The sequence below is a fragment of the Xenopus tropicalis genome, chromosome 5, assembly GCF_000004195.4.
Source record: "Xenopus tropicalis strain Nigerian chromosome 5, UCB_Xtro_10.0, whole genome shotgun sequence".
In the NCBI taxonomy this organism is placed as follows: Eukaryota; Metazoa; Chordata; class Amphibia; order Anura; family Pipidae; genus Xenopus; species Xenopus tropicalis.
The window spans coordinates 104,763,374-104,835,462 of record NC_030681.2 but is presented as its reverse complement, the minus strand read 5'-3'; the positions used below and the strand labels follow the sequence as shown (position 1 = coordinate 104,835,462).

General features: G+C 36.0%; 2 protein-coding genes across 2 annotated transcripts; one reads left to right on the top strand and one right to left on the bottom strand.

The window, feature by feature from the left end:
* The first annotated feature begins 16,143 nt into the window (after positions 1-16,143).
* uts2b (urotensin 2B) lies at positions 16,144-24,391 on the top strand. Its single transcript, NM_001126995.1, has 5 exons — positions 16,144-16,276; positions 17,592-17,693; positions 18,853-18,890; positions 20,682-20,775; positions 24,062-24,391. Exons 1-5 carry the CDS (start codon positions 16,177-16,179, stop codon positions 24,085-24,087), a joined length of 360 nt encoding a protein of 119 aa, NP_001120467.1. The 5' UTR covers positions 16,144-16,176; the 3' UTR covers positions 24,088-24,391.
* A 5,996-nt stretch (positions 24,392-30,387) lies between these two features.
* On the bottom strand, positions 30,388-53,616 carry ostn (osteocrin). Its single transcript, XM_031902850.1, has 5 exons — positions 52,799-53,616; positions 39,437-39,535; positions 36,657-36,874; positions 34,613-34,709; positions 30,388-31,616 (listed from the first exon to the last, which is right to left on the bottom strand). Exons 2-4 carry the CDS (start codon positions 39,533-39,535, stop codon positions 34,625-34,627), a joined length of 402 nt encoding a protein of 133 aa, XP_031758710.1. The 5' UTR covers positions 52,799-53,616; the 3' UTR covers positions 30,388-31,616; positions 34,613-34,624.
* Positions 53,617-72,089: the final 18,473 nt, after the last annotated feature.

Sequence of the window (72,089 nt, the reverse complement as noted above, 5' to 3'; positions counted from 1 at the left end):
TGGATCACCATGCCTTAAAGGAACAGTAACATCAAAAAATTAAAGTGTTTTAAAGTAATTAAAATATAATGTGCTGTTGCTCTGCAAAAAACTGGTGTTTTTGCTACAGAAAAGCTACTATATAAATAAGCTGCTGTGTAGCAACGGGGGCAGCCATTCAAGCTGGAAAAAAGGAGAAAAGGCACAGGTTACATAGCAGATAACTAGTAGATAAGCCCCATATAAGGGTGAAGACACACAGGGCTACTAGTAGCAGCTATTTGTCGTGGCTACTAAAATAGACAATGCTGATTATTTACTGATAATTGTCTCTACATGTGTTTTAGCAGAGGCAATTCTCAGTATTGAGTATGGCAGGGTATTTTCCGTAGTTTAGTAGCCTTCAAAAAGTAGCTTCTACTAGTAGCCCAGTGTGTCTTCACCCTAATGGGTGTCTGTCTGTTATCTGTTAAGTAACCTGTGCCTTTTCTCCTTTGAATGGCTGCCCCCATGGCTACACAGCAGCTTACTTATATAAACTATAGTAGTCTTTCTGAGGCAAACACACCAGTTGTAGCAATGCAGGGCAACAGTACATTATATTGTTATTACTTTTATACACTTTAATTTTTTGGTGTTTGAACCAATATGGATTCATCCAGCTTAGTCACCTTCAGTTACAAGAAAAAGAAAATAATTTTTTAAAACTGTAATTATTTGCTTAGAATAGACTCTATAGACTCTATCTGGATAATGGGTTTCCAAAAAACATCCTAATTTACTTATCACTAATTTGCCATACAACCTGCCCCCATTCACAACCCCCAGCTACAAAGGATCACGTTTCTACAGATATTGCACCACAGCTGTCAGCATTCACAGATTTTTCCAGTGCCCCCAGCATTAACTCCTTTCCTCCAGTCTCACACACTCTTTGCACCCTCATGCCCTGCTTGTTCCACAAAAAATACAGTAATCAACAATGTAGTATTTCTGCACCCCAGCTCCCTTCGTCCCCTTCTACAGCAGAAAAGCCCCCAACTGTCTAGTGATTGGATCCTGCACAGATGGAATAACAGAGTTGGCTAAGCAATAGAAGTGACTTGTACTGGTAATTTTTTCAGCCGAGTGACATACACTGGAAGATATGATTGTTTTAGCTAGCTCATTTCCCCAATATGTTGATTATAATTGACACTATGCAGGCCATTGGATTGAGAACCATATAAACTCGCATATCCGTTCCTCAATCCAACTGGAAAATCAACCTGTGTGATCAGCATCGGGCCAGTTTTCAGGCAGATATCGGTAGGCAAGTCGGGCCCATACATGGATCGGTCCATTCACAGCTTTTATCGGCCCATGTGCAGCCTACAGTAAGCCTTAACAATATGAACATTTGCTGTGCATATTTATGCTGAGAATGCTAACTACTAATTTGCAGAGACTCGCTCAGTAAAATAACAGATGCTTGTAGTGTGTACAGTAAATAATTAATAGAAATGCAAAAACCCTGTTAGCCATTCCTTTCAGGCATGTGTTTACAGCATGCTGCTGGGTTTTTCAGACTTAAGGTATTGTTTTTATAATGATAAAAGAACATATATATCCTGAACCAAACATGTTTTGGCTAGTTTAACTTAAAATAAACATGTTATATGACAAAAGACAAACTGGCTTTATTTTTTTTATGGTTGTTTATATTTAAATTTTTTTGTGATGCAGTTTTTTTTGTTCTGTAGGTTTATAATTTAAATTGCTCTCTGGTTACTAGGGCTTAAAGTGCTATCTTCCCCCATATTGTTTTCCCCACCTAAGGTTAAGGCTAATAGAGCCTGTGGGGAAACAATAGTTTTTCTTGAAAAAATAGCCCCTGACAGCACTAGGCTACCCGCACCAGGAGGGAACACTCTCTACTCTTCTGCACAGGCTCATTATGTGCATGTGCCTGACATAAGAGCGGAGGATGCTTCTCACCCAACTGACTGATAGATACATGGCTGTTTTCAGTCAGATATCTGTCAGATAGGCCATTGGGGAGGGCCCATTTATGGACAGATAAACTGCAGTGTGTGGCCACCTTTAATTACCCTAGCAATCAAGCCGCAGTTTGGAATTCAGAATAGAAGAACCGCAGGAGAGAGCCTTACAATAAGGCAGAACCTTTTTGTTTTTTAGTTGCTAGGATCACTGACCCAACAACCAAAAATATTTTCAGCAGCTGAGGACTGGAGATAGGCAGGACAGGAACACTAATAATTCTAAAACCATATAAAATACATGTATTGCTATCCTTTATACAGTACAAACTTTTTTTGCGGTGTTCTACAGAGATTACACATTTACACATTGTTCCATCAGTCTGTGATTCAAGAATACGTCGGTTGATTCAAGAAGACGTCAGTCGATCCAAGAAAATGCAAGCAAGATAGAGGACCCTGTCAATTTTCTTACATCAATAAGCCGGAACCTGACCTACCACTATTAATAAATCTGCCTTCTGTTTAAGATTACCTCCCTACTCTTACTTAAACATATACTCATTCATGTTCTTTTCATTCTGGTGTTAATACGAACTGTATGACAAAGGAATATAAAATATATAGGAAATTGTGGTATATAAAAAGATGTAGGGTCAACAGAAGAGAATTGGACAGCAGGAATTAAAAGAAGGAGAAGCGTGAACAATAGGACTTGAGGAGAGTAGGAAAGTGCAGAAAATTTAGCTACACAGATCTGTAGAAAGAAGGATGTAGATTTGGGCTTTTTATTTAAAAAGATGCCAATCTTCATATCACTGTTGTTTTTCATCCATAGAAATAATATAGTAAAGTGACCAGATTTTGAAAGTGAAATCCAGGGACAGCGCGCCGCGGCAAAAAAAAAAAAAAAGAATTGGCCATGCCCATTTTTTTAACCACACCCCCATCTATAGATATATCTATATATCTCTCTATATATAGATAGATATACCAGTGCCTACAACTCCAGTTCAGCAGCTATATATACAAACGGGTTAATATGCCATATAGGGTTGTTATCCCTATAAGTGTGTGCCTCAGCCTTTTTCTATATATATATATATATATATATATATATATATATATATATATATGGGTCACTACATGTGTATATTATATAATAATCATGTGATATACATTATGCATAAAGCAATAAATATGGCAGAATGGTCCGAATCTGTCCTGTTATTAATGACTGCTCTGTTCTCCCCCCAACACAATATGGAGCTCAGTGAAGTTGCGTTGATACGCTAATTACCACTCATCAATTATTTAAGAGCAGCAGCAAAACTTCACTGAGCTCCGTACTATGCTCCTGCTCGTTACTACCACTTATTTCACAGGGCAGAGGAGCGGTATTTTAAGCAGCGAAGATGTGCTGGCTGCTGCTCTGACTTAACAACTGCTCCTCTGCCCTGTGTGAGAAGTTGCGCTGCTGCTAAGTTTGGAAAGTTGGATTCAAAACAGTCACAGGACAAAGTATGTCCTGTGATTGTTTTGAATCCAACATTTCATTTCCATTTGCCTTGCTTTGTACGCTCACCTGCCTGGCTGCAACTGCCCTCCATTCCATCAGCTGTGCAACTGCGCATTTAGGGGACAGTCCACTATATATAACTTATCTGAACCCAGCTAGCATTACACAGAGATTTTTAAAGTTTATTGCAAATAACGGGGACACTTTACAGGGCAATTTTCTACGGTGCAAGTGGTCTTGGAACGGGGACAAATGGTAAGCATATAATACAGGCATCAGATATAATTGGAAGTGATAAAATGCTAACCAGGGAAATCTTAAAGGAGACATATGAATGAAAAAAACTCAATCTTGTTGGCAATTATGAATAATATATGGTGCAGGTTTCACTTTGCTCTAAAAAATTAATACTGTCTGTAAAAACTGCCCTTTATTGGAGCCTCCCTATAGATCCTCTTAGGTCCCTGTCCGAGTTTCAGATGAGGGGTGGGTGAGTCCTAACAGTTCCTGCCAGAAGCAAAGTAGGAGGGGGACAGCCAGTCACAGCCCTGCAGCTACACAAAGACAGACTTCAGTTCCCTATTAGGTCAGCCAACTGCTGATTGGTTCCTATCCTAAAGTATAGTGTGCTGAGTGCCTCCAGCCCCCCTGCGCAGCCTGGGAAAGGAGGCAGCAGGAAGTGAAGCATGGGTGGGACTTGAAGACATGGATGGGATTTTTGCATCAATAAATCAGCCTGAAACACTAATATTGTTTTTCACACAATATGTCCCCTTTAAGAAAAGAAAGCAGAAAGTAAGTTTAATGGCTGAAAAAAAATGTCAGGGGGAGAGAAGAATAGTGGAGGAAACTGAAATGAAGCATTAAAAAGGGATAAGAAAGGGGAAATCAGATGGGGAAGGGCAGAGGAGAAAATATAGGGTAGCACTAAGGAGAAGAGATTAAAGGAAATGTAGAAAGAGACATAAAAAAATGAGATCAAAATTTGTAGTATAGACTAACAGAGGTTGTAGTTACCTCTTTTTATTAATGCGGGATCTGAATATATATTGGGGGTTTGATGCTATAAATAAATGAGTATGTTATGCTAAAACCTATTATCCAGAAGGCTATAAATTATAGGAAGGCCATCTCCCATTAAGTCAGTTTTAAGCAAATAACTAAAACATTTTAAAAGTATTTCCCTTTTCTCTGAAGTAATAAAACAGGGCATTACTTGATCCCAACTAAGATATAATTAATTCATTGTGGCAAAACAATCCTATTGAGTGTATTTAAAGTGGACCTGTCACCCTAAGAAATCATTCCAAATTCTTTTCTATTGTGTTTGTCAAGCAATATAAACTTCACTTATACTATATAAATGATATAAATCTTGTTTACTTCAGTCTTGGCCTAAGCCTTAAGGCATAAAGGCGGGGGAGGCAATACATGATTGACAGCTGGGATTTTTAAATGCCTTTATAATGGGTTTGGGTGAGTTAATATAAAAATGAATATGTTTAATTTAAAAAGGACTTTTATTATACAGATTTTTATATCTGAGTGACAGATCCACTTTAATCTTTAAATAATTTTTAGCAAACTATGTGGCAGGTTAATGAAAATTTGAAATTAGAGCTATCAATAAATGGAAGTTCACCATTTTATAAATACACTTTTAAAAATACCATAGGTATTCATAGAAAGTGAGTGAGTTTTTTTTGTAGTGAGCTTTTATTTTACATTTTGATAAATCTGCCCCTTAAGGTATAAATATCCAAATCATTGGAAGATCCTTTATCTGGGACACCTCTGGTCCCCATGCATTTATTTACTGTGTACCTGTTAATATTTATATGGAATCCTATCTCAGTGACAATACTCAACAATCAACCTAATCACTAAGCCCACAGATTGGGAAACCATCTTGCATATTACACGGGAGGCCAGGCAAATGTATGGCTTTAGCAACATGTATACACTTTCATTAACACACATATTTGACTTGTAGCAGATGTCCTAAACCAATTTGATTTTGCTGGTATAGGTAGCGTTGCCATCATTAACTCTGGGCAAGGAGGCATGTCGTGACATCACGGGGGCGGGACTAAGACAGCTTTTGGCAAATCGCTGCATTAGTCTTCAAGAATCCTTGAAGTTTTGACCCGGACAGCCCGACTTATTTAAAACCGGGCTGTCCAGGTGCAAACTGGACAGGTGGCAACCCTAGGTATAGGCATTACTATTGATGTTATACACACTGGTTTTTAGGCTGTCACTCTTTGTCACTTTGTTACTTCTGCCAGCGTGGTTCATGCTTCAGTGATTACAGTCTGTATCTTTGGACCAGGTGTAGCTGAGAGTTATAGTTCAGCAATAATAAGTCTGATTACTGTTGTCTGCAGTGGTTCACAATCTACACTAGTATCAAATGCTCCCACTTTGGCAGAAATATCATCATGGGTATGTCTGTCAGAGCAATCAATACAACCTTTTTCTTACCTGGTTTGTGCTCCTGTGTGTACTCTCAAGCCTTACTGAGCTGTTATATTTCAACAATAGCTTTTACTTGCACACAATTACCTGATTTACCTATAAATCAAACAAACTAATACCACTTCTAAAATCTTGTTGTAGAAACTTCCCTCCAACATTTACAGTATATCTGACTATATACGGCCCTCACCCTCTACAAATTTAGGCTGGACATACACAGCCAGATCCACTCATTTGGTGAGGTTGCCAAACAAGTGGATCTAACTTTTATCAACATTTGTTTGGCCCGTGTATGGCCACCTTTACCCAGCACTATCTTTGAGCAGTGGAGGAGAGCTGTAATTCTTGGAGGGTAATTAGGACTACTTAATTGTAATCCCACTGAATCAGAGGTCTGCAGGGAGATTTAATGTTATCCCAATGGTCAAGAGAATTGTGATTCTATACATCTATTTCATGTATGCTTCTTTAAATTACATTTTAACAGAAAATACTTTGGGATTGCTGATATTTGAATATTTTTATTTATTTTTGTGTCCACAGCACTGTGCAGCAAAAAAATGTATTAAGAGAATAAACATGAGTCAATACAGGAATAAATACAAATAAGTACAAAGCACAGTTTCATTAAATATTAAGTGCTAAAGAGACAAGCAGACAGTGCCCCTGCCCCTGTAGAGTTTAAAATCTAAGTGATCCACATGATTTAACTTGTGTAACTTCTGCCAAGCTTCTGTAAGTTTCAGAATCTGAAAATGTTTTCTGTGGGTGACAAATGTTGTGCCACCTGCTGACTAGTTGCAAATTCTGTGGTTGGGTTTTATGATTAAGTTTATGAGTTTCTTCCTCTTTTTAAAATTCTTATTTTCAATGCCCTTTTACTACAATGTTCAGGAAATGTGAAATGAAGTTGTCCTAAATAATGAGAAGTTGAAAATAGTTTTTAATTAATTTCTCTTCTATGATTTTATCAATTTTATGGATTCTATAGTAGCAACCTCTACTCAAACTGAGGCAACTGTGTATGAAATTTATAAAGTATAATAGTTTCACTTTCAGTGTAGTCCTAGGGGACAAAATTTAAAAATACTAACTATACTGCAACTTGGATATTACAGGTATTTATATGGGAAATTAACCTAAAGGCACCCGAGGACTCTACCCCGGCTGTCATGCCTGTGGAAAATACCTCCCTGCCTGTGTCCTTGCTGCCAAGGATAATGGTGATCTCCTCGCTGCCTTCAGCTCTGTTTCTTGGCACCCATGGTTTGTTTGCTCTGGCACTGGATTGCTTCAACCCATTAGCTCTGACGTTGGATTCCCGCTTTCTATCTGTTCTGGCATCTAATTCCTATTCCCATCTGCTCTGGACCAAATTCCTGTAGTAGATCCATTTTTCTGCAACCCTAGACACAAACCCCAGTCCCACCACCTTACCTACACAATATATTTGAGTTGACTAGTGTTATCAACTGCTTGGTTTAAAAAACAGGTCTTTCAAGTGACTTGTGTCACCTAATGTATTTCTTTTTAATTCTCAGTTCTGAAATATTTCACTGGGATGTTTTTGGGCTTGGCTTTGTAAACAATTGTAACAATGCCTTGATAAGTATTCACCGTCCAGGGACTTTTCCACATTTTGTTGTGTTACAATGTAATGAATTCAACAGTATGTCATTGTTGAACCCAAAAGACGATAATGTTAAAGTGAAAACAACTCTATATAGTTTTTAATAAATAATCATTTACAAAACAGAACATAATGAATAATGAAAACCAGAATTTTAGATTGATATGTATGTCCCCTCTTTTGCTGTAAAACCTTTATAAGCTCTGGTGTACCTAGTGGCATTCAAAAAAGCTTATAATTTGTTGAATGAAGCCTTACTGCATGCAAATAGTTATATGATCAGTGGAGTAACTAGGGGCCATGCCCCCCCCCCCCAACCGGGAAATGCACCACATGCTGGCTCTCAACTTTAGAGTTTAGTGTCGCGCGTTCAGCGTCTCAGGTGGTCACTACTGGGGGTGTGGGTTCAGGTGCAGTAGCATCTGCTGCTCCTCCTGTAGTTATGCCACTGGATCTCAATATGAATATGGTAGGCTGTTTACGATAGACCCCAGAGGTTTGTTTGAATGTATTATTAATATTATTAAAACATGAAAGAGAAGGTATTAGTCAGAGACACAACTATTGTCCACTGCTGAGATGGGAGAAACTGGCAATGGAACAATCATAATCCTGACACACTAAAAACCTGGGCTCTAAGAATTAGTGGTAAGAGGAAAATCATTGCTGAAGAAAACTCCATATTGGGTTTGCCAAAAGACATGTGGAAGACACAGGAAATATATATATATAACACTGGTTATCATTCTGAGAACAGCACTTTCACTATGAAGCATGGTGGTCTTAGCATCATGTTTTGGGGATGCTTTCATCAGTGGGGACTGAGCAAACTAGTCAGGACTAAGGGCAAGATGGATAAAGACAAATACAGGTACATTTTAAAGGAAAGCCTGTTTTATTCTGCAAAATACCAAAGACTAGGGTGAAAATTCTCCTTTTGGTATGACAATGACCTTAAAAACAGCAAAAGCTACACTGGAGTGGTTTAAAACCAAGCAACTTAACAACTTCATGTCTTACAATAGCTAGCCAAAGGGAAGACCTCAATCCAATTGAGAATATAGGGGAAGACTTGGAGAATCCTGTTCAACTATAGTCCCCATTCAACCTGACATAGCAAACTGACAGAGATTAAACAAATTTGCTAGAAATTGTAGTACAGGTATGGGAAACCCATTATCCAGAAAGCTACAAATTATGGAAAGCCTGTCTCCCATAGACTCCATTTTAATCAAATAATTCAGAATTTTACAACGGATTTCCTTTTTCTCTGCAGTAATAAAACAGTACCTTGTAATTGATCCCAATTAAGATATAAATACTCCTTATTGAATGCAAAACAATCCTGTTGGGTTTAATTAATGTTTTACTGATTTTTTAGTAGACTTAAGGTATTGGGATCCAAATTACCCTTGGTCCGAGCATTCTAGATAACAGGTCCCATACCTGTATCTAGAAGTTGGAAGCTGGCAGGTGTATCCCAAAAGGATTGCAGTTGTAAATTTACTTTTAAGTATTGACTTTTTTTTTTTAATTAACTTTTGTTAATTGCATCTCTATAAAAATAAGTAGCAGTTTTAAATTGTTAAACATATTTTGAAAATCAAATATATATCTCAATTTAATTTCATATTGTAACACAGCAAATTGTAAAACTGTTTAAGGGGTCTTTTGAGTATGAGCCATAAAAGTGAGTTTTCCTAAACATTACCTTGAGATGATGGATTGGAAGACAGTTGAAGGTCTTGGGATAAAATATTTTAATTAAAAAGCTGATTACTTACATCAGTGAGTGCTGTCCCAGTGCATTATACATTTAAATATGCAATACCCCAAATGCAGATATTTCCAAGTGTAGATATTGTGTACTGCTAATTATTTACCTATCAATCTCCAACTGCTGTGAATGTTTGTGGGGAATCTTGTGATATACATTAATTATATAAGAAGTAGGGTCTTGATGGCCAACTTAATCCATTGTTGGATAGCTGGAAGATGTATCATCATCATCCATTTAAACCCTGTAGGGCTCATTTTATTATTGCCCTGATACAAAAAGCATTAATTAATGCAAAGAACACTTGCATCTGGGGCAATGCAGACTGAAGGCATACATTTTGATGTTTCTCACTAAATATTAGATATGATAACATCGAAAAAATAAATAGTGGAAACATTAAGCCTCTAGCTTCTTATTTTTTTTTGGTTAAGGTTTTTTGGGTTTTTTTGTTAATAGGTTAAGACCTTTATTTGTGACTTTTGTGATTGCCCCACAGGTTTCCTTATCCATACCTGGTCTTCCACTTTTTCAGTAATACTGCATAGGGACTGGTATTTTAATAACCATCAATATTACTATTAACCTAAAGAATATTTTCATAAAAAGTCATACAAAAAAAATCATCCAAAGATATAAATAGTTCTTTGTTTTATCTAAAAACTAAATTTTGTGTAAAGTTAGTTGTTTATATGGACATTGTCCCCAATAAAATTGTCAATTAAAAAATAAGGAGAATCCAATGTTTTTTTGTAAATTACCTTTCTCCGCGTTGATATGGTTGCTTCCAGTACTGGAGTTGAATCATAACGATCACTCAGTCATAGCTAGGGGAATTCCATGGAGCTTGTGCTTAGAATAAGACAAATGAGTGCAGTTCAATCATAATGTACCAGGTGGTAGCAAATGTGCAGCAGTTGTACTACCAAATAATGTCAAGATTGCATAAGAAATTCTTGTCAGCCAGCACTAGACTTGGTCTTCAGGGTCCCAACCAGAGACTGGGCCAATTCTCATTGCAATTAGTTATAGATAATGTCAAATGATATAGGTTTTACTAAGGGTCCATGGTGGAAATTAGGAAGTATTAATGAACATTGTCCCCAACTTTTGAAACCTGGGAGCCACATTTAATTGTAGCAAGAGTTGAGGAGCAACACAACCATAAAAAATGTTACCGGTGATGCCAAATAAGGTTTGTAATTGGCTATTTGGTAGCCTCTATGTAGACTGGAAGCCTATATAAGGCTCTGTTTTGCAGTACATCTGGTTTTATACAATCAAAAATAAGCACCTGCTTTGAGGCCACTGTGAGCAACATCCAAGGGGTTGGGGAGCAACATGTTGCTCATGAGCCACTGTCCTTGGCTAAAGCCTACTAACAGCTTCGCTATTCTGGAGATATTCCTGTACTCTGGTAGGGCAGTCTGATTCTGCTGCTAACCAGTTTTAACCTGTTTTAAGGGAGAATAAGCCTGAAATAGCCAAAACCATGTTATTTACTTTCTTGTGAATTGTCCCAGTTGAATATTGAGGTTGAACCTTAAATCTCATCTGCATTAAGCTTTATAAATGCTTCAATAACTGTTCAGAATATTTTAAAACTATTAAAAAGGTGAATGGCTAAACCTTTAAGTCACAACAGCCCCTTTAGTTGCATATTGCATACAGTAGAATTGTTTATCAATGAGTGATCTAACCCCCAGGTTTCAAAACCGTTGTAGATCAATAAACACCTGAAAGTCATTGAACATTGCCACAGGAGATTTTGAATCCATTATTTAACATAAATATCTCTGTAGCTCTTAATTATACCAACAACGTATTGATTCCCAAGATTTTCGCTTCTAGACTGACCTTGGGTTGTTCTTAGTAACACTATTACTTTATTCTGTAGTTTCTGATTTGAGAAAAAGTTGTTCCCTCCATGTTTTACATTTCTGCAAAAAGGGTTGATTTAAAAAAATATAAAAAAATATTTTACCATTGTATAGTAACACAATGATTTTTCTTAAAACCAGGGTTAAATTGATGGAAGTGATGTCAAGAAGTTTGTGAAGATGTTGGCTGGATTAATATGTAGTTCTTAAAACCTGAATAATAATATGTAATGGCTGGATACTTGTAATATGCTAAAAACTTAAGTGTTTAGAAGCACAAACATTTCAAAGCTACACTAGTATAACTATAAAGGAAGCAGACCCTGTGGTTGCGGGGGGCGTGGGGGACAGGGGGTCTTTCTCCTCTTCTACATACAGCCAGGGAATGAGGGAAGGGGTGGGCAGGTCCAGAGTTTTGGGTAGTATTAGCTGTGTGCTGGGCCCCTCCAAAGATTTTTTGCAGGGGGACCCAGTGCCATTGAGTTACATTACCGCAAAGCTATATTAATACCCAGTACTTCCACATATTTCTCGTAGCCACAGTTTTTACCTTTTACATTGTAGAGAACTTAGTTTTGCTGCAAGGAGGTTTTAGTGATTTTGCTATTTTGGTCACCTGCATTTATTCAGTATTCAGAAAAAATTCACATTATGAAGGGATTTTAACTCTGAGTACTGAAACCAAGTGCACCTGTCATCATAGGATACATGAATTTATGTTTATTTCTTACCCATGGTTTGTTTATTTTTTCTTGTAATATTTCTAAACTGACCTGTGTCGCTGATTATTGCACCTTAACCTAGCTTTGGCTGCCAACTTGATTTGCCAGTTAGTACCTTTGCAGAAAGCCCATGGTTGCCACGAGGCTGGTATTTTACCAGCCTGGCCAGTAAAAATGTTGCTTGATTCCAATGTTCTTAACAGAAAATAACATAAAAATATATTACGGCTAGTATCTTTTTTTTCCCACAAAAGGTGGCAACTATAACCAAGACAGTAGCTACTGCAAATTATTGTACACTATGAGAATGGGAATTCAAGGCATTGTATTTAATGATACGAGTCATAGAGATGAGAGCTTATTACTTTATATAAAAAAAAACTTTATTGCTGCCTGATTTCTAATACCTATTGATCCCTCTGTATCTGTCTTCTCTTTGAAGTCACATCACTGTAGATGCAGTGATGAAATACATCCAAGATCATCTTACTAAAGGTTTTAGATGTCTTCCATTTCTCAGGCAGGTGCTTTTTTTTACACTTTATGCAATATTAATTACTTCTTTATTCAGATCTTGTTTAATTTGGTCTTTAGATGGCTGGTTATAAAAGAGTCAGCATTTGGGCAATTTTAAAAATTATGGTTGGTGCAATCACATTTCTTAACACATCTAGTTTGATATCACTATGCAGTGTGTACATTCTATAGGGCCAATTTATCATGTCTCAGTCAGGGGGGTGGGAGGTTTTCCTGCCGGGATGCTTAGAGCGCCTAGGGCCTGCCTCTGCTCTAACATCCCACAAAGTATTACCATACGCTGCTCAAACCAGTTGAACATGCCTTTCCTTAAACATCAGATACACAGTCCATTTTCCTTCTAGTTTCGGTCAGACTATCAGAGGAAGGAAGTGCTTCATAAATAGCATTTCTTGGAAGTGTAATTGGCCTAGATGTAGACATCTAAGATAGGGACAGGGCTGTGCGTGCAATAGAAAGAAAATAGTTTATTTTTCCTGTTAACATCTTTTAAGACTGATATGAATTTTGTTACAACTTTTTAAAGCTTTCTCTAACCTCTTCAATTTGTGGAACAGTCCAGTTATTTGGGGGGCCATTTACTAATGGTCAGATTTTTTTTCTGATTTTTTTAGAGCTAAAAGTTGCCCCCCAAAAAAGTTGTGACTCTTACAAGATTTACTATGTGACAAAACTGCTAAAAATCCAAATCTGACAATTCCCCAATTAAAACTTGTCGAGATCCTTCTGTGCTTTGAAACTATAGAGGTTTTCGGATTTTTGACACAGTTTTATTGTGCTCCAATTCAAAGTAGAGGTTATGATGCGACAATTTGAAAAAGTCGTAGTTTCATGAATTTTCTGCAGCTTTTTCCCCACACCTAATTTTTCAGTTAAAGGACATGTAAAGCCTACTGTTCATTTGCCTACAATGTATATTAGTTGGGCAAGTCTTCCCCACCCAAATGGCATTATTTGTACTGCATATATCCCCTCCGTTTGCCAGCACCATCACATTTTCCTAGAGCAAATAGCATCGTTCACCCGGTGGCCATTTTTCCTCTGATACATAGATACATTTAAATCTGCAAACAGCATACACACACAGACCCTTATTCAGCATACTTTTTATCAAGAATACAGGCTCACACAGGCAGAACTGTCTCTGATAAAAGTTCTGCTTTGTTTGAGCACTGTGATGGTAAAGCTGAGCTCAGGAGAGGAGTTAGGAGAAAATAATTTTAGCAGACAGCTAGAGCTGAGTTTCTATGGGAACCAGCAATGCCATCTCTTCGTTGGCTGCTAGACTGGGGGGGGGGGGTGTTTAGTAATCTGAGCTTAGAACAACTGAGCATGCCCACAAGCCAACAGCCAAAGCAAATTCCTGAGGGAGGGGGCTTAGTGGGTTACAGGAGGAGAAGGAATTCTAAGTGATTAAGGAGGTGTTGCAGCCTTAGTATTAACCACTGGACAGCTAGAGTGGCAGGTATTGAAAGATTTCAAAGAGGCTATTCACTGATAACATTTTTGTGTGTGGGGTTACATGTCCTTTAAGACTTTTTAGTAAATATCAGACACAAGAGAGTTTTAGCTTCCTTGAGGGTTTTGTTGAAATATATGCATCCTTTCATTAAAGGACAAGGAAAGCCTAGGTATTAAATCTGGATAATTAAAAAAAGATTGTAAAAATAAGCAAATACCCAGTTCTCAAGTGTTACCAGAAAAGGCGAATGCAGACATTTTCAGGCCCACCTCTGATCTGCTCCCATCTGTGTGACCTCACTCAAGTGGTTTCTGACATTTTTAGTGCAGGCAAGCGGATCTGCTTACTTAGACTGAAGGAAATACAAAGGGCTGAGAGAAGCGGATATACACACACACACCATGTTCCCTCGCCCTAAGATAAAAGCAATATATCAGAAAGGCTTACTTTGTTTTATTTCATTTATTCATCTTGTATAAGCCTGTTGAAATATATAGTAGTCTTTCAAATACAAATTGGTCCATAGGTTGCAGAGGTTGAAGGAGAGGTGAAAGCTCTAAATCACTTTAAAGAAATACATATTAATCTTAAAAGGTGTCAGTAGAAAAACAGAAACTATTTTCTTTACCTACTTTATTATTGCTGTTACAGCACTGCCCCCAGTCAAAGTGCATGTAGCTGATAATACTGCTAAATGTTCACAGGTGTCAGTCACTTTAGTCTTTGCCCTTTATATGTCTAAATGATATAGCATCTGGTTCTGCTTCTTGGGGAGTTTGATAATCTTGATTCTTGTGCTGTTACCAACCCAGTCTGTCAGGTTGCATGTCTGCTCCAGTTACTTATCTTTACCTATGTTTGGCACTCTAGAAATCTAGTAGATTAAGGGGCATATTATCAAATAAATATTTCATAATTTCCCCTCTTATAAAACCTTTCTTGACTATCGGGCACATTTTTATGGAACATTTTTCGAAGAAGACGCCTCTGTCAATTTTGTTAGAATATGTTTGCCTGCTTTCAGTAGTTGAACACCATTCTGTTTAATGTGGTGGTTGTCCAAATCCTTACTTCAGATTCAAATTATATTCAGAGAGAAAGACTTTCTTATTTTATGCTCTGGAACAATTGGTACCTAAAACATATTGTACCAGGAGTGAGTTGTATATTTAAATAAAACCTCTCTGCTTGGGAATAGAAAGAAAAGATAGATGATAGATAGATAGAAGAGATAAAGAGACAATATATATATATATCAGTTGGAATGTAATACCTATGGACTTTCTGTTTTAGAAATATATATTATTTTTTTAACCTGTATTAGAATTGTTTACTGAAAGTGATAAGTGTAGATTGTGACCAATAATAAAATATATGTGTAACAGTTTTGTAAGATTACCTGTGCTGGGACATATAGTACTTTTTGAAGTCCAGATAAAAGATTGTCTAAAGATTGTGAGATTGTGTTATCTTCCTTCAGATTAGTGATATTGGCAGAGAAAATGAGAAATGTGACATTGATAGATAGGTGTACAAAAATCAAAGGGAGAGATGTTCACACCTGAAGCTATGGGTGACAAAGGAAAACCATTCATCTAAAGTTAATCAAACCACTGGTCAATTTCTGCCTGTGTACTCTTGAGCAGCACAATGTATTACAACTTTTGTGACACCTCTGAAGACCTGCTATGTCTGTTTGATGAATTTCATATTTGTCTTCAGTCTTTCTCCACTCCCTATTTCATCATCTTCCTCACCAATCTAATTCTGCAGCAACAAGCTATGAGTATCTGAAGGCATTTTAAAGATCTGGGACCCTGAGCTCCAATCCAATTAGTGTTTTGTAGACCTTCACTTTTGAATAGATTGCAAAGATCTCACGCTAATTAAAATAAGAGCAGGAAATACACTGATGCAATAAATTACTACCAATCTATTCTTTGCATTGCATGGTCACGTGTATCGCTGCTTTCATTTTATTGGTAATATTCAAGATAGATTGTCCCAGGTTGACGTCAGAAATTCACTCAGTTCATTTGTCAGTTTTCCAAGAAATGAATAATGCTGACATGATGAATGATTTTCATTGGAAGATTTTGGTGAATGACACAACTGTGACTCCTGCAACCATTTAAAAGTGAGCCCCACTGAGAAAGATGTGCATTTAAAGCCTCAATTTTCCATACTGCTGCATCAGCTGAAGAGCCAATAAAATGGATAAAGTCACGTCTATTCATCTGTGCCTTGGGACTCTAACTTTTCTTTTTATGATTTCTATGCACTCGGCACACACCAAGCCTTATTTACTACAGGGTAAGTTCAAGTAGAATATACACATATATTGCTGATAATCTTGTTGTTTAAATACTAGCTTGTTTGCAAATTGAGCTAGCATGGTTAAGCATGTTTCACTGGTATGGCGATCATGTTTAGAGCTAGTTGTGGGGCTCTGTGTATATGTAGACATGGAAAGTTTTAATTTAAGAATGTCTCAGAATAGTACATTCAAAAATAAATTGTAGGTGAACTAGCAAATATGTGTAGGCACCCAGCGAAGTAGACTGCAGAACATTTAAACATGTTATTAACAGAATTATATTTCTTTTCATGCTTAATATGATTTAATCAATTGTCTCTAAAATATGTTAAAGGTTTATGGTGAAGCAGGGTGATCAAGATCCATAGTCAGTTAGGAAAATAAATATATACCCCTAGGAGGGCAAATTAAGTCTCTATCGCATGAACAAAAAAATTCAATTATGTAAGCAAAGGGTTTACATAATCCAAACCCTAGAACTGTACTTCATATTTGTTAAACAAACACATGTAGAAGTCTTTACTGTGACATCAATGGCACAACATGGAAGCACATTTGGTTCTGTGGAAAAGTTAAGATACAGTATACTGCAGGTCTGTTTATACAGAGTGCCATGGTGGGACATGGTGAGGCAGCTGTTACACTGTTCACACAGTTCTCCACTGAATTCTGTCATAAATATGCATCTCTCATAATTCTGTGCAAGTAAAGTATTTTATAGAACATTTTGTATAGAACCAACAACACACGACTCATTTACATTTTATTTAAAATTGAGCTTTTAGACATATACGCAAAGCGTTAAACCCAGTCACAGTAAGCCATCTTTCTCAGCCAATTATTTAACCTTTTGTGGAAATAAAATGTGCTTTTAAGATATTTTTACTGCTCACGTAGCACTCCATAGCATGATTGCTTTACTCTAACAAAGTAAAAACTTTGCATCCACATCTCCAGTTTCCTTGTGTACATTATGCAAACTCATATCTAATTTTACTGAGCAACCAAAGATATCAAACATCAGTACTAAGAATTTATTTACTATTTTATGATATATAATAGCATAAATACCAAGCCAAGAGATCCTTTGCATAGGAACGCAATTGTCCATTGAGAGGAATCTCCCTAATATTTTGTAAATGCATTTACGCACGGATGACATTGCTCACTTTAGGATTGGTGCTTAAGGGAACATAATATCATACACTGGATCTGGATTTTATGTGTTACTAAACCTCCATTGTTCTCTTCATAGATTTTATCAGTACATATTCCAGCAAATCATAATGTTAATTTCATTAACATTTCCAGATAATGAACTCTTTCCAGAAAAAGAGGATTCCAGCCACCAGAACATGCTGTTAACCTTCCTCCTCAATAAACACCTTCCCTTAAGGCAACCTTCATCTTTTGGTAAGTTCTAAGTACTAAACACACTGCAATTCAAAGGTAACAAAACCCTTTACTTGAATGCTCTTGAAATAAAAAACTGTTGCGGTGAGCGCACTTTGTTGGTTTATGGAATTTGATTAAATTTGGCTTCTGTACATCTTTTTCTTATCAATAGAATATGGATGCTAAGTTGACAACCCCTCAAGGTATTCAGCAAAAAGTCGGCAAAGTGATTTATGCATAATATTTAGCATAGTGCCTCCAGGCATAGGTTTGGGCTTCTTAATCCATATGCCCTGTGGAATGATGCTGCAAGTTTGACATTGCTGGCTTAGGTATTAGACACAGAGGTGTACATATTTCCGGTGGTGTTATAGTGCTGTGTGTGTTTTCCACATGCTGACTATGCTGCAGATTGTGTGGTAAATGCTGACTCCTTATATTTCTAGCATCTCCATCCAACTGCAGCCCATTCACTGTAGCACATTCTATGTAATGCTGATGAAGTACCGGTGTAGTGATGTATACTCTCACTGGCATCTGCCACTAGTACAATCTGACTTTTCAGAAAGACTAATGAGAGCTGTTACTGTTATTAATATTTTTATATAGTGCCATTGTCTCCCACAGCTCTTCATGGAGAAATTGGATACATGAACAAGACAAAACAGCTTATATATACAGATTAACATGTTACCAGAATAGAAGGAGAGTTATAACATCACATTGTTATTTGACTACAGGGTGAGTGCCCTGCTTAGGAGATTTTACAGTGGTTTGATTATTAGCTATGGTTTACACCTCTGTCATCCTTAGATCTGTGTTAGGAATTCCCCCTTTTGTACCCTTGGAATGCATTGAAATATGTATGATTTCAAACTAGTTGTTCAACACCCTTTATTTATAATCAAGTGTTTTACACCATGAGAATGAAGTGAATAGGTAGTTTCAGCTTCTGTGATAAGATATGCTTATTGATTTGCTTTAAAAAAAAAAAAATGAACACTGGTACGGCTCTCTAAAACGCAAGTACAAAGCAGTCGTTCTTACAAATCTAATGCTGTGATGGAGAATAAGATCCATGGTTTTAAACTGACTTCATTATAGTGATGCACTGGCAAGGCTACTAATGAGACATGTGTAAAATCATCCATTTCTTAAAGGCATTTTTCTTTTGTAGAATTGGAACTTGAAAGCAAATTGGAGCAACTGGAACAGGTAATAAAATCATTTCAAAACTTTCCATTTTTTAAATATCATAACGTACCTCAGAAATGACGTGGTACAAAATGTATGTTTTTACAAGGTGTATTTCATATGCATGCATCTGTGCCCATTAAAGTTAATTGAAACCAAATTGTAAATGTAACATGGATGAAGTTTCAGACTTCTCCTCTGTTTTTTTGCCATATATAAGAATAGTCAAATTAAGTTTAATAGTGGACATCTGTGCAGTGATTGTTAGAAATATCTGCATATTTTGGCAATGGTATAATTAAGATTTTGTAGGTCCTAGGAACATTCAGTTATGGCACAGTCATGATTTAGATTAATGAAACATTTGAAAATTAACATATAAAGCAGATACATATCTGACAGCTTGTTAAAATTATCAGGTAACCTGCCAGTTACAGATGTGTGCCTAGTTTACATTAAAAGTATGGGGGTGATGCTGCCTACCTGCAATCACAGTTTGGAGGTTGCCCCTTTGGTAGTCTTGATTATATAAGTCACTACATTTGCCATACCACAGTGCTTTAAGTGGAGGCTGTCACATTAATAAATGTGTCACACACACAGCATAATAAAAGTCCTTTTTAAATGAAATATGAAACCCAAATTATTTTTTATGGATTAAAATACCTATACCTATTATAAAGGTATTAAAAAATCATAGCTGTCAACAATATATTGCTTGTCCCACCTCTATGCATCAGACATAGAGGCACGGCTGGCACTTACTTTCACTTTCCATTTAGCACTTCCTAGATGTCATTGCACTCCTCTCATTTACCATTCATCCTCATGGTTTATAACTGTGTAGTCTGTGCATGGACATTAAGACCCCCATTTGGTGCTTACACAAGGCTTTGGGTTGATAAAAAACTTGCCTTAATAACAGTGTTCACAAAATGGCACCTGTCTTCTTTCTGTGATTGTGAATTCCAAACCTGAAGAAAAGGAATATTTACAATATATATGGCTATAACATGCCATAATAAAGGTCTTTATCCATGTTTAATGTTATAAAATGGTTGTAGATGTAGCCTAGCTTGTTACATAGATTTTATTAGTATAGCATGAAAAAATATGTAACAACCTACAGCAAGTATGAGAGCCTAACAAAACTTTCAGCAAGTTATTGAAAGTGTTACATATGCTATATAGCCCTTCTATCTTAGTTGTAGCATACATATATTTATGATATTAATGCTACCTTTAGTAGCCAGTGTCATGAAAAGCTTGCTTTTTTTATAAGCAATAGATTTAGAAGCAAAGAAGAATTAGATGCACGCATCCACGATCCAATGTTTCAGTGCAAAAAAAAAAAACATTTTAGAACCATATTCAGTCTTTCAGTATAATGTTGTGTATTCATGTCATATATATTCATGTATTAGTTCATATTTGTGGAAACAAAAGCCAAAGTCACACTAAAGTCTAATAGTCAATGTGCTTACTGAAGGCTGATGTTCCTTAAACAACCGATAATTCATTTATTAAGTGCCCCCTAAAAGAAGTGTGTGACTATAATATATGTTCACTAAGAACATTATGTGAGCAATAGAATGACATATTTACAGTATAAAATTCATTACTTTAGATTTTCCACCAGAAAGAAACACAAGCATTTTTATATTTTGATTTTGATACCATCGCTCAAACTGCAAGATACTGATCACACATTTTTAAACTAAATTGCAATGAACATACATACAAGGAAATATATATTAATTCCATTTCCTTTCAATGCAGCCAGGGAACTAAATCAATGTTTATTTGATATAGCTGGAGAAACTTAAGGAGCAGCTCTTGGAGGGGAAGACGGCTGATGTAACATATGCTGTGGAAGGGATGGCATCCTCGCACCCTAACAAACGAGGTGAATACTTACTTCATGCAGAAATGGAAAAATTCACCCAAGTGATGAGTAATCTCAGCATTGTCACTTTATACACTTTATAGATTTAAGCCGTGCCATATTGTTTCTAAATTAGCACTGCAGAGATAGGCACAATGGTAATGGCTTTACATGACTGATATTATACTGTACTTATGACATTAATGTATAAACTAGTACTAGTTCTTGGGGAAATGTATTCTTTATTTTACTTGTACCACTTATGTCAACCTCTTAACACACTATCCCTAAAATCAGACAGACAAATCTTTGAATAGAATATATATCTCCCAAAACTATGGGGGCATTTATTAAAATTCATTATTCTTTTTTTTCATGATTCACTTTTTTTTGTGGTAAAACTCGAATTTTTGTGTAAAAAACCCACAAATATTTTGTGATTTATTAAGTGTAATACACACTCATACAAAACTTCTCAATCTAACTTCTGTCAAGGTCAAGTCAATGAGAGTTGTCCTAGGCAAATTCTTTATTAAATATGTGCTTTTAAATGTTTTTGTTTTTTCTTGTTTGAAAGTCCACAAAGATTCGTGGAAAAACCTAAAGAAAAAAAAAATGGTGGTTTTTGTGTTCTTTTCATTTTCTTTTCACAATATAAGAAGACAAGCCATTTGGGGTTTTAGTGGAAATGAGTTTAGTCATGGTTCAAAACCATGAGACCATGAAAATCAAAATAAATCTGCCCCTATATATTTAAATATTTTTCCATGTTTTTATCTTAATTGGAATTATGTTAATGGTGTTTCTAAAACAGGTAAATATTAGGTTTCATGGAAATAGAACAGATTAGTAGGCTGTCTCTGTACTTATACTGTAACTTACGAACATAAACTAGACATAAAAAGTAACATTTTTTAGACACTCAGAATATTATTATATTATTAGAGAAATCCATTAGAGTGTATGTTATCTAAATCTTCAGTCACTGTTTTCTGCCTTATATGATACTGGATATTGGTTTTTAGTTTGTTTTTTAGGTACTTAATACCTGCATCCCAAAGCACCCACATTGATGCATTGGTTTCCTCAGATTTTAGCCCTAGCAAATATTTGTTGGTTTGCAAGTTATTTTCCACTAAAACCGCTACATGATTTAGAAATCAAATAAATTTAACTCAAACCCATGAAATGATTGATCCCTTTATGCAGTATTCCATTAGGCATAATTAAAAAGGGTTTTTAACCAATAAAACTCATCAGTAGACAAGTAAGTGAATATCCAAATACAATCTACTGTCATTAACTGAATACTACGGTATGTACACGTTCCATACTGTATTCATATATGAATATCTATAGAGAGATAGTTGACCAGAATGTCCCAGTAGAAATAACAAATATGCAAAAATACATTGTGTCTGTTTATTCACTTATCTTCTTTGGGCCAGCACTGACTAGTATCTACTGACTACATCTTTACTCAGCTGCCTGCTTGACTGTGTGTTCGCCCAAAATGTTTTTCCTCATTTGGTTGTGTCTGGAGGCAACTCACAACAACCATGGATAGCACTGGTCCTTTGGTGCAGTGTAAACAGGCCTTTCACAATAATTTGCATATGGAGTTGCTGATCAATCAAATCGGCCTATCCAGAGAATGTGAGCACACATTCATGTAGTGACTTGGGCAAATGGGTAATCCTTTCTATTCATGGCCATGATAAGTGTGTTAACTTAAATTATGAAATTTCCTATTCAGAAACAAAAAAGAATATATCGCCACTGCTATGCAGGGAATTGCCCCCTGTTGGTTAATTGTCGTGTATTGTTGATTTTGTTTTGATTTTTTTGTGTACTGTATTCATTGGTTGTTCTCTTTATTTCCCTATGTTTTACACTGATTTAATTCCACTGCTTTTTAAACAAAGCCATTTCTTTCTGAAAGGGCTCCAGAGTAGTTTTGTAATGGCTTGTGAGTGTTCAGATAAGGATATTTTTAGTTCTAGTACTTAGTTTGTTTCACAACAAAAGATAAGAAACTCTTGGCACAAGCAGATGGTACAGTGCTATGTTAGCAATTGCGTAAAGAGAGATTGGGTAAGCTGAGTTAGATTTTTCTATAGATTTTTTTCTAAATGTCAGTCATTCACATAGGAGTGTCTTTGGCTCCTTGTGTATTCATGCTTTTACTACCAGCAAGTATCTTAAATAGTTTAAATATGTGGCTAGACTGATAATACTTTGTTTCTCTGTTATTAATAAACTGTAGTCATAATATTCTAATATATATATAATATGTTTTGGATTTTGCATGGTTGTCGTGAAATTAAAATTTTTGCAAGAAAACCGTGCATATTAAGAGACTACAAAGAAAACTATTCTAAACAATGATATTTTAGCAACATAATCACATTATCAAAGAAAGTATTACTAATGGACAATTGAATGCCTTTCATAGTGTTCTTAATATATAAATTAGGCTGAATATTGATGCATCCTTATATAAGCTTAAAGGAATTTCTGGACTGATCCTTGAAATTGTCAACAGCTTATGACTGACAACTTATGTAAACCCTTAAAATACACTAATGCTAGAAGGTGCTATAACAGAGCTGTGACAGAGAGTGACACTTTTCTAATAATATCCAAGAGAATTGTTCATATGCACCATTCATTTTGCAAAATTCATGTTGTGGGACAAAGGCCCGTTTCACGTCCTAAGCAGTGCCATGCCAGGTAATTGTTTGCACCGTAAAAGTATACAACTATTTAAAAGAAGTTTAATTGCCCTTTGTCTATAGTGGTATCTTTTATTTGCCATTTAACAGTAATCAGTGTAATACAGGTATAGGATCCATTATCCGGAAACCCTTTATCCAGAAAGTTCCAAATTATGGAAAGGCCATCTCCCATAGACTCCATTTTAAACCAATGATTCTAATTTTTAAAAATTATTTCATTTTTCTCTGTAGTATTAAAACAGTACCTTGTACTTGATCCAAACTAACATATAACTAATTCTTATTGGATGGAAAACAATCCTGTTTAAATGATTTTTTAACTCAAAGCATGGAGATCCAAACTACGGAAAGATCCCTTATCCAGAAGACCCCAGGTCCTGAGCATTCTGGATAACAGATCCCATACCTGTACAAAGAGTGACTATTTTAATCCCTATAGAGATGTACGCAAAGCAGCATGTAGCAGAGTGAATAAAAGACATAACTCCTACTAGCTGGTTTTCTAAACAAACAGTGTTCATGTGTATTTCTCTTATCGTGTGTTATTTCTATTTTTTGCTTTGAAACAGCATGCTTCTGGAAATACTGTGTGTGAAGTTTATCCAGTAAAGTGGAGCAGGTTCCTTTCAGGGTGTGCACTATTCATATGATCGTAACAAGGAAGACTGAAGATATTTTTAAAAACGATTTCCGTAATTCCTTTGTGCAGCTTCTTGTGTTTATCTCAGTAGAGAGCTACAAATAATGCATTGAACCAGTGACACGTCTATTATTTATTGCTGTGCACAACTGCAGTTTGATTTATGTATAGTTATACTGTATATTATAAAAAATATTTAATATAATAATTGTAAAAAATTCTATTATTTTGATTTAACTGAATAAAGAAAAGAATAGTATGTTGTGTTATAATTTCTGAGGCACTCTTTATGTCTGTTTCTTGTTTTTCCTGGCACAAGTTTTCATTAGTTGCTAATATATATATATATAAATTTATATATAACGGAAATTCAGTGTGCGATTCAATTTCCAATTCAAAACTCTGTTGCCATAATTTTTTCATGTTGCCATATCTCTTTCTTATACAGTACAGATATCTTTTATTTATATTGCAGCAATGTATTCTACGTGATCACATGCACACACTGTGTACAAAGTGGAATATAGGAGCCGCACACACGCAATGCAATCTAGGGTATTTCGCATGTATTTTTGTTTTGGGCAGACAAGCCACCCTTTGTCAGATACTTTGTAATGAGTGTGTACATGTAGATAAGTGGAACACTCTGCCCATCATTAGGTTGTAGGTGGGGGACTGATTAAAGTAAAGGTAATTTCCTCCAACTGGTATGCATAGCATAGCCATTTACATGTTTGTGTTGGAAATCATGATTTATAATTGGCTGTATAATACTTTGATTTCACAGGTATACATGGCACTTTACCCATTTAGGAATTTCTAAGAACACTTTTGCTATTCACCCATGGACTTTTTCCAAAGACTATTTCCTAAGGACCTTTTGCTTATATTACATGCTTTTCCTTAAAGGACAAGGAAAGTCAAAATCTATTAAGCACACTATTAAATAGTACTACTATTGCTGTGTAAAAACGCTATATTTCTGGCTTGCCTAATGAAAGATTTACAGAGATACACATACTACAAACTACATACTTGTTTCAGTGAACGGCGCTGCCATCTTGTCCAACCCCCCCCCTCCGATTGCCTCAGCTGCCACCTGCCAGATCACACCCCCCCCCTTCGATTCCAGCATTTGCCGTCTGCTGCCTCACACAACCCCCCCGCTCTGATTCCTGCATCTGCTGCCTCACACAACCCCCCCCGCTCTGATTCCTGCATCTGCTGCCTCACACAACCCCCCCTCAGATTCCCGCATCTGCCGCCTCACACAACCATCCCCCCCGCTCCGATTCCTGCAGCATCTGCCGGCTCACACAAACTCTGATCCCCGCACCTGCCGACCTGCATCTGTGTGCATTTCAAAGAATTTAGCAGGATTAAAATCTCCTACCACAGGCGTGTACAAGTGGCACACGCTCCTCGGTCCTCACTTTCCTGCTGGCTGCGTCACCATGGCAACCAGACACTCCTGCTGTGTGCGCATGTGCACGCTATGACTCTAGTCATAGTCTCAGTGCAGGAGCGTTGCATTATGGGAATCTTCTCTACCCTGCTCAGCATATTTTTTTCCTGTTTGGCTTCTGATCTTCTGAACAGATGAAGTATGGGGCACTATTGAGACAACTGAAGGTATGCCTGCATTTATTAGCCTTTCCTTCTCCTTTCAATGTGCTACCTGTACACACCCATTCCAAAGTATCTTACAAAGGGTGTCTTGTCCTCCAGTAATGTGATTCTGTTAAATAAATGGGAAATACCCTACATTGTACGTTGCATCCTGTTTGAGATACCACACCATGTCCCAGGGAGCTTTAGCACCACTACATGATTGCTATCGGATTTGCGGAGTTATTACTTAATTATGAAATAAACATAGTCCTTTTTGTATATAGGTGGCTTTATCTCTATTTGCAGGCCAGGCAGGTTGGCCCATTCCAAACATAGTATTCCCTATACTACCACACATTTCCATATTTTTAGAAATCATGCAGCAAGGCTGGATGTTCCAGGAAAGAAAATGTAGAAAGAAACTGCATGGTGACCCAGCACCATGGGATCTCCATTGAAGAATGACCTGGGCAGTCTGTGAGTGATAGTTACAATTTTTTTAATATCCCAGGAAAGTGTTATTTGGTGTGCCTGTTTCTAGTAGGTGTCTGATCTGCGAAATTGGGTAGTTGGGGATCTGTAAGTTAGGTAGGCTTTACTTGGGCAAAAGGGTGAACTTGACTGACATATCTCAACTATAATTAAATCCAAAGTACCACTGTACTTGAACCAGTTATCACCTTTTCAGAAAGGTACATAGAAAAAAGACAATGTTTTTTTTGAAACAGCACACAATTTATTTGTTATATCAATTGATCAACAGTCAGAAAATATGCACATACACATTTAATGCACATTGTGTAATAAAAAGAGAAAATATGGAGAAAACAGTTCAAAAGAAAAGGAGGGAATGCGTGTAGGCACAATGTAACAAAGTTATATACAAAAATTGAACATTTGAATAAGGTTGCATTTTACATATAAAAAAAGTACCAATCATATCTTGTTTCAAATAGGATGGCCATGCTTATTATAGTGATTTCATTTTGTGTAGGTCCACTTTTCTATCCAGAATTATCTGTAGAAATGTCTTTTAGATTTGGCTAAAAATTTTGGCATATTAAGTATTCGCCTAAAGAGAAAGGTGACTATCACTTATTGATGTTGATACATTTTATGGAAGAAGAACATTTATATATATCCCACATTATATATATCCCACATTTTGACTGGAGGATTTTAGACCCCTTGGGGTTATAACATACCAGATCCAAAAATAGCCCAATGAGAGTTGCTCAGTAGATTACAAATAAAACATTTATGTACATATTTTTTCAACACGGCTTAGCAAATCTGAGTTCATATTTCTGTAAAAGAACAATGTAGTTTACTGACTTTCATTGGAAAGGATGTTGTGAAAATATAAGGAAAGGGATTGAACATTATCCTCTCAAAACAAGAAAAAATAAAATAATGAACAATCTATTACTTCATCTATATACATCAATCTACTTGACATTATCACATATATCTAAATATAGTGGTTAAAACTAACAATCTACAGCCGGGCATTCTTTAAAGGAACAGTAACACTAAAAAATGAAAGAGCTTTAAAGTAATAAAAATATAATGCACTGTTGCCCTGCACTGGTAAAACTGGTGTGTTTGCTACAGTAACACTACTATCATTTATATAATAAGCTGCTGTGTAGCCACAGGGGCAGCCATTCAAGCTGGAAAAAAGGAGAAAAGGCACAGGTTACATAGCAGATAACGGATAAGCTCTGTAGAATACAATAGTGTTTTATCTGTTATCTGCTATGTGCCTGTGCCTTTTCTCCTTTGAATGGCTGCCTCCATGGCTACATAGCAACTTATTTATATAAATTATAGTAGACTTTCTGAAGTAAATACACAACTTTTACCAGTGCAGGGCAGCAGCACATTATATTTTAGTTACTTTTATACACTTTCATTTTTTGGTGTTATTGTTCCTTTAAGAATGGGTGTCTAATAAAAACAACTAACTGTGTTTCATTCCTAATGGGGAATAAGTATTTGAACACCTTTTAAAAGTGATAAAGAATGTGTGTCAACAATAAAAGCATCAGCATTCATATGTTGCTGAACAGTTAATTCTGGGAAGTGATGGAAAATTTATTAATGCACTGCAAAAGTTGAAAATATAAGTGACAGTTGTGTACTACATGCACATAAAACATATGGACTCCTTTCTCTTATTTACCAAGTTGCTATCAGTCGTTTAAAATGAAAAAAGAGAAAAAAGGGTAAAAGACAAAACCATGGGCCAGATTTACTAATGTTCATATTTTGTTCCTTTTGACAAATAATAATTTTTACCTCTAAAAAATTGTGGATTACACTAATTACTCCACAAAAAAAAATCGTAATTTATTAAGCATAAAAAGATACTGTAAGCAATTGCTTAAACAGACATAACCAAGAGTTAAGCAAATTCTGCTTCCAATAGCAATTTCATTTGCAAGTAACTTTTAAAGGAGAAGGAAAGGCTAATGTTAGCCTGTAGCAAGCGCTTCCTTCTTCTGCGGCAAATTCCCTAGGCCGGTGCATGCGCATTAGATTAAAAAGCCGACTTTGTTGTTAAAGTTCAGCTTCTGAAGGAAGCGCTCGCATCTCCCCCGGGCTGGTGTGGTTCTCTCTTAACAGGGGCACCAGCCCGGGGTACAAGGTATGCGATTTAAGTCACGTGGGGGTGCCTAACATTTTAGCACCCCCAAGTGACTTAGGCTTTCCTTCTCCTTTAAAATGTTTTAATAAATTCAAATTGGAAAGCTGTATAGAGTTATATTTTCTTTTACTGGGAAAAACATATTTTTAGGCTGACATGCCTTTTAAGGTTTATGTTCAGTTATTTTAACTCGATGAGGGCATAGTTTATTCTGTACGCTGAATCCAATGTATTTAATTTCAGCAGAAGTATACTGCAAAGATGTCAAATGCTGACCATGATGACTGCTGTTATATATATGCAAAAGTGCCTCCATATTCTTGTAGCCTGTGGGCACAAAAATATCAATTGCACCCACTATTTAAAGACTGTGCACACATTGGGTGTGGTACAAATAATGGAGTGTGTTTTGATCCAGAATTTCCATGTGCCCAAAATTACTTGTATTGCATCAGGTGCATTGCCAACTTGCAGATGCAATAAGGCTGGAACTGTGGGAAAACCTGTACTTTTGATAAAAACTTGGTGACTTGATTCTCAAATAGCACTTTGCAAACTGCACTTGTGCCCATTATTGAGCTCTTATGTTGTACAACTGCATGGTGCAATAAATCTCAAGTAAGTGACCATGGGGGGGAAATATGCACGAATGGAAATAATGATATGTCAAGTTGTATTCTGTTGGTTGGAATGCACTACTGCATACTACATTATCTGAGTATAGGCAAAGACACTCATAGGTTCAGGATCTTAGCCTGTGATTAAGGGTTTTTCCCAAAATGGGTCAGGCTGTTTGCATCATGGTAACCACTCATGATTTTAACTAAAGAATAAGGGATTGTTTTTTAGAGAAGGAATGTACCCTTTTTTCTTCTTATCATTTCCACTAAAAACATGAATGCCAAGTGATTTATTACAACGTCCTTTTAAAAAAAAAAGCACGGACAAAAGAACACGGAAAAAAATGTTTTTTAACGAATGGAGTGCCTGAAAAATCCGAAAATCTTTAAGACTACAAAGCTAAAGAAGACCTTTCAATTAGAAACAGGGCAGCTGCCCACTGACATCTACATGACCTTGACAGCTTTTAGATGGCAAAGTGGTTTTCATGGTTTTTTATGCTTAAAAAATCATGAAAAAGTTTTACACAAACAATTCAAGTCTAAGCGCAAACAAACAAGTTGTGGCAAAAAATTAAATAAGAACATCAGTAAATGCCCCCCAAAGTGTCTGTGCATACAATAAGATGGTGTTGCTATGTCTTAAAAAGGAAATACATTTAAAAGAGCCCAGAATAATAATGCTACATAATCCCTTTAATTGTCTTATAAATTATGAACACGTATGTCCTTGTTCCATTTGCCTGTTTACCTTTAGATAAGATTGCAGGTGGAGCAGATTTAATTTGAGGTTTATGGATTTAAATGGACCATTTAAAATATGTTACTATCCCAGTTTTCCTTATGCTAGAAAAGAGTAACGTACAATATACATATATATATATAAATATGAAATTTAGTAACATATGGACTTTAAAGAAACCTTTTCACAAGAAAAATCAGCTTGATTTTTCTTCTGTCTACAGAAAAAGCATATAGTATTTTCTTTATCTACAACTGCACAGCATGTGTCAAACAAATCCATGGTTACATGGCTATGGCAAAGCGAGCATTAAAGCACAACATGTATAACACAGAAATGTGGTCCAGCCACTGATCATGAGTACTGTAAGAGTGATCCTTTGGGTATGTCTAATGTATGTAGAGCTATTTCAGTGCTTGAGTAGGTTGGTTTCAGTTGGGCTCCCTTGGAATGGTGCAGTCCTTGTCAGACACTTCAAAAGACACTTCAACTTTATACAAGTTGGCAAGGATTCTTTATAAAAACTAATTTAATTAATTTGTGTTCACATTGCCTTTACAAGCTACAATATTCATAGCCATTTGCCCTAGCAGCATCCCCTGCCCCCACTTTTTTAGGTTTCTTTTTTTTAATGTTCGTTTTTTTTAAATGGTGCTTGAAAAATACACGGTGTGTCTTACTGATCTTAAAAGGTAGAGTAGTACATGCTGGGTCACAATTACTTATGTGCTGCAAAGCTAATATATGTAGCCAATCCACATATATTTTAACCACATTTCTGTTTTTTGGTTACTGTGGCTTTTCAGCCAACATAAAGCCGTTGGGACAGTAAGACTTGTAATATCACTGTAATATCATTTCTTGGAGGAATCAAGATGGAGACCACAGCCAAGATGCACTATTGCCTATAACAATCCTGTACTTAAAACCATCTCCAAAATGGTTTCAGTTACAAAGTGCTTTTATCTTACTGGACTCACTCTAAATGCCTCAAAATCACACTAAAAATGTCACAAGTGATGAGCTGCATGATAAGCAACTAGCACATAATTTACTGCAAGCTTGAAGGTGAAACTTGCCTTGCAAGTATTAGTCTGAATTACAATTTAAAGAAAAAATATCTTGCAGCCATAACATTATGCATTGCACACTATTAAACATATGAGACATACTTCCACTTTTATGGAATTGTATGGTCATAAGGGTTAGTAAATCACTGTATAATTGTTACAGGTAGCTTCTTCAACATTTTAGTAGAATGGTAGTATATACGAACTCTGGAATAATAAGCAGAATTTCAGTTCATAATCATTTGTAGTATGGTCCTGTGTCCTAGCCTCAAGTTGGCGATTCATTCAGGTCATAAGAATTTCTTAACCTTCAGTGTTGTAGCTGTCACTGAAACACAACTCCCAGATTTTGCTGCTATTAGTACAACATACCCTTTTATATACGCTTTGCTTGTATTTTACCAATTTAGTTTTAAGTTTGGTTAACCCCCTTTTTATAATATATAGTGCTATGAAATATGCTTGGGTTTACTAGTTTTGGAATGTCCTAGAAAGTTATTAAATCAGTCCCCAGTCATAAATTAGACAAAAATAACCACATTGGTTTATATTTGATATAAGACCCTACTCAGTCTAAACACTTCTACCCTTTGATCAGAGCAGACACACCCTACCTGTAAAAGTTCTAATCTGATGGATTGAATCTATTATTATTTTGACAAGAGAATATGAAATGGATTTATAGATGGTCAGTTCATTCCACAGTGAAACATAAATCAAATGCAGGAGCTCTCTGAGACATCAGTGTTTTGGTGGCTTCTGAGATGCATCATATATCATCCAGGCTGAACCTACAAAAATGAGAACAGTTGAAGTAAAATGTTAGGCAGAAAGAAGAAGCTGAGGAATGTTTTGTTTCTTTTGTTTTTTTTACATGTTTGTACAATGCCTTCTATGATAATTTTGCATACACAGATCATGTCAAGTCAAAAGCAAAATTAAAGCACTCCAGTAGTTTGTACTCTTTAAAATTCAACACCATTTCCAAGTCTGATATTTTTAATTAACTGTTTTAATTACTAGTTTTTTGGCAGGACGTCTAGGGGAAGTTCATGAATACTGTACAACCATACACATGCTTTGTATGAAGGTTTCACATTTATTGTTACATGTATGGTGGTCTGCAAATCCCAACCAATATCCATGTACAGGTATGGATATCTTATCCAGAAACCTGTTATCCTAAAAGCTCTACATTACAAGAAGTCCATCTCCAATAGAGTCCATTTTAAGAAAATAATTCTAATATTTAAAAATTATTTCCTTTTTCTCTGTAATAATAAAACAGTAGCTTGCACTTGATAGTAACTAAGCTGTATGGATCCACATTGATGGCAAAATCCTACTGGATTTTAAAATTATTTTTAGCAGATAAAGTATGGCGGTATTCAGGTTACAGAGAGATCCCTTATCTGGAAAAGTCCAGGTCATAAGCATTATAGCATAATAGCATTATAGATATTATGCCTGTACTTTGGATTGGTTCAGAAATCAAATAAAAAAAAATGTATCTGTCGATGCACCATGCCAGCACAAACAGAATTTGAGGAAGTAAAGAAAAGCCACAGTTTCTTTCTGTAGTTCTGTTTGTTTTTCCAATAGAAAGGCAGCCATACTGTGAGTGTCCACACTCTCTGTCTGTTCAGTCATGGGCCGATCAATTGTATGGCATACCCAGTATGGCCTCTTTAAGCCTTAACAGAACATAGGTTGGATGCGTGGATATCTAAATGCATATACAAGGCTAGCTTAAAGGATCTGCTACAGCAAAAGTTAAAGTTTTTCACTAATTTGTATTTTCTTAAAAATGATCTTTTTAGGGGGATGCCCAGTGTAAAATGTTCTAGTATACTAAAAAAAAAGTTATTTGAAAATGTACCGTATATACTCGAGTATAAGCCGAGTTTTTGAGCACTAAAAATGTGCTTAAAAAGTAACCCTCGACTTATACTCGAGTACATACGGTAGTTGCCTATGGATTCGCTGATGCAATGCGCTCCTTGCGCGCAAAGCGCCCCCCGTGTACGGTTGTGCGGCCAGACGTGCAGACGCGTGCGCGCAGCGTCATACACGACGTAGCGCCGCTACCATTACGAGCTGAGGATCAGCAGGGAAGAGATGTGCACACGAGTAACATCAAACGCGCCATACCGTCACTTCCATTCCGAGACGCGCCGCTGCTTCGTTAAGGTATAACCGCTGCATCAGTAAGGGATCAGCAAGGAACAGATAAGATACGAGTTACATTTCAGGCAATCCTTGGCTTATGGTTCAGCATCTAAATATTCCTGCAAGGCTGCAAGCTGTCCTGGTCATTGCTTTTAAATGAATTGTGGTTTCTCCTTTCAGTTACATGTGTGTGCCCACAATTTGACTTGCGCATTAATCCCCTTGTAGTGTAAAGTCTGTTTGAAATACATTTTTCTTTATTTCACTGCTATGAAGCACTGCTATTGCCACTTGATATGTCACTGTGAGCCTTGAATGCCCTTTCTATGCTAGATCCCAGAGAGTTTGATGGTGGGGATTAGTGAGGTTTTTTTATACACAACATATCAAGTGAATTTTAAAGGAATACTGTCATTATTTTTATGGTATACTTTTAGTTCTAAATTACACTGTATACATAGCAAATAATTTAAAATTGTGTTCTTGAACCAACAAATGTATTTTTTTGGTTGTAATATAGGTGTGTAGGCGCCATCTCAGTGCATTACTACACATTAGAACTGCTTTCAGGTAACCTATTGTTTCTCCTGCTCCCATGTAACTGGGGGAGTCCCAAGTCGGACTTGGATTTCTTACTATTGTGTGCTATTCTGATATATACTGTGAGCTGCTATCTTGATGCTTTCACATTGTTCTGCTAATTGGCTGCTGGGAGGGGGGTGATATCACTTCAACTTTCAGTAGTGGCTGCACCCTAGGCTTATACTCGAGTCAATAAGTTTTTCCAGTTTTCTTAGGTAAAATTAGGTACCTCGGCTTATACTCGGATCGGCTTATACTCGAGTATATACGGTAATTGCAATTGAGAGAAATATTTATCTCTGTCTGTTCTCTGCAGTCCTTTTCCAGATCAGCTGAATTCTGCTTCTTTGTTTCAGGAATCAGAACCAGTAGGGTAGAGAATAGAATGTGAGAGACAGATACTGCTTTTTGTAGCAATTCCATTTAAGAATTACTTCAAAATCATTTAACATTAAGGGGCACATTCATGAAAGTACGAGTTCGAATCCCGAAATGGGAAAAATTCAGATTAGATATGATAATTTCTGATGATTGCAAATATCACGAAAATGCTTACGAAAAAATCAGAATAGTCACGATAATATTGTATTGGTGATCCGAAACTCACAAAATTTTTGTATCGAATAATCGTAAACGGCAGGAAAACCTTTCTGACTTTGATCCTTCTGTGCATGATTTTGGATAGGACTCAATGGCACTCTGCAGCTCCAACCTGGCCCAAGGAAAGTCACAATACCGAAGGTTGAATGAATCCAAAACTTTTGTACTCGGCGCAACAAAACGATTTTGTCGCACAAATTTTGTTGTAAAGTATGAAAATGTTGCAGAAAATATGCACAGTACCACCAAATACGAATTTTTTGTATTTCGTACCTGTCGTACTTTAATAAGTGTGCCCCTAAATGTAGATGAGATTTTAATAAAATTACATTTTCTTTTATTATGCAAAAAAAACTGTGTTTAGTGTATTTTTTCATTGGTATTATTGGCCCTTTAAATATCTCTCTGTGATACTGCACAAAAAGAATGAACTCACTGTTAAAATCTGTTAGCCTCTTGTATTAGCAAGACGGTTCATGCCAATTCGGTCAAGTGGAATTCCAAATCTCCTCTTAGGAAGTTCAACCACCTTTCTGCAAAAACAATATATACGTATATATTTTTACCACACAAAGTTGCACTATTCATTTCCATGGTACTGTTTAAAAAGCATTTTCTATTCTGCCTGAGAATACGTACTATACATCAGTCAAAAGACATTACACTTTATATTGGGGAGAAGGAAACTGATTTCACAGCTTTTTTATCTGTATTTACTAAATGAATAAACCTTAATACAACTTTTGGCCTGCACTCTAATAAATAGCTGCCCATGTCACCAAAAGGGTCGGTGTGATGGAATAATACTGTACATGTGATTTTTTGCTAATATATATATATATAGTTTATACATAACATGAAAGCACATCCCTATATTGCCACACTTTTAACAATGTTTGTTTACAACTTATTAGTATAATCAAGGTGGGGGGGCTCATAAGAAAATAATATAACTTTTCATGAAAATAATAGAATAATTCTTATTTTAAGAGCCACACCTAGGCATAGTAATCAGGCACAATTTTATTGGTTACAAAATGCCTTTAAACAGACAAAAATTTCCAAAACCTCTTAAAAATTAGAACACAGTACCATTACGCCCACCACTACCCCAATTTAATAATTGTAATATATAAAAGTAATATATACGTCTGTTGCCTTAATCAAACATAATAAAATACAGTAAATAATGTTAGCAAAGTTAGGCAAAATTTGTGTGATGGTGGGGGGGGAGGGGAAGAAGTTTGTACACTGTGCATCAGTCTCCAAGTTCTAAAAAGCAATTTTTTAACCTCTTCAGTTTTTATCTATATATATTAAAGGGAAACTATACCACTGAAAATTACAGGTCTCAATAAAAATGTATCTTACTTAAACAGCCTATGTGCAAAACACTTTCTTATAAATAAAGCTTCTCCGTGAAAAATATATATTTTCACGGCGATAATCCTATATAGAAACACTGGCATTTTATGTACTCAGATCTGTCGGTCTGTCATGTTTGAAGCACTGTGCTCACACACAAACCAAGGGCACACCTATTTTCTATATTACATCAGCCAGTGAATGGACATAATTTTTACTACAATATGTCTTCTTGTTATAGTCACTGCATGCTACTTCCAGTCAGGTGATCTCTGAGGGAACACACAGGCCATCACAAAATGGTGGCTCAAGGTAAAAGATGTAAAACAGTGTTAAATGTGTATATGCCAATTTGATTTTACTAGGATATGACTTATCAGTTGGTTAATGTTTTATTTGAATGTGATGAAGACAAATGTTTCTGGCACACAGCAAAAAGAAAGCCATCTGTATGTAAAAATACTTTTATTTATATAGTATTGCATGTACATGGTTGGGCTAATTAGACACACAAAATATTTGAATTAAAAACCAGAACAGTGGTACAGCAGCTGACATTGCTGCCTTGTAGTACTGGGGTCCTGTGCTTCCTGACCAGGGCACCCTCTGCAGGGTAAGTATGTGTGGGTTTCCTTCTACACTATAAAAACATACAGGCAGGTTCATTTGCTCCTAAAGAATTTGACCATAGTGTGTTGTAGTGACCTTTGTGCCTGGGCTGCTCTGGGACAGGGACAATCTTGTATAAAGAACACAGTCTGTATAACATTTCTGTGGTAAAAAAAAAAAAGATGGATCATTTTAAAAAGCTGCCAGTTATAGTTTCGATGCGCCATCTTGTGTTGATTTTTTATTCTGCAGCTATGTTGAAATGGGGCTAAAATTCCGGTGTCAGAACTAATTCAGTTTCTGAAGCAATGTAGGGAGTAATGTGATAAAAAAGGATGAGTTTTGCTACAAGTGTAGGCAAGTTAAAACCTGGTTTCTATGGATAAGTAGACCTGGTAAAAATATACATCTTGCCTCTGCACACCAAATATAGTATAATATAAAGGAGACTTAAGATGCATCTATGAGTCCTTTATGCTATCAGCAAGCATACATTAGTAACTAACCTCTGCTTGCCCTTAAATTCTGTGGTTCCGGCAGAAAGCCGGTCGAGAGGAGAACCAAATCCAGGGAAGCTTCTCTTTTTCTTGGTCTCAATCACATCATTTTCTAGAGAGACAAGCTCATCTAGAAGTAGAATTTTAGCTGCCAGGTCTGCTGCTGACTTCTCTTCACTGGAGACTGAATGTGAGCTTCCATCCAACACAACTGCTGTGTCAAGCGACTGCAAAATGAAGCACAGTGTGTAACATAAAGCTAAACATAAAGCTAAAAACAGGTCTAAAACTGGTAGAATCCTTAAAATGGATTGTGACAACAAACAAAAAAAGCAAGTGTAATAAACTCAATTGTGATTTTTTTTTTTTTACATCATTTTACTGATGATAAAGGGACAATTTATCAAAATCCAAGTTTGCATTTCTTTCACGAATCAAGAAGAAATGTGCTGAAAAAAAGTGAATGCTTTATTCAAGAAAAAAATCCTTCAAAAAGCACCAGAAACAACTCGGCAATTAAAAGCTGGAGAGGTTCAATAAAATTCAATAAGAATTGTCTCTGACAACTTTGTTTATTTTCTTAGTTTATTTAAACATTTAGTTAAACCTCTTTGAATGGAACAATGTGATTCTTGTCAGCGTTCAACTATTTTTTCAACAAAATGTGGGAATATTCTAATAAGCTAATATAATAATATAAGCTAGCATTTGTCTGTGTTTTTTTGTTTTTTTTTTACTAACTTGAATTATGATAAATCTGCCCCTAATAATATAGCTTTTTAAAGGGCACCTTTAAATTAATTTTTAGTATGATGTAGAGATTGCTATTTTAATTATTATTATTATTAATTATTTATTATTTGCACTTTTTTAAATTATTTAGCTCTTTGTTCAGCAACACTCCAGTTTTGGAATTTCAGCAGCTATCTGGTTGCTAGGGTCCCATTTAAACTAGCAACCTGGCAGTGGTTTGAAAGGGAGACAGAAATATGAACAGATAAGGCCCTAAATAGAAATACAAGTAATAAAAAGTAAGAATAACAATGAAATTGTAGCCTTACAGAGCAATAGTTTTATTGCTGCCAGGGTCAGTGACCCTTTTTAAAAGCTGGAAATAGTCCTTTAAAGAGCCAATTAATCTGCCTGTATGTTCTTGGAGTGAGGGAGGAAACCAAAGTACCCAAAGGGAACACATATAGATATCTTAAGAGGGAATGTAATGTTGTAAAGGGAAAAAGAATTGCATAAACAAAAATTCACATTTCACCATGTAATAGTCTTCATTAGACAGGTATTACTTTGCAGATCTTAATTGTGCATAGCACCCTTCTAAGGTGACATGCTCTATTGGAGCAATAATAATGACCTGCATAAAGGTGCAAACTTGATGAGGTCACTAAATAGTTTTCACATTTGCAGAAGCAAAGATATTAACTTTGTGCAAAGGAAAAATTGTTCACACAAACAAATTTTTTGCATTGCGAATATTTTTTCATCAATGACTTTTAATACTTTATTCTCTGCAGTGGCGGAACTACCGGGGGTGGGATTGCACCGGGGCCTGCACCCCCTTGGGGCCCAGTGGATGCTTGCACTGGTGCAAATTCACCATAAAAAAATGTGTCTGGGGGGGGGAGGCTGCATGCCCTGGGCCCGGGGATGTCTAGTTACTTTATTGATTTCTTGTGTTTTTCGATTACAGAGCATTTTTATTGATTGTTAGTGATCCCCTAGAATTGCTACCTTGAGATTTGCTGAATACTACCAAAAAAAATAGACTAAAAATACATTTAAAGCTTTGGAGGGGCCCAATGAAAATTGTCCCTCCTCCTCCTCCGCTTGCCTGCTCTCTACCTGCTTATGCCACACATCTATCTTTTAGCAAAGTTTAGAGACAGGCTGGGGAGTGAGCACTACAATACAACAGACCCTGTAGTCTGGGCCCCCCTGTTGCCAGGGCACCTCCACAATGGCAGGGACTGCTGTATATGTAGTTACACCACTAATTAAATGGTTAGCAATAAAAGTGAATCTGTGAAGCAATAAAAGTGAATATGTGATGTGTCCCAGCCATGTCTCATGCATGAACAATGCAAGTGTATCAGCAGCACAAAGGCAAAGCCCATATCAGTATAACAGCAGAACAAAGTTCTGCACAGTTAGGGACTTACTCCCAGTGAAGGTATGTGATCCCTTATCCGGAAACCCATTATCCAGAAAGTTCTGAATTCTGGAAAGGCCATCTCCCATAGACTCCATTATAAGCAAATAATTCTAATTTTTAAAAATGATTTCCTTTTTCTCTGTAATTATAAACAGTACCTTGTACTTGATCCCAACTAAGATAATTAATCTTTATGGAAGGCAAAACAAACCTATTTGGGTTTATTTAATATTTAAATGAATTTTAGCAGGTTATAGAGATCCAAATTACAGAAAGATCCCTTATCTGGAAAACCCCAGGTCCCCAGCATTCTGGATAACAGGTCCTATACCTGTATAACATACTATAGCACAGTAGCACCCAGCATTAAATGGTACCTTGAACCACAATACTAAATGATTTATTTTATCTTTTATTTCTGTCTCAACTTCTCTCTTCATTTTTGATATCCTTTAACTTAGTTTGCTTTCAGTGTTCTGCACATGTCTCTCTATTCCTGTTCTGGTCTCTTTTCTTTGTCCATGTCCAATTGTGCCTTCCCATTTGGGAATGTAAAGACTTATGCCTGCTAACATATACACAAATTCCTGTAAAACAAAATCTAATTTTTTCCCCATATCCCTACCTCTGTAGAAGGCTCAGCAGGAGCTGCTTCTGTAGATGTCCACTGTACAAAAGAAACAGCAAGAAGAAGGCTGACACTCACACAGTGCCACTCCAGCATCTGCAAATAGATCATTAAAACATTAAAATTTACATTACATTACATTTACATTAACATTTATTTATAAAGCGCCAACATATTCCGCAGCACTGTACAATTAAAATGTTTTATATAATATATAATAAGTGCATATAAAGTTCTACTGGATCAGCACTGTATACATTCAATTCAGTTGTAAGAACCCTATGTATAGTCATTTTTTATTTATGTAGCACCTATTCACTGTGCTATTATTATGTTTTATTTGATTAAGATAATTGTGACTTTTTTATATGAAACCTTGATTCCTGTATCACTAAAGGATTATACATCAGTGCAGACTGTTGAGAAAATATTTTCAATTATCCCTAATACTTTTATTTACGTTAAGGGGCAAAGCACCTGGGGCTATAAATGCCCTTTTTGTGGGCTGCTAGCAGCACTTCCCAGACAGTGAATTGCCTATTATTCTGATTTGCCATTACTATGTAGAAAAATTATTTAAATCTAATTGTATAGTGAGGTCTTTCCAGGCAGTTTCATTGTTAAAAAAATGCAAATAATTTTCCCATAATTCTTTTAATTTGTGGCTTCTAAACACGTTGCTGTAAAGAATGGGTGCATCATGACTTTGAAAAGGGGAAAGAACAATTGTAGCAACAGGTGGCAACATGTAAGAAGTACCACAATGTCACCTGGCAGTAACATACCAAATGCATACTGGTGTAAAATACACATGGCCACTTTTTATCATGCACGTCTTTGAATCTGATGAAGGTTTGTCTCATACTTTTTAATATGGTGTAAGCAGTAAGGGCATGCTTTTGGGCTTCTCTCCTTTTGCTGCCTTTAGAGATCATTGGTGAAAGCAGCAAAAGTGGCAAAAGCCTGAAGCCTGTCAAAGGTCTATGTAATTAAGGTGTGAACAGTCCAGGTATTTGTAATGCTGGGGGTAGTTTTACTTTGTATTGCCTTTCATATTTGAACTTTCGCTACCTGAGAGAGTGATTTTATTTGGAGAGTAGCAATAAATGTGTTCAGCCAGAATAATAAACCTGTGGTAGGACCTGAAATATGTTCAATGGATATATCACCTCAAGAATCTGACAAACACTCTCTGTCATTAAAGTTATACTGTATATTCAATAAATGACCTAAGCATGACGCGCAGCACCTGTACTTGCTTGTACCTCCTTTTTTCAGCTAGTTTATATATGTGTGAGCAACAGAACTGCTGCATGTACACATTATAGTAATTCTAATACCATTATTTTCTAGAATGCACCATTAGGGGCACAATAACAGTCAATTCTAAAATTGTGTCCTGTTCTCCTGTAGCTCTGACTGCCTAATAGCCTAATAGCTTTCATTCATGTGGCTAAATAATTAATGATAAAGAAAGACATTTTTCTTCATGTTTCTCCCATGTCAGAAAAAGAAAACTGGAAAAGCACAAATCTCCACCAAAATTCTTCACAGCTGGTGCATATTTTCTTAGTGGCCACGTATTACAATGTCAAACTGGTAAACTGCTACTACTTATATATCCCTTCCATGTCAGATGGGCAGTATTGCCCCTCCTAGACAAGGGGGTAGGACCTATAACATACCCAATCAAAATTAATCATGATAATCATCCTATAAGATTACTTGAATTACTCAGCTGCTATTTTTTTTATCCTACTGGACAGGGCAATAGGATCTCCCTCCTCATGCTTTTAGTGAAAATAGATGGTGAAATACAGTATTGTTTTTTCTTTTGTCTCTTTATTTATTTATTTTTTTTCATTTGTATAGACACAGAGGTATGATTCCCAGTGAACAGAGAAGAATTTACCTTATGCCCCAAGATGCATAATATGCAAATTGCCCCTTACTGGGAAGAAATGCAGGTGTGGGCATAGCCATAGTCCTAGCCCTCAGCTCCCCTGCTGTATGCCCAACAATTCACTAAATTCAAACTGGTGTTTAGAGAAGCAATACAGGTATACTAGTGCACTGGGAAGTTTGCATTCTAATAAGCTTATTATGTCCCTCAGCTCAAAGCTGTCAGTGCTCTTGCTAGTCACTGTTATCTGTTAAGGTGTATGTGCTGCTCTGGGCAACTTTGCTGTTGATATTTAAAGTTCTTTATTTGTAAACCTGGTTCTCTCTATTTGTGCTCTTACAGGTGCTTCCAGGTCTGGCTGGGGATTTACACTGCTGAAGCCAAATTGTGCCTCCTTCCTTTCTTGCACCTAACAAGCAGCCTTCCTGCAGGGTTCTGACTGGAGTTTTTATCCTATTGCCCATCTGATCAGGTGCTATCTGGTCAGGTACACATGTTCCTCTTGGCCTGTTTGGTATTATTTGATATCTGAAGTTTTATATTTGTGAGCCTCTGCGCAGACATAGCAGCAAGTGCATGGGCACTGGCCTTTGCTTTGGATTTTGGTTCGCATAGCCGCTGGCCCTTTGCTATGGCCCTTTGCTTGCATTGTGGCAGGCCTTTGCTGTGACCCTTTGGCTTGTGTGGCCACTAGCCTTTTACATGCCTTTTGGCGCATGTGGCTGCTGGCCTTTTTTATGGCCCTTGGCGCATTTTCCATGGGCTACAAGTATTGTGCACTGAAAAAGTCGCTGCAAAAAAAGTCACCATGGATTGGAAAGAGACGCCTCAATAAAAATGCCTATTGACTTCAATGCATTTTGTGAATTTTTGTTTTCGAAGTGACACAGGACAGATTTGCCCATCACTAGTGGAGGAAATTAGTTGGTCTTATAGGAAATGATTCATTTTGATGTTATAGGTGCAGGAGCAGTATTGCCCATCTGTACTGACATATAGGACTAGATGCAATGGAATTTACAGTATAAAGGTAAGTAAAATTGTCATTTTTAACAAGTTAATTTATAACCAACATTGTAATTAATGCCAAAGTTAACATAGTTATATAATAAAAGGTATTGCTATATTCATTTGTTATAATGCAAACAATGATCAGTCTTGGGGAAAATATATAGGAAATGTAAATATTAAAGTTTGATATCACATGTATAATGCAAGCGGGGCTTAGCCCCTGCGTGTTTATTCAAAATATAGCAACATGCTATTGCTGGACTGTGCTGGGAGTGCCGAATCTCTAGGCTATGCACCAAGTAAGAATTGTTGGAGGAGGTAAGGGTGTGCTGGGTGAATTTTCTTTCTTGATATCACATGTATGTCACAAGAATATTTTTATTTTGTTTTGTTATTAGCAGAAGAGAGTGATTTGTATATACTTCTTTATATTCTGTCTTCTTTTCACTCAGCCTTTCCCCTACTTCCTACAATAGAGTGTCTTTGGATAAAGCCAGATTATGCCTGTATGCATGCAGAAACATAAAGAAGCTCTATCACCCCTTCAATAACCACATCCTGATTATTTAGACGTGAGGATGTAAAAATAAACGGGCAGCCTAAATACACACATTTAATATGGCTTAATGTGCATGCTTGGGTTTATTCATCCAAAAGACCAGATTTCTAAAAATAGGACACGGTATACTAACAAAAATAAACCCAAGCACCTGCCTTACAAAAGACACTTGATTAAGTGGTTGAAATTAGACGAGTACAGAATCTAAAAGGTGTATCATTTTATGCCTCTTATTTCCTCACTCTGGCGCCCAAAACAAAATGTTGAGGTTAAAGGTGATTTACGGGGAAGTATATTTTTAGTTTGATGGCTATTTTGGGCATTTGTAGGGAGATCCTAAATTGTGACCTCCTTTGCCTTCTTCATTTATAGCCATGATTATATGTGAACCTTTTTCAGTTCATCTGCTACCCTTTTCAAGGAACAGACTGTAATTCTCTAGCTAGAATAGGTTCTTAAACATTAAATATAATGACTGTCATTTTTTTTTTACCTTTTTTCACCTTAATTCTCCTAGCTTTCCAGTTTGCTCTGCTTCAGTACCAAACTGAAAGGGGTATTTCAAAGTATGGCTAAATATTATTATGTAAAATTAGCTTTACAGCACTAGTGTGGATAAATAATAATAACGTGCAATCAACATATATGGCATTAGTATGTATACATATTATTATGTACTTTGTACATCTATATATAAATATAGCATTATGATGCTGAAAAATTTAAAAATGTATGGCTGGTGCTTTTGCTATTACATTAGAGCAGATTTTCATTCTGAGTTTTGTAGTTCATTGTGCGACTTGTATATTGACAGTTAAAATGAAAGCTCACAATTTGGCTTCTCGGCTGTGTGTATATCTACACTGCGTCCCTGCATAGTTTATAAAGATTGTGAGCTAGAAGTATTTAGGATTTTTTAAAAAGCAACAAAGCTTTGTTAGGCATCCAACTAAAACACAGATACACTGTAACAGTTTCCTAATAAGACTACAGTACCAAAGACAAGTTTATATTATAAATTATACAATAGCTAATAAATCTAAAAAAAAACAGTATTTAAAGGAGAACTTAACTAAATAAGTAGCACATGCTCTGTGCTGCTGTCAGTTAGTGAGAATAGGGATTGATTCCCAATATACTGTGTATACAGAATATAAATGTCACAATATAAGGCTGATTAGGAATTAATACAGATAATTACTTTATGGCAACTCTGAAACCAGGGCAATTAGCAACAAAATGTAAAAATCAGCCCTGTAACATGACAGAGCAACCTAATTTTCTGCTTGATAATTTGCGGCAACCCCTAAACTTAGCTTCTCAGCAGCTGTCCGAGCACACCGAGCATGTGAGTGTCACTTATACTCCTTACAGATTCCAGTATGGTGACCCCATGAGACAAATTTGAAGTACTGAATCATTACTACTATAGAGATGCAAAACCTTTAGGCTAGTTCAATAAGTTCAGTATATAAAATATGGAATTTCTAGGCATATTCAATTTTAGGGTTTAGTTCTCCTTTAAGCTTGTAACAGTATAGATATATTGCATTAGATAATAGCAGAACCCTATATTAGTATTCAAAGCAAATATCACATTCAACAAGATAAAAATACAATTAATTGGTACTTTCCAATACCTTTTCCCTTTTCCCCTTCATAATGGACAACATGGAGCAGGTTTTTGATTTATATACATTCAGTGTTGCTAACATCCCTTTAATGATACTTGTCCAAGTGCAAAAAGTTGGGCTTTGTTAAGATGTATGCAGCCTTGCTTTTTGTATACTTCATAAATATCAAAGCACAATATCAGCACAATTATTCAGGCTCACTCTCTTACTATAAAATGGCTTCTTTGTACATCTAATAATTGTCATCTGGCATTGCTAAAGGAAATGCCTTTAAATAATACTCACCATTGTTTTGTAAACCACTTCCTGGAGGCTGAAAACTGTAACATTTGCACTCATAATCTGTATTTATTAAGTGTGTTCCAACTTACTGTAAAAGAATGACTCATGGTGAGGTAAGCCCCCCATTTCTGGAAATAAACAAAACTCAAGAAAAGGAAAATGAAATCTTTGGGCTGCATCAAAGTTTAAATGTAGGTTATTGCCACCCTGCAGTTTTGTTGGATGACCTGAATTAGATTTTGAAGGCATAAAATATAATGAATATGAGTCTTTCTTGTTTCCAAAACCTGAATCGGTAAATATATATATATATTAAAAAGAGCTAGGAATTGCCCACAGAATCAGCTATTGAGCTTTTAAGTCTGGATTCCCTGACTGATTATGTTTGTTAAATGACAACTAATACCTCTTGTGGTAAATTTTCTCCACTTATTCTTTATACTGTATATGCCATAAAATATGCAGAAAAAAGTTCCAAGGCTATAAAACCTATCTATTAAACAAAGAATCGTCTCCCCTAAGTTTTATTGGAGCAAAATATTTATGCTGTTGATATACTGTATTTGTTGTGGGTATGAGTAGACTTTCCTGGATTCCAAATTCTATAAGTTATATACCACACACCACTTCCACAAAGTAAGTTGGATGCCACCACACCTATCGCTCCAGAATTTTTCTTAAATGCTTGCAGTTTTTACAAGGCAATAAACAACCCACATTTTCTCACAGTCACCGTCTTTAGAAGCCAGAGTTTGCATGGAGTTCTTTAGAACTTTGGTTGCCAGATTTAGTTTTTTTACTTCTGAGTAAGTATTTAGTAAACGATGATTTGATGCAGAGGCTAATATAATGAATATTCCAAAAGAATTTTAGAAATAATATAGCCAATTTTGGGTTATTTTTGTTCTGACCCATATATATATAACCTCTTCATACAAAGCCTTCCTTATTTTTTGGTGAGCAGATGAATTAAAAAAAAAAAAAAAAAAGGCCTTGTTAAGCTCGGAAAACATCAAGAAATTAAATCAGTTAAATATCACAGTTTCATCATTTATGGAAATTTCTCAGGCACCCAAAGGGATTAAATCTCAAAGCTGTCTATTGAACATTACATATCTAGCCACATGTGTAAACACATTATATTAGTCAAATATAAAATAAGTCAAAAATTAAAGTTACAGGTTAAAAATTAAATGGTAATGTCTTCAAAGATTTTATAGACTGTGTATGGTTTACCATATCTGATTTGGAATCAATAGATTAAAGGAGAAGGTAAGATACAATCACTGGGGGGTGCCAAAATGTTAGGCACCCACCAGTGATTGTAATCGCTTACCTGAAACCCCAGACTGGTGCTCCAGAAACCCGTTATCCAGAAAGTTACAAATTATGGGAAGGACATCTTCCATATACTCATTTTAATTAAATAATTCTAATTTTTAAATATTATTTCCTTTTCCTCTGTAACAAAACAGTACTTTGTACTTGATTCCAACTAAGATATAATTAATCCTTTTTGTTGGAAAAACAATAATTGGGTTTAATTAATATATATATATTTATTTAATAGACTTAAGGTATAGAGATCCAAATACAAATGCACAGAACAAAATGAAAATAAGCATGACGGATTTAGGTATAATTTCTTTGCAGCATGTTTTATTTATTGGAGGATCATACAAGGGGCGGTAGGTATTTTTGAATGTGTGACTGGGAAAAAGTTGACTAAAACTGACCCACTTTGTGGTAATTTTATTTATTTTGCAGCTCCAGACTTACTGGGGCTATTTTAAGAACTGGAAGTACAGTTTCCTAAATATTTGGCATGTGTGTCTAACAAGATTAATTACTTGGGAAAAAGCGCAGACATAATTGACCAGTCACACCCAGAATTCCTAGGGATTTAATCCCTCTACCCATATAATACCTATAGGTGCAGTATTTAAAATTAAGGGAAAAAATGTTAAGTAGAAATAAATCAAAAGCAGTTCAAACTAAGCAACTAACTGATTTCTTTCCTTGCTAGTTGTTGGTCTATTAAACATTTTTTACTGTAAAAATGATTAGCAATCATGGAAATTCAAATTATTTTGCACAGTATTTTGCATTATTACAATGCACATGGGTAGCTGATTTTGCTGTACATAAATGGAAAGGTAACACATGCAATTAAAGCACAAACAAGTGTTATAAAATAAGTTAAGAATTTTTTTTTCTTTGCACAAAAGATTTTATTTTATTTTTTTATTTTATTTTTAAACTCTTTAAACACTTGATTTGCAGGATGTTAGTATTAGTTAGGTGCATTAATGCAATAGAGTTGCAAACAGAACTGTAAATAAATTTAGGAGGTGGGGACTTAAATCTGCCACTAACTTTGAGGTTACCTTAAATAATAAAAGGATTCTTTTTTACTTTACCAACACTTTTCAAACTGTCTGTTGTGTGCCTCAAGCAAATTTAAATTAATAAAATACATATATGGATATGCCTAGGCTGTATGTGTATATACTTTTGTATTATAGATCATGTAGCTATGAAATGATATTCAGTGCCAGCTTCAGTCTTAAGTTCTCTCTCTCTTTGTGATCTTTTATTTTAATTCTTGGGATCTGGGGTTGCCAACTATATGAATTCTTGCAGCATAGTTACCATCAAGTACAATTTACTGTTTTGTTGTTACAGAGAAAAATAAAATAATTATTAAAAATTAGGATTATTTGTTTATAATGGACTCTGTGGGAGATGGCCTTCCTATAATTCAGAGCTTTTCTGTATAATTGGCTTCCACAAATCCAAATAAAGGATTCTATACCTATATATATAGTATAAAAAAGACCAGCAACTCCGGGATTTCTTGTGAAAAATCAAAACATGTATTCAAAGTAGCATAAACAGCCGTCGTAACGTTTCGGTCCCCATTGGGACCTTTCTCAGGCCCTGAGAAAGGTCCCAATGGGGACCGAAACGTTACGTCGGCTGTTTATGCTACTTTGAATACATGTTTTGATTTTTCACAAGAAATCTCGGAGTTGCTGGTCTTTTTTATACTATTGGAACCCTTTACCGAGCACCCGAGGTATGTTATGTAGCGGTGTGCCATCCTTTGTGTATATATATATATATATAATGCAAAAAGATACCCCGCACTCACAGGACTTATAAGAAAATAAAAAAAAATTTTATTGGTCAAAAACTAACATTTCGGCTGGCGCAGCAGCCTTTCTCGACGCCAGCCGAAACGTTAGTTTTTGACCAATAAAATTTTTTTTAATTTAAGTCCTGTGAGTGCGGGGTATCTTTTTGCATTATCTCTATTTATAATTCTGCACCCAGGCATTCTTACTCTGCTGATACGTGAGTGCCTGATCTCCTTGGACTATATATATATATATATGATATATATATATGAACAAAAGGTGAATTTTCTTACAAACATTGCAAGATTTGTTTTTTCTTATAATAGGCTAACAGTTATCTGTTATGTCTGCAAAGAGTCTGATTCTTCATTATCACCTCATTTTTCAGTTTCTGATGGGCACAGTAAAATGTTATAAATAACAAATCGTAATGTGTATTTTGTATGGATTATTCAAAGTTTAAATACAACAACTGTTGCCTTGAACACCTATTTTTCAAAAACCCTGTATCACAGCAATATAGTTTAAAGCAAATGGGTATTTATATTCTTGCATAATGTATTGCTACGGTAAACCCTGGAAACATAACTATAATTCTATAATTCTACATTTCTTGAACATGTGAATGCTCAAAATGAACTTGCTAATGATCTAACTGCTAACATAAATAATGAATTACAACAAACCCTTATGAAAATAATAGATTTTTTTTGGGAATCAGATAATAAGTAACAATATGTTTACAAGACAATATAAATATGTAAAAAATGCTGATGCACACCAGGAAAATGTTATCAAAAAAAGATACTCATTTTATTTGGATCTACTTTTCATCTTGATAAAGGTCCCCGGTGAGGACCGAAACCTTGATCCAAATAAAATGAATATCTTTTTTTGATACAAATTTTCCTGGTGTGCATCAGCATTTTTTACACACACACACACATATATAAATGTAATAAATAGATTAGTAAAAGCTATCAACAAGAGGGAATGTTACATATATGGGAAACATACTGTTCTTATATTGCAAACTACTCTGGGGCAGGGATTGATGTGAATGATGAATAATCTCTGTAAAGCACTGCTAAAATATGTTGGTGTTTTATAAATAACTTATGATCAATACAGATGTTAGGTAAAATTTGTGCCATAAACTGAAGTAGAATTTATGTTTAGCATCATCATTATGTTCAACTACTTATAATACTGTAAGTCGTTTTACTTTCCCTTACTGGGCAAATTTGACACATGTGTTCTATCACGATGGGGTGTAAGTGAATGTAATAACAGGTGCAAATTTATAACCTATAACCCTAATAAGATGTTTGTTTTTAAACTGCAGTTTATTAAATGTTACTGGCTAATTAGTTTCCATGGGTTACTAGACCTGAAATAAAATTTGTACCTATTACGGCACTAGAGATTAGTCTAGCCCTAGTCTTTGCCGGTGTCTAGTGATTTGTGTAACACTTATGATGTTCTGAAGCTCTGACTTATTGCTGGGTTGATCTACCCCCACCACTGGACATTAAGGGTAATAACTATAACTGGCACTCACAACTCATTGATGAATATCTAAAACACTACCCAAAATCTGGTAGACAATTGTATAAATAATAATAATAAATAAATGTGAACTATTTCCTATTTTCCGGTACTAGCCTGTGGTAACTGGAACACATACCCATAGCAACTGATCAGCAGCTTGAATTTACTGGTCACGTGTTTAAAAGTAAACATCTTATTGGTTGCTATAGGATACTGCTCCCGGGAAAACTTAGTGCCTTTTAATATGTGTGGGTATGTCTGCTAATATTTTTAGCTGATCTTCTTATGGACATTGATTATCTTGGTAAAATAACATGTATTGGTTTCTTTGTGCTATTTTTATGGTATTTAAACTGTTACTGACCACCATCCACAATCGATTTCCATATTTCATGTATGTCCTTGTACAGTACTTTTCTTAAATTTTTATTTTGAATGCATAAAGAGTAATTATGACTATACATAAAAAGAATATATGTTTATAGACACAAGTAGACCTGAGATACTACCGTGTTTGCGTCTGGTGTATTAATATGTGTAAATCCCGCATTCCCGTTTTCTACTGTGAAGACTGAATATGTAAATAACTCCTTGTTTTAAAGGGATAATTTAATTTTTAAAAAATGTAAACAGTGCTGTGCAGTTTTCTGCTACCAATTAATCCTGTTAAGACATCTGAAGTCAGCAGTGTGGACTTCAAAGCTTTTGCACACAGGATCCGTGAGATTTCTGATTTGATGTTCAGTTAGTTAAAACCTCAGCCATAAAGTATGACAGTTTTGCTGTTTACTTAAAGGAAGGAAGTAGTAAGCTACAGGAGTACCAGAAAACACATAAATCCATTTAAGTAAAGGAAATCATCATTTGTCTCCAACATAGTTTCTTAACATTGCAGGGTGTGTTCAGGTACAAATTAAAACTGTTTTTAGTTGATGAAAAGGCTGCTTAAAAAACACTTAATAAATTGCAATGTATGGGAAGACTACTAAAACTATGAACCTGCCATTGGGCTTTATGGGTGGCTACAACACAAACTGATTTGGCTAGGATTTTCATGTGTACTTTATGTCCTAATAAGGTCCTATAAAGTTTGCCCAGTTCTTGGAACATAATTCTCAGTCACAAGATTTTTATGCTAGTACTGCATAGCCCAAGGCTAACAATAATCTATAAATGACTTTTGGCCAAAAAAATAGAAAAAGAACAATTAGAAAAAAATTGTAAATTATGTTTAAACACAGTTATGGTAAGACCTAGGATACATACTAACCTGCTGTCAGTCTGGCTCCTCTAGAAAGAATGGGTAGCTAAGCAGGTGGCAGTACTGACCTTTTTGGGGCCATAGATGTATTATGCAATGCCTACAATTGTCCAACTACCTTCAGCCAGGCAGGACCAAGAAAACAGAGACATGGGAAGCCATACAGTACAGAGCAGACAGCAGAATAGTCCAAGGGCAGGTGACTAATATTAGAAAATAAGGAAAGACTAGTGTCAAAAAAGGAACACTGGCAATTGGGCAAAATGAGATGGAGCAGATTCTACAGCCAAACAGGTGCCAGCGGGTGCAGTGCAGGTACTGTGCCCCTACAGGAACTCCCTAGAGCTAAGTGATGTAGCCAGGGTGCATTACACAATCTCTTAGGTACCCAGATTTGCAAACAATCACATTGTAAACTGGAAATAGATATTAATGAAAATTCCAGGAATTGAATCAGAAACAAATATTTTTTCTTTTAATTGAATATACACAACATTCGACAAATATATTATACATTAACTTTATCATTAAGAAAAAGCACTATAGTGACTTGTGACTATTCTTCCTAAGGACAGTGAATCCTAGTTAGCCTGTTGGTTAATCATGGAATTGTAGTTCCTAACAACTGCAAAGCAGAAAGAGTGACATTCCAATATTTAAACAGGGGAAAACTATGATACACTATTGTACAGGTTAATAATTATATTGTATTTGTAGAACACTCTGGAATTGTGTCCCATTTTTTCTGTTTATAAATTGAATACACTTATACACACACACAATAAATTCAGCTGAATATTGGATAGCATATAAAAAGTATTTTGTCACTCTCTCTACTACCACAACCACTTTGTTACGGCCCTTTCCAAAATTTACACCTTTATTATATGTCGCAAATGAGCTAATCATTGTTTTCATGCATTGTCTTTCAGCTGACTCAGAAAATCTAATATGCTTAGAAAATGCTTACCCATTACTACAGACTCAAATATGAAGTTTGCCATGTGTGAAGTCCAAGTTGCCACATGATCTTCGTTGCTGAACACAGAAGACAGGCTGCACACACAAAACGTAAGTGCTTTTAACCCACATTTTTAGCCTACTGTCAGCTATCAATATGGAAGATAACCCAGACTTTGTCTGCCATATCCTGATAATTGGGGGGGGGGGGGGGGTGAGTTTAATACACTCAAAATTTTAAATAAACCTATGGGGATGAAAAGTGAGTTAAAAGCCCTCTTCAGTAAAGTTTTGCAAGTGCAGTCTGTACTTCAGTTTATATTCGCTATCACAAGAAGTATCAGCAAGTCCATTAAGTGTCTATACCTTAAAAAAAAAAACTTGGAGCGTGGAATTGCTCATAGCTTAGAATATCACACTATGACAGAAGAAGGGTTATAATTACGCCCTATTACATCTTTATGACAATTCCCTTTAGCTATAATGGATGGCCACTGATCAACAAGGAGTTCCATCTTCTTTTTTTTTTCCTTGATGGGTATGGTAAGGGACGGATATGTGAAAACAAAACCAAAACTTTGCATATATACAATGTTTATAGTTCTTTAACATTTTGCCACTGCAAGGAACATGTGTTAATATAACTTATACTTTTGGGAATCTTCTACAGATTTGTCAATAATATGTAAATATTCTAATTATTTATCTAAGATGCCCGAATCAACCCAAGTTTGGATTTGCAAATATATTGTCACAATGCACAACTGCCATGAATCACATGAACATGAATGTGTGTCGCAATAGATTGTCCATTTGCCTTTGGTATCTCTGCCTTTCCCTAAACTGATTATTTAACTGCGGTTTATTCATTTAATAAAAAGGAACCACAAACACTTTTCTGAATCAATATCCTTCTTTAATTAACACTTGGTAAGAACTTGAAAAAGTGAGTTTTGTTAGTACTTGCTTGGAAACACATTTCCTAATCACTTGTACAGGACAGTATATGCAGGTAGCACTCTATAAATAAAGATATACATACATACATATATACTTACCTTGAGTGTGATGAAGCTGATTTCAATGTGATGTCCTGATGCTGCTTTGCTTGCTATTTCTGCTTAATCCTTGCTTTTGAGCTTGTTCTGTGAGATTTTATAGTCCCTGCTCCAGCCTCCACACTCCAATCCCTGCCTTTGCTTCCCTTACATCACTTTTAGAGATTTTCCACTGATCTTTCCTCCCTCTGTCTATCTCAATCTCCCTTCTACCTTCTTTGCGTTTTAGTGTTTGCGTAATCCAATAGCATTACCAGACAGGCAGCAGCAGCACAGTGAATTACTGACTCCACTCTTGCTGCACTGTTTAAATTCTTATCTACACTTTTTCTTTCATAATTCTTTAGAAATCCCATTATGGAAAGAATAACAGTCCTTATTAAAGTCCGCTGATATTAATGTCAAATAGTCTGTATTGTTTGTAGATCATTTTAGGTAAATGCCTGCCCTTAAAAGTTAAATATTTTGGTTCAGATGAACAAAACACTGCAGACACAGCAACTATCTACAGTGATAAGATTTGCTTGTATTAGAGCAGCAGCATGCAACCTGTGTCTCCATTCTCCCATGGCTTCTGCACCACAACCCCCAGCAATTCTTCAACAATGAACAGGAGTTGCAGTTCAGCAACAAATTCACAAGCTTATGTAGAAGATTCTTCCATTACAGTTGCTTTTGTCCACTGAACCGCTGCTTTGTAATCTGTGCTATATAGCAAATTCTTAAAGACTTGCCAGAAAATCTCCCCTGAATGTAACCCCTGTCTTGTAAGTTAGCGTATCCAGACCTCAGAAAATAGGTCTGTTGTGAAGAGGGAATACAAATAACAGACAAATATATCATGTCATTGAAGTGTGGTTTCAGCTCTTGCCTAAGCAAATGAATTCCTTCTGTTGTACCAGGAAATGCATGCCAGTGTGATGTCTATTTAACCACAGAATTCAACATTATTAATAACTTTTAAAATGCACCAAATTTCTATTATGACCTGAATAATACTGGCTGAGTTAAATCATGGACAGACACTCCTGCATGTACAACAAAACCTGCAGATTCTGCTCTCAGTTACATCCTATAATAGGAATGCTAACACCATTTTAGCATCAGTGAGGTAGGGTTACCAACCAAAAGAGATGTCTATGAAAAATATATGGGTGCAGATATGTTCTTTAATCAATATTAATTATGAGGACCTCAAAAAAGCCAGGTGCTGAGAGGGGTAAAAGGTGTGCACATTCAGAAGCATTGATTGCTCTGCTATATGCCTAGATCTTTTAGTTTAATTTGGGATTAACAATCCACTCTTTTGTTGAGGTTGCAGTTGGAAGAGGACCATATAAACAGTGAAAAGTGTTTTATCTAATACTATAGATATCTGACTGATCTCCAACAAGATATTAACTGGACAGGCTATATATATTATATAGATTAAAGGTAAGAAGGTGTTCTTGTACTTGGTAAAGATACATAGTATGTTGTCAAGCACAACATGAATACATAGTTTACATTTTAACATACAGGTATGGGACCAGAATGCTTGGGACCTGGGATTTTCCAGATGAGGGGTCTTTCGGTAATTTGGGTCTTTATACCCTAAAGGTGGCCATACACGCACCGATATTATCGTACGAAACCTCGTTTCGTACGATAATCGGTGCGTGTATGGCATGTCGGCGAGTCGACCGATATCGCAGGAAGCTGCTGATATCGGACGACTCGCCGATCGGACCAGTTTGAAAATTTTGATCGGGCGCCATAGAAGGCGCCTGACCAAAATTCTCCCTTCAGAGCTGAATCGGCAGAAGGAGGTAGAAATCCTATTGTTTCTACCTCCTTACCTGCCGATTCAGCCCTGAATGGTGTGTGGCGGATCTTACGATGTTTCGTGCGACCGATGGTCGTACGAAACATCGTCAGATTGCCACGTGTATGGCCACCTTTAGTCTGCTAAAAACTAATTAAACCCAAAAGGATTGTATTGCCTCCAAAAAGGATTAATTATATCTTAGTTGGGATCAAGTACAAAATACTGTTTTATTATAGTAGTGTCATCTAGATAAGCATAAGGTGAGAATAAAGTATGCACTCTTGGGGGAGGGGGTTGGTTGGGGAGTTACGACGCGCCCCTAGGTGGTCACTGCACCTCCCAGTCCGACCTTGCAGGGAAAGTCCTAGCAACCAGATAGCTAAGGCCTGAGATTTGGAGAACAGGATAATGGAGAACTACCCATTAAAACTTTAAAAAAAAGTATTGCAACCAGTATATTCTTCATGTTTCAACTTTTATTTTACCATGCAGCTTTTCCGTGGACGAGGAACATTTATAATAATTCATTTAAGACCAAAATATGAACTTATACTGTAATGACAGACTGTACATTTTATATAAGGGAACAGCAAACTATTAGGATATTTTTATGTAGCCAAGTGAAATTCATCAAGAAATTATGAGGATAACAATGCTAACATTATTTACTTTGATGACTTTAATGCAAATTCAGCATGATTGAGATCTAATTGGTTCAACTAGTCACATGAACTAACTGCAGCGCATTTCTGTGGAAGTCATAACAAATCATCCACACCTTGTAAAATGATACAATGTTTGTCTGATCCTCATAGTTGATTATATTCCCCCTTCACCTCTCTACAAGTCACATAATGTGATTCAATTAACATGTAACTAATTGGATCAGTTTGCACAGTAGAAGATATTTACAATCTCAAGAAAATCACCTGCAGTTGAGTGGAAATCGAGCAGCATGCAAATGATAAAAAAGAATCAGGAGCAAGATATCTTACTCATACATATATCTTACATATACTGTACACATAAGTACTAAACAATTTGGTGAATTTCCTGAAGAGCAGAGAGAGAAAAGGAGAAAAGAGAAGAAGAAGAAGAAGAGAGAGGATATTAGTCTGAAGGTAAATGGTTGAGCAGAAAAAATTCTAACTCATAAAGGGTAACTCCACCCAAAAACAGCTTACATTTTTTGAAAAGTAAACATAATTTCAAGCAACTTTGCAATTACATCAATTAAAAAAGATGCAGTCTTTTTGTGATTTTCATTACAGAATAATATGGTTTGGAACAATTACCTAAGCCTAGCCCCCTGTTCTTCTGCTGATCTGGCTGACTACTTTGAGACTCTGTCTGTAAACTGTGGAGAAGTTGTTGAAATTTGTAAAATCAAGGTTTTAGTCCCTCCTCCCAGAACTATTTTGCAGCTGGATTTCAGCATACAGAAAATAGTATTTATTCAAAGAACATATTATAATAATTGCTATATTAGGAGGTTTCTGTGTTGTGTGGGGATCTTTAACATACTTTGGAGGCTGGAGTTTCCCTTTATGGAAAAAAGAAAAGAAGATGTGTTGAACAGAAATGGAGAGCAGAATGGAAAATTATAGAAGAGAAGCAAATATGGGGAAGCAAAACTGAAGTGGACTAAATAAAAAAAGTAATAAGAAAAAAGTAAGACGTGGGAAACAGAATGCAGGAAAGGGAAGGGGGGGGGGGGGAGAAAGGTAGGATGCTACTCTGAACCAACTCTGACAAAAAAAGGACACATTGTTGGGTACAAACATATAGCTCTCTGTGTATACTATATATATTACAGCAGCAAGATCATTGAGGTCATGCAACCACTGCTCCCCTTTTAGTTTGTAATCAAACATTGTTTTTATTATAGACCACCTTCTGAATACATTTGTAGGTTGATTAACATAATTTTTTAAAAAAGCTAATGAAAATTTTCATGTTACTTGCAAATGTAAAACCAATAAAGTTAAAACTGACAGCTCCATATTTCATTAATTCCATAAAAGGAATAGTATGGCAGCCAATAAAGGCTCATTTTCAGCTCCACAGTTCCTTGCCATTTTGCAGCTCTTTAATTAAATCATTTTAATAGCTGTGGATTTTATTTATTTCAATTTACAATGCACAGATTTAATTTCTAAAAACCCAGATTCTATATAAAGGAAAAGAACAAATAACTGTGTTCATGGATATTTAATTTGTGTTATGCTAACTTCTACAGCTGTTGACAGCTATACTGCCTAAGCTGGTTAAAAGATAAAATATCCTTTAATTATACATAGAGGGTCCGAGTGTTTTTCCTGTCTTTCTTCAGATTTCAAGTTTGCTTTCTTTCTAAAAATAGCAGCAGTGTCAAGGTTACAACTGGTTCCTATTATTATTAAGCTATTCTTAGAAAGAGCAACAGTGCACTAAAATATTCCACATCGCTATGCCATTGGGAGCAAACAGACAGAGTTGGATTACAATACAATTAGAGAAAGTCAGTCTGAAGAGATCAGAGTGCTCTGTGGGAGATGTGGTGCACAGGAAAGTACACAAGACTTATCAAAGCATGAAGAAATATCTTGTATACATTGTAGGACCACTAGCATATTCACTGGGCTATACATAATGTGCCATTATAAGTAACAACTTAGGGAATCCAGTATACAGGACAAAAATAATGCTCAGGTAGATAGTAGCATTATCCGTTCATACAAGGGAGAAATAAACTCTAACCCAAACTTTGAACATGCACCTACTGTAGAAGATCATCTCCAGCAGTAGAAACCAGATGGACCTCTGTGGCATATGGTTAAACCTAATCTCTCTTCACCACTAGGGATGAGGGAACATTTTTGCCCAGTACAATTTGGCTGCGAAACTTGTGGTTTCACCAAAAGCAAAAATGATTGCAAATCCGTGCTAGAATTTAACTTTACTTTCTATTTCCTGGCTAATAAAAATAAGGGATATTGTTTACCAGCTTTAGATAAGTTATTTTACATGGTTTTCATTTTTGCAATTTAATATTATTGGTGACCATTTTTTCCTGCATAAAAACAAGTGGAAATATTGTCACAGAACTGTGTATCCCTAAAAGTAAGCTTCTTTTCCAAAACATGTTGGGCACTGAACAATCCTAGACTGACCATGTGGCAATGTTATGTAGGGCTGCATTGTTTTCATTTATTGGTGCATTTTCACTAATTATTATTCACATCTATGAAAACTTCTCAGTTAAAAGTCTATATTAACATTTTGTCAACATTTTCACCTTTCACCTTTGTGAAAACCTTTCCTACTCTCCACATTTGTCTTGGCACCAAAATAATTGTTCACTCTCCTTAATCAGGCAAAACCCAATCTATCCAATGTGACAAACTTGTAAGTCTGCTCCAAATTCAACACTATAATCTTTTTATAGTAAAATGAATTCTAAGCTCTTCTAATAATAGGTCTGTCTGGCTATAACTTATTTATTAGGAAGGCTTTATCAAAAAACACCATCAGAAATTGTGTCTTCTGGCTCTTCAGCTCATTACAAAAGTTGTGCTTTCTGACTTTACTGCACATGCAGTACCAGCACCAGCCCGGGGTATCAGGTATCAGCCCTGGGTATCAGGTAAGCGATCTTAATCACTGGAGGTACCTAACATTTTGCCCCCCCAGTGATTCCAACTTTCCTTCTCCTTTAAAGTACAGTTGAGATAATGTTCTTTTTTTGGTTATTGTTATACTTTAATTTAATCTTGTCAAGTAGTACCATAAGGCAAACGAATTACCTGGTGTTGAGTTAATGTTTTAAATAGGCTAATTTGTCACATTACTGAATGTTTACTTCTGGCTGTTGACTTTTGTTTTAATCTGGATTTTTGACATTTATTTTTCTGAGCTAGATGTTGATTGTAAACGGAGTTTCTTATTCCCAAACCACTCAGCTTTGCAAAAAAAAAAAAAAAATTACTTCCAGGAATTAAAAGTGGTTTCAAGAGAACATTTGGATTGAAACATTAATGCTTTCTGGCCTCTCCATGGAACTCCAGTCAAAATACTCCTATTTCTAAATTAGTTTATGTTTTACTGATATTTCTAGTATAACACTGCAATTATCTTAATGTCCTAATCTCCTTTCTCCTCTGTTTGTTCCAATAACTTGTGCCCATAGTAACAGATTCTGGCAAGCAAAATCAACACTGTGGATTTCAAACTTCAGCCTAAGTGACCATGTTAACTTTAGATATGAAATCCAGCTAAAGTGAAACCTTTAATTGTGGTGCAGCAGGGGACGGGAGACTAGGGTGTGGCTTCTTTAGGTTTGTAAATGGTGTTACTCAAATAAAGAACAGCGGTGACTGTATTTTCACTTCAACTGTTTTTTTTAAGCTATAAGTAGATGTGTTATTGCCAAGCAGTTGAAGGCACTTTATCATTCGTGAAAGCATTGCTGTAATAGCAATATAATGTACTTTACAGCAATTATTTTGTTTTATTAAATTTTTTTTTATTTCAAGTACAGCGAGGAACAAAACACAATCCATGCAATAAGTGCCTAGAGACACCAAATAGTATAAATCACACTGTGTGTAAGAGTCAAGGTAGAATATACAAGTTCACATACTGTACAATGTACCATGACCAGGTAAAGAGGTAAAAGAGTAATGCAAAGTTATATAAGGAGAAGGGGAAAAAGGGAGAAAACAGAAAAGTAATGAAAGAAAAGGAAGATTAAAAGGACCTGGATCCAGGCCCCTCAGCACACAAACCTCCTTAATCCATAGCCAGATGGATCTTGCAACATCATTCTACTTTCATACCATGAAGTAGTTGGAAAACAATTCTAGATTTGGGTGTTATGATCTATTGGCAGGTATAAGTATAGCATTTCCACATAAAGAAAAAAATTGTGTATTTCCTCTCTCTATTTCAGTAACAGCATGAAACAGCTTTTGAAACAGCTCTGAAAAAGAGTGAAGGATGGTGGGCTTGTGTGTATCCACCACTGTAATATGGTTCTTTCTACTGATATAGTTTATAGAATATAGAGTTTATGTTTTTTTTAGGATTCGAGAAAAAATGCAAATGCAACTATTCTTGAAAATATTCTTAAATAGTCAGTATGTATTTAGAAAAAAAATCCTGAAAAAGTTTCCAGAAAAAATTGGGCAAGTAAAATCGAGGATTAATAGATGTCAATGAGAATTGTCTCTAACAAATTCATTTATTTATTTATTTTCCCAGTTATTAAAACATTCAAGTTTTTTTTGCCTTATTGTAAATAATTGAAACAAGGTGATTCTCACCAGCATGCAATTTTTTTTCAGAGACAAAAACGCAAGCAGGAATATTCTGTTTTTTAGAAGCTAGCATTCGAAAAAAAAAAGTTGCATGAGTTTTGTTGCAGTTATTTTTTTCACATCTGCTTTTTTAAATATTTAAATAAATCTGTTTAGTGAGATGGAACCAGTACATACCAATGACCCTTTTGGAAATATAACTTTCTTAAAGTGGAACTATTGTAGCTTAAATAATGGAACTAATGGCTGTTAAATATATTTTATAACTGAAGTAAATTAATTTTTCTTAGGGTATGAGAGATATCTTTGAAGTGATACTGACAGGAAAAAAATACTTTTCAAAATATTAATGTACATAAAAAGTAACCTATAGGATGATAATCATTTTTTACCAATAGCGCTGTTTTGTAAATAATTGTTACTTGAAGTTCCTAAACCTGAATATCTCTTTAAGATCATTAATTCTTTTGGGTGGAGTAATCTTTACTTTTTGTATTAGTTATTGGTAGTGACGAGGGAATCTGTCCCATTTTACTTTGCCTGAAAATCAGCTATAAATTCGAAAAATGTGGCTACCTCGCAACTTTTCTTACATGTGCAACTTTTTTTGACATCAATGTTTTTGACACGACTCAACTCTTTTGATGCAGTCGTGACTTTGTTGCTTTTTGGCGCAGGCCCAATTTTTTGGACGCAACTGTGACTTTTACCTCCCTCAGGATACACTATAGGTCAATAGGTGTTTTTGTTGGCAAATTTTTTATCGGAGCAAAAATCACCAATGGCAAAATGTGGAATTTCTCAGCAAATGCATGCCTTGTGCTTATCACTAGTTATTGGTTCTTTTGTATATTTTCTTGTATGTTTAATGTTTACACCCATTAATTGTACATTGCTGTGGAATATGTTGGTGTTTTATGAATACCTGTTAATAATAATGTTAAGTGGTTTTTTAGTACAGTGCTTAACGTAATAGGTACTGCTGCAGATAATTTATTTATCATGCTAAAAGTGCTATGTAAAGGTTTTAGCCAAAACGTTTGCATAGTGTACATTAACCTACCCTTCTGCTTATCAAATTATATTTCAGCTTCTAGATATTACTCAATTTTCAGTCAATGATTATTTAAAAAAAAAAAAACTTTCTGTATTTCAACCATAATCCTTTTCTTCTCCCAAAGCCCTTACCATAATGCAAACCTGGCACTGTAATAACAGAAACATTGTCCTTTGCAACTTTGTACATAAACTGCACAGAACGGTAGTATTAAACTAGCACTGTCTTTTTCTCAACCAGACAAAGTAAAGCAAAAATTCTGAGATTAAGTAAAGAGTGGAGATTTGCCACCTGGCTTGGAGTTTACATACCCAGGCGTTGAACATATGATGCTGTAAAGTTGGGATTCATTTTGTCCATAAAGATGGTTTATTAAGGCCTTGTACCAATTACCAAAAACTTATAATTATGATTCAAATATTGGTACCTTTTTTAACCTATTCCTCAACGTTTGCATTATCTAAACACAGATAAAATCTTTTTTTAAGTTTGTCCTTAAGCAATCTTAAAATCTCGTACGAATCACACAGAGGCCTTTGGGATGCACTATGTGCAGTATCTTTTCAAGCCAATGGGTAGGTAAAGATTTTTTTTTATATTTTTCGGATTTTTTAAAAATATAAATCCAGTTTTTCGTGTTTTCATATGCTAATTAGGATTTGGAAGGGTTAAATGCACGCAGCAAAAGAATTTCCACTTCCGAATCCTGCCGTGAAAAGGCCGAACCCTGGATGAATTCCGAACTGAATCCTGGATTTTGTGCACCTAGTTTAGATGATATTCTACTTGGGGTATTAATAGGAGACAGAGGTTCATTGTAGACTTTGGCTTCTCCAACATAACATTTCCTAGTTTTGATATGGCTCCCTATGGAATACATATGATCATGAGTAAAGTCAAAGACATTATTTAATGGCCCACACATCTAACTTCTATTTAAAAAATTCAGCAGTTGTTGGAATTCATAATTTTACAGGAAGATTATTGCAAAGTTTTCATCTATTATTGCCCACCATCCAGTTTTACTGTAATGTCTTTCTTATGGCCCCTGAAGCACAATCAGGGTTTTGTAAATCCACTGAGAAAATTTACCAACAAACCTATTTTGGTTTATCTAGATCAAAAAAGTCTTAAGGCTCTGGCACACAGGGAGATTAGTCGCCCACGACAAATCTCCCAGTTCGCGGGCGACTAATCTCCCTGAAATGCCATCCCATCTGCAAAAATGTAAATCACTCCTCTCAAGGCAACTTCCGCAATTTCATTGAAATCGCAGCGTCTGCCAACCCACCGGCGATTTACATTTTCGCCGGTGGGATAGCAATTCGGGGAGATTAGTCGCCCGCGAACAGGGAGATTTGTCGCGGGCGACTAATCTCCTCGTGTGCCAGAGCCCTAAGACTTTTTTGATCACTTCCTTCCCAAAGTCTTTACTCATATTGCTTTATTTTTTATAAACTTCCTGAAGAAAAGGGCTATGAATCCTATTTTTCTATCCATAAGAACTTATAGTATCGGAAATCTTCCATGAGTGTAAATGCAAAATAAGTGCATTGGGAACATTTTTTCACATTTTAATGATCACTTACTATACAGCTACATGCAATGGTAAAGCAGATTATCTTTCTCATTCCACTAATGTGTATTTATTAGCTGTAAATTTGTTTACAAAAGCTCTGGGCTAGAATTGTTGCAAAACTGTTTAAAGGAAGAAAGAACTTTCAGAAGCAAGAAATTTTGCTGTTCTGCAACTTATCATCAAAGATGGGTTTAAGGGTAAATTGGATTTAAGGATAAAATCTTTGTTTTGATCCAGCTTGTGCTTAATGCAAGTCATGGTGAGTCACTGTGGAATTAAGAAAACTCAAGAACTAATTGATAGGAAGTTTTGATTGGCTTCTATTCCTACGGATGTCTGAAAATTTCCTATTTATTGCCCAACATCTGCCACATTGGTAAATTCCACAGAAAGTCGTTTTTGGGGATTGCAATAAACTCTTCCCATTTCCAACCATTACTGACAGTTTATTAGTCTACCCTTTCAGGGCTAAGATGCAATTATTGTAGCGATATATATAAATATATGGATTTTATTCTAGGCATTCCATCTGCTGACTTCTACAGGAAGTCTTTCGATTACATGTCACCCCTGATTTGCTGACTTTTAGATAGAATTTTCAGCTTACCCCTATTTTGGAAATGCTTAATATTCAGTTAATCGATTTGTACTTTCCTTTGGTTATTTCAATTTCAATATTAATTTTTTTAATATTCTAGCTGAAGAATACCCCACGCAGATTTCTGAAAGTTGGTCAGGTCCAAATTAAGAGGTTTGATAGGTTAACAGCTGGTGATAATATCTGGTTTTCCATTAAAAACCTAAACCTAAGGTTGCTTTGGCTGTATTAGCAATTGGTACAAGCCACTGGTTCAGTCTGATCTAGGAGTCATTGCACTAGCCAATATTCTTTCCAAGGCATCTGCTCATCCGAGCACATGCATTTTGAGAGCAGCACACAAAACAAATAGTTGTGCGCTCAGTATATTGGCCCAGATTCAGTTTAGTAAGATTTATCTCAGGAATCTCAGAATAATTCGAGGGGGAAAAAACTTTTCTCCAATCAGTTCTATTTTTCTCCAATAGACCTCACTAGAGTTCTCACATGATAAACAGTGAGATACTTTTTTCTGAACCATGCCATAACATTTTATCACTGATTTGAATCTGGTCCATTATGTGAAAACATATAATTTACTACTTGTTCAGTCCCACTTACCTTTCTGTAAACATAGTTACCCAAAAAGGAAAATAAAGAGCAAATACCAACACCAGCATTTCCTAGCCCTAGGGTCTAGTTATGAATAGCAATAGCAGCAAATTTTATATGTGAAATGTTCCTCTATATGAAAAGTCTCATAAATCCTACTTGTATATAAAACTTTTCCTTCTCATTTTGTTTCTAAGCTTGGCCTATCCATTAATGATGAGCAAAATTTTTCACCCAGCATGGATTCGAAGCAAATTTCCACTAAAATTTGCCATGAGAAAATTCACTGCGCGTCAAAAAAAGTTGCAATTGTGGCAAAAATAGGCGCCGTTGTGGCAAAAAGACGTGTGCCACAAAAAAATTAGTGCGACAAACACGTTTCGCTGATTTTTTGCCGTTTCACAAATTTTCCTGTCATTTTGTGGCAAAGTAAAACAGGGCAGATTTGCTCATTACTACTATCCATCAGCTACTCAAAACATTGTAACACTCTAAAAACATGAAATGATATATTAGCAACTTACAGTACAAAAGTCTGTATAATTTAACAACTGTAGAGGATAATTAATTCATAAATGTGCATCTACATGTTTAATTCTGAGCAATGTTGCTAGCAAGTATTTAGTATAAGGAGTGCCTTGGAAAGTCACTGAGAATCCAGCTCTGCTCAGCAAAGCCATGCCAAATCTCTGTGGTTAGTTTTGGCTTACACCTATTTGCAATGTTTGCTCAGTAGCAACTGTTGTTCTGTTATTTCCCATTCATTATGGAAATGATTGATGTTAAGATTAGAAATTGCTAGCGTAGTAATGTAAATCTGTAACTAGTGTGACAAGAAAATTATGAGAACATTAATATAAAAGCACAGAAAGAAACTAAATGGTTGGAATAAATGGATTTTTATCAGTATTCAACAATTATTTATGATTAAATGCAATTATTATGATTTTTGGCAAGTAAAGACCCACAAACAAGCTGTAATAAGATAAGAATTGCTTGAGCAGAGCACTATTGCTTCAAAAGAAGAAACAAAAAAGTAACCAAGCCAAAAGAAATATATTTTCTCTGATTACCCTTTAAGTTGATTTAATTGTATTTTATAACCTGTAATGCTGGCACGGTACTTTTTATAAAAACCAGTACTCTTTATAAAAAAAAGTAAAATAATATTTACAGTGTTTAATAATGTTTCATGAGAAAACAAGAAGTATATTTCTGGTGCATGGGTAACAATATGCCCTAGCCTAACTTGTCATCTAAGACAATTCCAAACAGAAGCTGCACCATTCTCTGTATCCATATCTTGCCTTGTAACAGCCTGCTCTGTTTCCTTTGACTAGATTTACTAGTTTCTATGACTGACCTGGGGAACAAGAGTAGTTAAGGGTCAGTGCTGAAACCAGTGAGGACTAGGCTCTTGTGCTTCCCCAGAGTTAGGGTCAATATACATGATATTTCATTATGGATTACTGTGGCTGTCTCAGGGAAAAAATACATTATTTTTGAATCCAAGGGCTTTTTTTCAGTTCAAAATTTGTTTGGTTTTCCCCTTAACCCTATAACAAGGCTAAAATTATGAAAAGATCCATAAAGAGACTAAGACCAATGAACAAAAACATTTAAAGTATGCTCTCTATGGGACTTATTATGTATTCTGTAATTTGGATCACCATACCTTACTGTATGTCAAGTAAAAAATCATTTAAGTATCAAATCCAGTAGGATTCTTTTTGCCACCAATATGGATTCATGCAGCTTAGTTACCATCAAGTACAGGTATAGGACCCATTGTCCAGAATGCTCGGGACCAAGGGTATTCTGGATAAGGGGTCTTTAGAGAAAAAGCAAATCGGTTTTAAAACTCTGAACCATTTGATTAAATTGGAGTCTATGGGAGACAGGCTTTCCGTAATTCGGAGCTTTCTGGATAACAGGTTTCCGATAACAGATCCCATACCTGTACAAGTTACTGTTTTAATATTAAGAAAAAAAGGAAATAATTTTAAAAAGTTAAAATTAGTTGATGAAAATGTACTCCTCCCGTAATTTTAAAGACATTACCTTTATTGAACAAATGTCACTGTAGATACTCCTGTATCATATTCCCATTTATCGTTCCCTCATGTGCAGGCAATCTCGCTTGCTTCTGGTAAGAAAGGTAGGAATGAGGGTGTGAGATAGAACCATATAGTACACCCTGCGACCATGGAGGGTCCTGACCCTCACTCGCTGGCTACTGAGTCTGCCGTATGCTAGTACATTACTGTACCATTTGATTGTCCGATAGGGAACTGCATCAGCTTGTTGCTGATTGGATCGGATTAGCCCAATATTGCCCACCCATAGGTGTGCAAATCCGGAGATGATCTGCTCACTTTTTTTATTTTCTTAAAATTTGTATTAGTGTTAATTGTGACATCAGTATGATCTAACTGCTTTTAGCAGAACAGCTCATGCCTTGTGAATAAATAGGATGGAAAGTTCTTTTTCATAGAGTGTTCCCCTTGATCATTATGCAGGTATAGGAACTGTAATCCAGAATGCTTGGGACCAAGGGTATTCCGGATAAGGGGTCTTTCTGTAATTTGGATCTCTATACCTTAAGTCTACTAAAAAATCAATAAAACATTAATTAAACCCAATAGGATTGTTTTGCATTCAGTAAGGATTCATTATATCTTAGCTGAGAACAAGTACAAGGTACTGTTTTATTATTACAGAGAAAAAGGAAATCAGTTTTAAAATTCTGAATAATTTGATTAAAATGGAGTCTATTGGAGACAGGCTTTCTGTAATTCTGAGCTTTCTGGATAACGGGTTTCCGGATAAGGGATCACATACCTGTTATTGGATAATTATTGCTTAAATTGGATTATATATGAAATCTCTGACCATCCAATGAATGGGGTGGGTTCCCAAATAAATATAAACAACTAATAGGGCACAGACTTGTTTCAGTATTTGGCACTTTTTTGCATGATTCAGCTAAATCCTTACCCATGTTTTTGTTCATAAAGTATGCCATTTTTTTAATTCTCAAATTTAAACATGCAAATTTGAGTTTGGATTTGATTGTGATTCAGCCAGTTGTTTGTGGAATATTTATTCTAAATATTATGGGTTCTGTGCATCACTTACAATAGCAGTGGTTCCTAAACTTATGTGTTGGGTATACTAAGATAAGTAATTACCCACAAAGCTATTAAACCTCACCCCCTATTTAGCCAGCTGGGTGATAGATCAATGATATAACCTGACTCATTTAAATCCTAGTCTAGTCCTAGTCTATAATGTGCTTCATTACCTGCAGAAAAATTGAATTATTTTGTCTGTGAGTCTGTGAATGAGTATCTGGTCAGATAAGTAGGCACATCTGTACCTAGTATTGACTAGCAAACCAATGGGGTTTCAGAAAGGACTACATTTCCAAGCTCAGCACTCTTGAAAACCCCACATATAAGGTTTTTCCTTTGCAACCAGAATTGTTCAATACTATGAAATGTAATGAAATCTTATTACTGAGATGGTCAGAAGTGATGTTGGTGTAAACATACTGCAGACTAATGCTCAAGAACCGATAGATGAATATTTTGTCTTTTGCATCAAGGCACTGGTCACTTATTCTGTAAAACTATAACATTTACAATCTAATTTGTCAGATGCTGGACAAGTCATTTTGGGGTAAACTGATACCAAAAGAACAGCCCCTTTAAGGATCCCAAGGTACACATTTTTTTTTTCCCGCAATGTTCTGCTGAGATGTTTTATGATACTAAGGTTTCATGATTCATGATATAGAAAGTCATGTGATTTGGGGGTAAACTAATGATACACTAAAGCTCAGAACTTCTGAAAACCCCTTGGTGCATATTTTGTCCTTTGCCATAATGTATAGCTGTATAGATTTTAATTGTCATAGAGCTGTAGTATATCTGTGTTATTAGGGTAATAGGTTATAGAAATCATGGGAAAATATGTTTTTTTTTTAAACAAATCAGTTAATAGAGCGTCTCCAGCAGAATCCTGCATTGAAATCCATTTTTTAAAAGCACAAAGAGATTGTTTTATATTTAATTTTGAAATCTCACATGGGGCTAGTCATGTTTTTCATTCCCCAGGGTGCCACAGCCATGTGCTCTGATAAACTTCAGTCACACTTTGCTGCTGAGCTGCAAGTTGGAGTGATATCACCCCCTCCCAGCAGCCGATCAGCAGAACAATGGGAAGGGAGCAAGATAGCAGCTCCCAGTAGATATCAGTATAGTACTCAATAGTAATAAATCCAGCTTGGGACTCCTCCAGTTACATGGGAGTAGGAGAAACAATATATTATCTGAAAGCAGTTCTAGTGTGTAGCACTGGCTCCTTCTAAAAGCTTAGACTCAGGCACAATGCACTGAGATGGCTGCCTACACACCAATATTAGAACTAAAAAAAATAAATTTGTTGAGTGAAACAGTGTAATTTAGAAATAAAAAGTATACCATAAAAATCATGGCACTATCCCTTTAAGTATCACATTTTTCTATATATTTTTGTTTCTTCAAGACCAACAAAGTTTATCAAGTTTCCTCTCCTCCACGTCAGCATTACTGGAAGCTGCATCATGCTCTTTCGTAATGGAAGAGATGTAATAGATAATGTAACCTGTACTTTTGCAAAGCAGCACTCAATCAGATTTAGCTGTTGTGGAAATCCCACTCCGAGACATCTGAAAAAAATGGCCTGAGGCATAAAGTTAATTTTAGCCTTCTACTTAAAAGAGCCATCAGCTTTTAATGGGATGCGAACCTCAAAAAAATAAATAAAATAAAATAAACTTGCTCAGATTGCTCCTCTGAGCACTTTTGCAGTTTACTTTAATTTTCTATTTACAGTAAGTGAGAACATTTGGTCCATGTCAAATTGATCCCAGTGCTTGAATCAGGGAAGTTAGGAGGCTGGGGTGACCTGGAGGAAACATCTCCTTCCCTCCAGCTGTCATTACTACTGTTAATTGTGTTTTGTCAAGCAAGATGTAGATTGGACTATCATTGCAGATGTCTCATGCATATTTAGTTATCCTGTGGACCACCTGTCCAATAGACCAAATTATAGGACTATAAAATGGGTAACATTGCCGAAACCTTTGAAGGAAACAAAAAAATGTACATTGCAAAAGCATAATAGGACATCGGGAACAAGTTTAATTTTTCCATTACATGCCTTTTAATAAAGATTAATTAAAGTCTGGATATGTATTAGACCCCATTCCGGAAATAATGTAATACAACACATTTACTAAGAGGGTCAATCCCCCTTTTAACTCTAATGCAGTAGTCCCCAACCAGTGGCTCGTGAGCAACATCAAGATCACCAATCCCTTGGATGTTGCTCCCAGTGGTCTCAAAACAGGTGCTCATTTTTTAATTCCTGGTTTGGTTGCATAAAAACCAGGTGAACTGTCAAACAGAGCCTCATGTAGATTACCATATAGCCAATGGCTACCCTTATTTTTCATCCTCAGGATCTTTTTTATGCTTGTGTTGCTCCCCAACTCTTTTTACATTTGAATGTGGGTCACAGGTAAAAAAGGTTGGTGATCTCTGCTCTAATGTTTTCAACAATGCTAGCTCCATGTATGGCCAATTGGGGGGGGGGGGGTATGTTTAAACCAATAATGTTGTAATCCTATTGAATTGGTTAGCCAAAAGGGAATGTAAGATGAACTGAGCTTCCTGCTGTTCTGATTGTTTGGCTCAAAGGAACAAAATATTAAAAAGGTGCCACCCATTGCCATATGGTTAAATCCTTTGCTTAGTTGGCTGTATGGTCACTTTATAATAGACTGGTGAAGCCAGTATTGTTTACCTTGCAGAACAGGCATATAAGGAGGAAAACCCATACATTCTTTATCCTTCCATCCTGCTACCTATCGGTTTTTTAGCATTCAAGTCCTGAATTAACTCCTGGCCTAGCCAAATATACAGAATTTTGCCAAGCTAAATATTCTTTTGAATATTAAGGTGTGAAATGCACAAAGGGTGGATCACTACCAAAAATCTGGTAGCAGAGGTCAGGAAAAGACAGAATTAGAAGGCAGAATTAGAATCTGAATAATGGGAGATATACTCCTTTGCCAAACTTGCAGAAACATCCAGTTGCCAGTAGTGCTCTCTGCTGATTCTTTCTTTTTCCCATCTGCTTGGATTCCACTAGAATTATCCACCTGCTGAATACACCACTGATAGGCAGGGAAACATTCAGGGACATGATTTGTACCTGGGACATTTATCTTGACACAGAAATGCTTATAATGAAAGCATAGGTGTAGTAAGTGTAGTTAGTTAATGTCACCCATTCCGCCCCCAGCTATCCCCTGTGGGCCCATGCTGAAATGGGGCCAAAGAGATACTGACATGGCTGATGCAGTTTCATGGGCTATTTAACCAAGCTAGTCAATGGCCCTCGGTCTGGACCAGTGATCCAATTTATGTGGTTCACCACTTGGAAAGCCAAATCTTGCATTAGTCACCAACTTTAACTAACAAGCAGTTGTAGCTGTGAATTTCCTGACAATTTAATGTTTTAAAACCAATCAATTTTAAAAATGAAATTTAGAAAAATAAAGCTAAGTTCTTATAGGATGATAGAAACAATGGTACTGTTGCAATTTAGAATGCATTCCAGTTCCATTGAGTGATGACATATTGTTTTTTCACAGGAATCTGTAGTTTTTATGCTATAGGTTACCACAAGAGGGAGGCAAATATCAGCTTTGGACAGTATCATTAAAGACAGTTTATATATTTAAACTTAAAAAAAAATACTTGGGTAATTTTAGAGCAGGGAATGATTTTCCCAGGATTGTAATTTCCCCTTTTGCAAGACTGTCATTTCCTATCACCTATTATTGGGATGTTTAGTCAATTTTTTCAGCTTTATATGTAGCTTCAGCTATATAAGTACTGTAACTATATTTGTACCAGGTAGCTCTCCAAGAACATTGCAGACTAAAATATCAACAAGAACAAAAATAATTCTATCTGGGTGCCTGGCTGGCCTCAATGGAGAACGCACACCGAGTAAGAGCCATAAAAGACCTTAAACACCCGAACATAGATGACCAGCTTCTGTTTTACATTGGATCAGGTCCATCACGCAGAACATGGGCAAGTAAAAACTCATGGACAGGAATCCTATGATGTCCCTGTACTTACAATGCTCACAAGCACACAGCCAGCAGGCTGGATCTCAAAATAGTGCTGACAAACTGACTGCATAAGGACAGATACTCATCAAGCATTTCATTACTCTGGTCAGTCCTTCTGTTCAGATATTGATCCAGATTTTTCACAACCAGTTACAGCCTTTATACTGGCTCAACAGGGACACATATGAAGACCTAGAAAATAGATGCAGTAGGCAGAACCTAAGGTTCAGAGGGATACCTGAGGCTGTAGAAAGCGCTGAAATCCCAAAATACTTACAAGACCTATTCTCTCACCTGTGCCCAGATGCACCTTCGGATCTTTGGCCCTAAGACAGAGCCCATCGCTCCCTAGCATCAAAACCCCCACCTTTTCATTTCTATAAGAGTAAAGAGATGATTTCCTCCACAACATGTGCCATGTCTATGGTGGACTTCCACAACCTTAAACTGAAGATATTTTCTGATTTATCACCCGTTATCCTGGCCAAAGGAGGGAACATTAGCCAATCACTCAGAAATTGAGAGAACTTAAAATTCCCTACCACAATCGATTTCCTTTCAAACTGATTGTCAACCATCGAGGCACCACACACTACTACTGAATCCAGCCAAAGGGGGTAAATTGCTCGCAGCCCTTGGCTTTCAACTAAAAAGCCCGGTGTCAACACAGCTCGGCACTCCACAAGTTAAACCACCTTTACTCCCTCAGTGGAACAAAGTCCTATCTCCTCTACAGGAACCTTGGTTAACACTCTTCTGTCAGGCTTCTGAAGGTCTTCAAGCAGGCAGTTTAACCGATCCGTGCTGTTTTCACCTGCCTCCCACCTTCCCATGCTTCATGCTCTTTTAGGCTCTTAAATGACTGGTGCAATTAAGCCAATATTACCTTTTTCCAGACTAGTGTGTTGTCATACAGACAACTTCTCAGCTTTACAACACACTGGATATGTTATACGGTTACTTATGTTTCTGCTTTCATCTCTCTCAGCCTTGTAATTTGCTCATTTTGAATGCTTTTTATCAGGGTCAGACTGGGCTGCCGGAACACCGGGAAAAATCCTGGTGGGCCCCGGCCCTAGTGGGCCCCAGCGTCCCAGACCTGAACCTTGCTGGCGCTCCCCCTGCCTGACCGCTCCTCCCATGACACGTTAAACTTGGGCGCACTCAAGG

Bases quoted from the DNA above. Each gene is read 5' to 3' on its own strand.
- uts2b (NM_001126995.1), top strand. From the start codon at position 16,177: ATGGATAAAGTCACGTCTATTCATCTGTGCCTTGGGACTCTAACTTTT. The intron at 16,277-17,591 runs GTAAGTTCAAGT...TAACATTTCCAG, and splicing joins CAAGCCTTATTTACTACAGG to ATAATGAACTCTTTCCAGAA. The intron at 20,776-24,061 runs GTGAATACTTAC...GCTTTGAAACAG, and splicing joins CTCGCACCCTAACAAACGAG to CATGCTTCTGGAAATACTGT.
- ostn (XM_031902850.1), bottom strand. From the start codon at position 39,535: ATGCTGGAGTGGCACTGTGTGAGTGTCAGCCTTCTTCTTGCTGTTTCT. The intron at 36,875-39,436 runs GTAGGGATATGG...TTCATTTTGCAG, and splicing joins CTGCTGAGCCTTCTACAGAG to TCGCTTGACACAGCAGTTGT. The intron at 34,710-36,656 runs GTTAGTTACTAA...TTGTTTTTGCAG, and splicing joins GAATTTAAGGGCAAGCAGAG to AAAGGTGGTTGAACTTCCTA.